The sequence below is a fragment of the Trifolium pratense genome, linkage group LG3 (assembly GCF_020283565.1).
Source record: "Trifolium pratense cultivar HEN17-A07 linkage group LG3, ARS_RC_1.1, whole genome shotgun sequence".
Classification (NCBI taxonomy): Eukaryota; Viridiplantae; Streptophyta; class Magnoliopsida; order Fabales; family Fabaceae; genus Trifolium; species Trifolium pratense.
The window spans coordinates 49,768,511-49,840,253 of record NC_060061.1 but is presented as its reverse complement, the minus strand read 5'-3'; the positions used below and the strand labels follow the sequence as shown (position 1 = coordinate 49,840,253).

At 31.6% G+C, this 71,743-nt stretch overlaps 8 protein-coding genes and 1 non-coding gene across 12 annotated transcripts; 5 read left to right on the top strand and 4 right to left on the bottom strand.

The window, feature by feature from the left end:
- Positions 1–2,807: 2,807 nt before the first annotated feature.
- Positions 2,808–2,911, bottom strand: LOC123919174. The gene has a single exon (XR_006813087.1). It is a non-coding gene; the product is annotated as a U6 spliceosomal RNA (small nuclear RNA).
- A 3,339-nt stretch (positions 2,912–6,250) lies between these two features.
- LOC123917505 lies at positions 6,251–8,220 on the bottom strand. Its single transcript, XM_045969248.1, has 2 exons — positions 7,919–8,220; positions 6,251–6,761 (listed from the first exon to the last, which is right to left on the bottom strand). Exons 1-2 carry the CDS (start codon positions 8,093–8,095, stop codon positions 6,342–6,344), a joined length of 597 nt encoding a protein of 198 aa, XP_045825204.1. The 5' UTR covers positions 8,096–8,220; the 3' UTR covers positions 6,251–6,341.
- A 3,363-nt stretch (positions 8,221–11,583) lies between these two features.
- On the top strand, positions 11,584–14,667 carry LOC123917504 (ninja-family protein AFP3-like). Of its 3 annotated transcripts, none has more exons than XM_045969247.1 (4): positions 11,584–11,796; positions 11,995–12,059; positions 12,316–12,568; positions 14,143–14,667. In XM_045969247.1, exons 2-4 carry the CDS (start codon positions 12,054–12,056, stop codon positions 14,556–14,558), a joined length of 675 nt encoding a protein of 224 aa, XP_045825203.1. In that variant the 5' UTR covers positions 11,584–11,796; positions 11,995–12,053; the 3' UTR covers positions 14,559–14,667. The 3 variants fall into 3 exon arrangements, with proteins under 3 accessions (XP_045825203.1, XP_045825201.1, XP_045825202.1); XM_045969245.1 differs by having other exon boundaries at positions 11,585–11,773; XM_045969246.1 differs by having other exon boundaries at positions 11,603–11,759.
- Positions 14,668–23,104: 8,437 nt separating this feature from the next.
- LOC123917503 (exocyst complex component EXO70E2-like) lies at positions 23,105–25,743 on the top strand. Of its 2 annotated transcripts, none has more exons than XM_045969244.1 (2): positions 23,105–23,911; positions 24,062–25,743. In XM_045969244.1, exons 1-2 carry the CDS (start codon positions 23,723–23,725, stop codon positions 25,577–25,579), a joined length of 1,707 nt encoding a protein of 568 aa, XP_045825200.1. In that variant the 5' UTR covers positions 23,105–23,722; the 3' UTR covers positions 25,580–25,743. The 2 variants fall into 2 exon arrangements, with proteins under 2 accessions (XP_045825200.1, XP_045825199.1); XM_045969243.1 differs by having other exon boundaries at positions 23,117–23,507; positions 23,549–25,724.
- Positions 25,744–29,507: 3,764 nt separating this feature from the next.
- On the top strand, positions 29,508–32,463 carry LOC123917502 (glycine-rich RNA-binding protein 3, mitochondrial-like). The gene is made up of 5 exons (XM_045969241.1): positions 29,508–29,666; positions 29,965–30,130; positions 30,706–30,774; positions 30,915–31,021; positions 31,540–32,463. Exons 2-5 carry the CDS (start codon positions 29,974–29,976, stop codon positions 32,284–32,286), a joined length of 1,080 nt encoding a protein of 359 aa, XP_045825197.1. The 5' UTR covers positions 29,508–29,666; positions 29,965–29,973; the 3' UTR covers positions 32,287–32,463.
- Positions 32,464–32,902: 439 nt separating this feature from the next.
- Positions 32,903–38,253, bottom strand: LOC123917501. Its single transcript, XM_045969240.1, has 4 exons — positions 37,943–38,253; positions 36,106–37,460; positions 34,710–35,131; positions 32,903–33,776 (listed from the first exon to the last, which is right to left on the bottom strand). The coding sequence occupies exons 2-4, from the start codon at positions 37,010–37,012 to the stop codon at positions 33,027–33,029; spliced, it is 2,079 nt and encodes a 692-aa protein (XP_045825196.1). The 5' UTR covers positions 37,013–37,460; positions 37,943–38,253; the 3' UTR covers positions 32,903–33,026.
- A 2,487-nt stretch (positions 38,254–40,740) lies between these two features.
- On the bottom strand, positions 40,741–46,219 carry LOC123917500 (phosphoserine phosphatase, chloroplastic-like). The gene is made up of 7 exons (XM_045969239.1): positions 45,790–46,219; positions 44,710–44,842; positions 44,493–44,600; positions 42,452–42,545; positions 41,794–41,943; positions 41,669–41,722; positions 40,741–41,488 (listed from the first exon to the last, which is right to left on the bottom strand). The coding sequence occupies exons 1-7, from the start codon at positions 46,013–46,015 to the stop codon at positions 41,363–41,365; spliced, it is 891 nt and encodes a 296-aa protein (XP_045825195.1). The 5' UTR covers positions 46,016–46,219; the 3' UTR covers positions 40,741–41,362.
- A 2,622-nt stretch (positions 46,220–48,841) lies between these two features.
- On the top strand, positions 48,842–49,619 carry LOC123917498. The gene has a single exon (XM_045969238.1). It carries the CDS (start codon positions 48,905–48,907, stop codon positions 49,421–49,423), a length of 519 nt encoding a protein of 172 aa, XP_045825194.1. The 5' UTR covers positions 48,842–48,904; the 3' UTR covers positions 49,424–49,619.
- Positions 49,620–53,662: 4,043 nt separating this feature from the next.
- Positions 53,663–58,846, top strand: LOC123917497 (mitochondrial substrate carrier family protein E). Its single transcript, XM_045969237.1, has 9 exons — positions 53,663–53,856; positions 54,714–54,829; positions 54,986–55,043; positions 55,370–55,519; positions 55,967–56,177; positions 56,748–56,793; positions 57,630–57,750; positions 57,846–57,918; positions 58,241–58,846. Exons 1-9 carry the CDS (start codon positions 53,787–53,789, stop codon positions 58,470–58,472), a joined length of 1,077 nt encoding a protein of 358 aa, XP_045825193.1. The 5' UTR covers positions 53,663–53,786; the 3' UTR covers positions 58,473–58,846.
- Positions 58,847–71,743: the final 12,897 nt, after the last annotated feature.

Here is a 71,743-nt window from a genome sequence, read left to right as displayed (position 1 = left end):
TCACATGTTAGTTTGAATTATGTTAGAATGTACTTCTGGTACCTCTTAATTTTTTAACCTAACTCTTGTACTTGCTCTATGTTTTTTATATATTTACCATTAAAAAAATCACAGTTGGTTATCTGCAGGGCTGTCCGGCTATTTGAATGCACCGTTCGAATATTAAAAATGAGCCTATTGCAAAAAAAAAAATCGTTCTTTATTTATATTGTAAATAACATAAAAAAAAATATATACAAAATTATCATAATCAATGATTAAAATAACTAGAACTAAAATCATGCAAAAAATAGTCATCGTAGAGATTTGAACTAAAAACCTTACGCTACAAAATATTATGTTACCACTAATTTATTAATCCACATTTGATATTTTTATGAACATTAAAAATATATAACTATTATTATATGGTCTCAAAATTTTGATGTCCATTACCGCCGCACACCCGGCAAATGGGTCTGAAGTTCTCAATTTTAATCGAAATAGAATTTTAATTCTCCAATTTTATCTGCAGATAAAGTGATAATCACCGCAGATAAGACTTCAATCTAATAGTATCAGCAATATCAATGGAGGTAGGACTTATGAAGTTGGTACCTTCAATTTTAAATATAAATCATCATCTCTATAAACAAGTTTCACCTTTTTTTTCCACAATCCAATTTAAAACTTATTTCTATGACTTGTTATATTCATCAACAACTTGGAATTACATTTAATGATCGATGTGTCATCATCACTTTCAACCTACTTTGTTTTATTCATAGAAATGGAAACAATTTCTTAACCAAAAAAATCCAAATAATACATATACCATTTTCATTTTAATTACTATATCATTTTTTAATGCACAAATCTTTGGCTCTCCAATCAAAATTTAATAATATAAAAAACATTAAATAATAAATTAAAATTAAAAGCATTTTGTAAGTCCTATATATATGAACGTAGTACTCAAAAGTACTTAGATGAGATGATACATATCTATCTTCTAGCTTAATTAAATTTATAAGTTCGATATTTAGCTTAATCATACAGCAGCATTAAAACTTTTAAGAAGAGTTTTCGCCCATTTAGGTGATATGTACAAGACTCGAGAGATTAGTCGCACATAATAGCAAGTTGTGCACATGGTTTAAAAAAAAGTATATATATGAACTTGTGGTCCAAACAAAATTTTCATTCTTAATATATATATATATGTAAAGTTATTATTATTATTATTATTATTATTATTATTATTATTATTATTATTATTATTATTATATGTTGTATGAATACGGCCACATGGGTATTTGTCAAAAAATGGTACCAATGTTTAGTTCTAATGGTTTGCTATTTATAAATATTTTCAAGAGAGGAAAAAACTAGAGAGAAATTATGTTTGATGTACTATAATGTTGGTACTTTTTTTCATGAACGATGCAAACTGAAAACGCCATATCAATGTATCATCATCACCACTGTCTTCTGAGTAGTGAGTAACTCTCTTAATGAATGAATGAATATATATTCTATCAACATCAACACTGTGAGCTATCAGCCATATATCACAACATATTGACCCATTTATTAAATGTGTGGGCTGTCATATAATTATATGAGAGGTTGTGTGTGTTCAGCAAATTAACATATTCAAATTGTCGGCTGAAAAAATATGGTGTGTGTGTATATATACAAACACACATACATACATGTATATGGTATATATGAAAATTAATTTCATATGATTAAGGATACTTCTTTTATGATTACAAAGAGAATACAAAAGAGTAAGAATATTCAAAAAGAGGACGACCAACTAAACAAGAAGAAAAAGTAGAAGAAAAAAGCACAACCTAAAATAAGATAAAAAAAAATGTGATGCTTACGCTACCTCTTGATAATTTAGAGGATATTTACCCCATAATCAGTAAGAACAATCTACAAATTTTCAAGAGATAGTATAGAAAAAAACAAAAATAAAACTACAAAGGTACAAACTACAATCGAGCGATGAGGTTGTGTGTGGACTATTGTCAGTTGAAAGGTCGGAGCATGAGTATTTTTTAAGATCAATTTGAAGTCAGGATGGTTATAATTAATTGATCATCAAATCAGAATGAAGGCAAGTGATATTCATAAGACCGCTTTAATTTCTCAGTATATTCAGTGTAACTTCTTAGTACGTATATTTTGTTCGTCATATAGTGGCCGAGATCATCCCTTAATGTTGAGAAAGTGGAAACTATATGACGGACAAGTATACATACTTGAGGTGATATATGCGTAATGGGTTCTATCAAGGGAATAATTCATATGATAAAAGAGATCACCCTTAGTTTAGAATGTCCGTGTGCGGGTTGCCCGTTGATTATCTTGAGAGGCCGAGAGGCGGGGATGCATATAAACCTATAAATATAGATAGACCACTATTGCTTTTCTTCGCAAGTCCTTGTGCAATAACAATGCAACAGGATGTAGTGAGAATTGGATTTCCTTCGATTACAACAAGATGTTTCACTCGTCTCATCTTAAATCAATGGTTGAGATCGTTTTAATTAAAAATACGCAACTTTTAATATAAATCATTCGGTTGACGGTGGAAATCGAAAACTGCGAGTAAATGGTGGCATATAATATGGATCATGATCATCTGCACTTAAAATTTGATGCATTAATGCCGTCATAAATTGTAGTCGTTGGATCATAATCACACACAGTCCAAATTTTAACTTCAACATTTTCTATTTTAAAAAATGAAAAACTATATTAAAATCTAAACAACCCAATTTCAATCCAACAATTACAGTTGTCTTTTTTTTTTTGACAAACGATTATAGTTGTCTTTTGTACGTGTCATCCTTACGCAGATATCATGCTAATTTTCTCTGTACGATTATAGTTGTCTTAAATGCTTGAATATGTAAAAAAAAAAAATTGACTACTACTATATCCCCTATCACACACAACACAATCCTTCTCAATCATCTTAAGCGTGAAATGTAGTCAATTTTTTTTCTCAGAAAGTGAAGGAAAATTGGGATGAGAGCCAATTAGACATGATTCTACAAAAAGAACAATATCTTGAAAATTTAGAAAGAACAAAAATGAATATGTGGTCCTATCTAATGGCATGCAATTGGAAAAAGAATAAGCAAAGTTAATGTACAGTATGGATGAAGTTATTAAACTTTATAGGCTGTAGTGCTACACCTTATCTCAATTTTCTAATGTCGTCATATACTTTAAAATGAAAATTGATCAATCACATTTATATTCCTTTCAATATGCTCTTAACACCCAATTCTAAATTAATTTTTTTTTTTACGGTAACATCCAATTCTAAATGTTAATTTGCCAACATAGAAAGAAAGAAACAAACCATTGCCTACTTTTCATGTGGTTCATGCCATTTCTTTCCTTCTCATATTTATTTTATTAATTTGAAAATTGTCCCACACTTTTTTTTTATTAATAAGGAAATAGAGTTTCTATAATCTAGAATTCAGCTGCGAGGTAAATAAATTCTAGCAAAAAATTGTTCCCACCGATAGAGTTTGTTGTGGTGTCTTGTTGGGTCTCGTTGAGTTAGGAGGATTGGAGACCCTCTTGTTGTTGTGTCTTACATGTAGTGTCATGTTGGTGTACCTCATTGTTTCTTTGTAGCTTTTTTTGTCTGCTTGTTTCTCTAATTTTATCTTAGAGATTGTTAGGTTTTGGTAGAGTGTACTTCTGGTACCTCTTTACTTTTCTGAACTTTCTCTTGTATGTTTCTCATTTTTATATCTATATATAATATATTTGCCATTAAAAAAAAGTAAAGGGCAAAAAGTCATTTTGTATATAGTATATTCCCTAAAAATACCAAAATTACAGATACATTTATAGTGTTTCTTTTGTTAGTAATTTTATGGACTAAATAGACAATTAGAAAACAAATTTGACAATTAAATTGACCACCTAAAAATAGATTTTGTGACCAAAATAACTAATATATGAAATACGTTTATATGTGTTTGCAATTGTGATATATTTAGAGATCAGTATAATAGCGAGTCACACTTTCACAACCAAAACTGTGATTTACCCTTTAATTTGATTCTCTGCAGTTACGATTGGGAGGAAGCTAAAACCACTTGATGCTAGTAAACAAAATTTGATACAACATTTCCAAAAAATGACACATGTATTTGGATGTATAGTTTCAAACCCAATAAAAATTGTGTTTTTCTAAAAGGTATATTTCCATTTTGACTTTGAGGGTGGGAAAAGAAATCCCAACAATTGAGGTCCAGTAACATAAAACTATATAAACGGGCTAATTCAGCCAAATGAAATGAAAGAAGTCTGTTAGAAAAATTGAATCATATTATTGCCACCTCCCACACTTCTTTTGCTACTTCTCACTTAAGTGCAATTGAATAATTTCCTTTATCATGGTTAAGTATCTAGGAACTTTTTAGTCCAAATTCATTCATTGGTTTCTGTGTTTTTCTCTCTTCCCTTTTTTTTTTCTCTCAAACCAAACACACTATTATGTTACCGCAAAATTAGGCATTTTAACATGGTGAAACGGTGGAACAAAATCTTCAGCCGAATAATTTTTATGTATTTTTTTTTTGTCTTAACTTTCTAAATATTTTTAGGAAAAATGAGCCCTATTAATTTGATGCTCGGTTGAGAAGTAAATAAAATTTGAAGAATGATTTTTTTTATTCATAATTTGAACTCAAAATTAACTCCAATAGAATAGTATAATGATGAAATCTTGGTATTTTCCTAAACCACGTAGAGGGAATTAAAAAAGCACAAAAGTCTCTTGAAGCCGGCTTCCCAATTTGGGCTCATTTGAATTTGACTTATTTTTAAACTTATGAAAATAGTTTATGTAAATATAAAGTTTTATGTAATTTATAAGTTTTTCCTAATAAAAATCGTATATTTATAAGTTGTTTTCATAAACTACCTTGAAAAGCTTATAATAATACATAAAAACTTATTTATTTACATAAGTTGTTTCACATAAGCTTAAAAATAAGTAAATCCAAACGGACCGTTAGTCCTATATAATACTTTTGACCAACCTTAATTCCCAAGCTGTTTTGCTTTATTTGAAACTAAATCACATAAATTATTTCACTGAGTTATTAAGATTATAAAAGAGAATTTAATACTGCAGATGTCTGGCAATTTGACTCGATTGTTAACATAGATTTATCATGTGACAGAATAATGAAAATCTTCAGGTAGTAGGTATACCAAAAAGAAAATTTGTAACTTTTCTTCCTATAAATATGTACTATTCTGTGTTGTGTTTTAATTTTCTTCAAACTTAAAATCTTATAATTGCTTCTTTTATGTTTCTACACATACTATATAGGTTCCTAGAAAGCTTGTGCAAAATTTAACTGCAAACCAATACAAAGAAGAAAGCCTTCATAATAGTACTGCTAATTAAAATTTGTTATCAACAGGAAAATGAGGAAAACCTTCATAATAATTCTCGAATAATTTTTTTTTCTTTTCGTAAACTAGGTATCCTCTGCACGCAGTGCAGAGACTAATTCCTCGAGTCTTGTAAGACACAAATAGGCGACAAATTCTTCCTAAGAGTTTTAACGTTGTTGTATACCCAAGTCAGGAATCCAACGCAATACCTTAATTAAGCTAAAAAAGACCTGCACCTTCTCATCTAAGCGCTCTTGCGTAATTCTTGAATAATTCAGTGTCTTATGATACTTGCTCTCTGTGTCTTTCACATTCATGAACTTCAAATTTAATGCATGTCTTTCACATTCATGAACTTAACTTTAATGTTTGGCCAAGTCAATTAGGTCCAAGATTTGATTAGTCAAATTGTCCAAATCAAATTTACATTCCAACATTATATACAACTGCATTTCATGATCTACAAACATTTGGCATAAATGAAAGAGTTTAATATACATTCAATGATGTGTTGCCACATCATTTAATAAATGTGACACATGTGTTATTAAATACCATACATGATGCGTCAGTATATTATTGGATTCATGTGTAAAATAATTTTACACTGACGGTGCATATAAATTAAATTCTAAATGAAAACCATTACGGTTGGTCTGGTGGTGTATGCTTTGAATCTTGGAGTGTGCTCCTTTTTAGATTTCAAGTTCGATTTTTCCCGGTACCAAGTCTAATAAGTAATAACAGAATCAGTTAATTCTGTTTAGTTGGTTGTATTAACCTTTTTTACATTTTCCTTAATATAAGGACCCTTGAATCATTCACAAATCAATTAATGATTCCATTAATTATTTCTCCTCTTTTCATATATCATAATAATACAATAAAATTACAAACCAAATATCATAAACTTATTTCAATTTCTGCAAGTTAGACACAAAACTTGAAGCAGCAAAACCAGCAGAACCACCAACAACACTGATCAAAGCAACCACAACCTGTACTCCAACCTCGACAACGTTATCTTCAGGAACAAGGTAAACAAACAAAGGTCCTAAAAGAAGCAAAACTAAGCTGAGTGTGAAGAGTGATCCTGGTGTTGTTGGATCAGTAGCAGCAGACAAAACACCAAGTTCTTCTGCTTTTGAGAGAAGACCAAGTTTCTCTATTGTTGATAGAGAGAGTCCAGATTTCTCTGCAGCTGATAATAAACCTGCTTTCTCTGCTTTTGATAAGAGCTTTAATTGTTCCATTCTTGTGAGAAGTTTTATGGATTGTGTAGATGTTACAGCATTCCTAGGTTGTTCTCCAAGTGGGAATACAGTTGAATTCTGCACTTTGGTAATGGCTTAGTAAATGTAAGAAATCAAACTTTTGAACACAAAAAACATGTATTTCATCATGTGATATTTGTTAAATGAGTTTGATCGATCTCATCTTAAAAACTAGCTCGAAAGATAAGAGTGCACAAACACATTTATATATTCAATAGCCTAAAAACCTAAGCAGTTTAGACAACTTCAATATTCACTCTCACGCCTAGGATGGATCCTGGGTCCAATTCCACATTGCAATTTTTAACCGGCTTTGATACTATGTTAAATGAGCTTGAATCCTATCTCAAAAGTTAGCTCAGAGGATCAGGATGTCCAGACATATTTATACATCCAATATTCGGAGAATCTGAGTGTTGGTTCATGAGGGGGTCCGAGGATCATCACATTGAGCACTAAACAACCACATAAGTGATTTTGACATCATATCTTAACTCAACTTTAGGACATTAGGTTTATGGGTATCTTACTTATAAAGTGTTCAACACATTCACTTTTTCATTTAACGTGAGACTCAGCTCACACTTAAAATATCAACCCCGAGCAATATGAGACTCCAATACAATTTCAATAATATTAAGGATGGATATGGATTTACTAGCTTATACACACAAAAGAATGTTATTTTTAACAATTGAACTCATGCAAAAATAATGGCATTAAAACTGGAGTTCATTGTTGTCCACTAATTTTGTCACTACCAGCAACCACACACTGCAACAATGATTAGTCATTGATTTGGTTTTAATTTTTTTGACAAGGATTTGGTTAAAATTTTAAGTGGTTCCTAACAGGTAAAAAAATGTTTAAAGTCAATAACATTATAACACAATATTCAAAGACAAAATTTTATGCTAATTTATTATTTTAACTCTAAAACAATTCTTAAAATCGCCCAAAATGCTTTCTCATAAAGTGTTCAATATATTAAAACATGAAAGGGCGACGCGTAATTTAGAATTCGGCCGCGAGGCAGATAAAGTCTGGTAAAAAATTATTCCCACCATGAATCACAATTTAATTAATTATATAAATTACCAAAAATCATTATAATTTAAGCAAGTATAAGATGCATCAATGACAGCAAAGAAAAGAACAATAGAAGGGAAGTATTATATTTATTATTAAACATATAGTAATTGTGTTGCACTGACCTTTTTAGAAGCTACTACTGTTCTAGAGACAGAAGGAAGAGGTTTGGAAGTAGCCATGGATTTGACAAGAAAAGGTGAGAAATTGAGAGAGCTTTGTGTTGTGAAATGAGGAACAGAAGAAGAATAGATTAAGCTGTTACTACAAATGTATGGTGAGGTCTTCATTGTCATCATCATAAATTTTCTTGCTTTGTTTATTTTTTTCTCTTGTTATCACTTAGCTGAGATGAACAAGAGTATCCTAAGAAATGATAATGTGTGGTTGAAAATAATGATGATAATTTATGATGAGGCAGAACATAGACCAAGGATTGGTTTTCCACTTGCATTTTAAAGTTTTCCTTTCTATTGAGCTTTTTAATTGAAGTTTAATTTTGGGTTTAATAAGTTTTTGTTCTCTAAAAATATTTTAAATTTTTGGTTTTTCACCACCAGTTTAATCTGATTCGGGAATCAGTTCTGGTATCAAGTGGTTCCAGCCCCTCCCGATCGCAATTTTGGGGGATCGAACCGCGGTTCTCCCTACCAAATTCAGCGTCAATCACCACTAAATCAACTGACGATCGGTAAAGTATTATAAATTTGATGTAAAACAACAAAAACATTTTAAATTTTATTTTAGTTTCCTTCTAAGAAAACAACAAAAGGACTAAATTTGGTAACAAAAGTAATCTATAGAGTTTTGAAAAATATATTTTAAATGTAGAAACTATTATTAAAAAGTGAGCAAAATATAGAAACCAAAAATATATTTAATCATAAGTTAATTATCAATCTCAAACGAAAAAAGAAATTATACTTAGTGTTTGACACGTTTCAAATAGTGAAATAAACCTATGAAAAAAAATGATACTTTATTTATTAACAGAGATTGGGTCAAGCAAACACAACGTAACAAACCAATATTTGAAACATGATTCATAGAGATAGAGGTCTTCACATTCATTGTCCAACAATATCTTAAATAAGATTATCTCCAATGAAATGCTCATGTGCAAAATAGTTTTTTTTTAAAAAAAATAAATGTGCAAAATAGTTTTTTTTTTTATAAAAAAATGTGCAAAATAGTTGTATACTTCATCCGTCCTTAAATATAGGAAGAGGAACTCCTATCAAAAAATACTTTTTTACAGAATTAAGAGGATAATGACATCAAAAAGTATAGAAGAAATCCCAACTAGGTTGGCACCCCTTATATACTCTAATCCTACGTCAAGTGCTCGTCTATATATATATATATATAAAGTAATTACAAAGTGGGGGGCTAAACCATACCCAAAATCTAAAAATAAAGAAAAGAAAACATAACAAGAAAAACATTAAGAGAAACGAAAATATGGAAGACCACATCTATCCCAAAAGAATACATCCAATAAAGCTGGGGGCAAGGAACTCCACCACTCGAGACCTGTCGAGGCGTGTCCCAGATTGGCTAGAATGTCGGCACAAGCATTCCCTTCACGAAAAATATGTGAAAATAACACCCTCATATTCCTAGCAAAACATTGCGCCAACGGTTCCTCAAATCCCAAAGAACAATAGTGGAATTTTTAGACGCTTGAACCGCAACTTGAAAATCACTTTCCACCCATAATTTCCACCAACCCCTAGAATGAGCCTGTTCAATAGCAATAATAATAGCAAAGCGCTCTGCGTGAAGAACATTAATAATTTGAGTTACCCTTTATATTTAATGTATTCAATGTTGTTTTTTTATATTCCAATGCAAGTTAGTGGTATTAATGAGAGATATATTTGAAAAAATAGTAATAATTGCATCTAAAAATTTGTAAAATGTCTTATATTTATAGACAAACTTTTTTGTAAAAGGTTCATATAATTAAGGACCGATGGAGTAATTAATTTCTTAAAAGTAAAAAACTACAATATATTTTTGTTCTTATTAGTTTAGCTCAGTTATAGGAACATCGCATTTTAAGGTAAAATTTTAATCATTTAGCTTTCGATAGAAATTTTCTATTTTTAAATTATTTAACATAAGCACTTAGACTACTAGTTACTAGTTAGTAAGAACTCGTTACTCTGTCAATATAATTCTCACATTTTTTGGAATATGAATTGTCCGCATTGAAAAAAATCACAAAGTTTCGCGCAATTTTGCATCTCTACTATTAAATAAAGATTGTACAATTCAAATTAATTACACATTAATAAAATCAATTACACACAATCTTAACCAATCATCAATTTTAGATCAAACGATTAATATGAATATTTGTGTTAAATTCTCACACTCATTTTTTGGGTGGATTGAGCAAGTATTTTCTTAGCATTTAGGTTGAAATTAACTCAACATTAAAAACCGACTTATAAAATAAAAATTATATCTAATTTTTTTACGCACAAATTATATCTACTTATACATATTTAGGTCATCTTAAAGTAACTCTTAACATGTTTTCCTATTTCTCTTCCTTTCAAACAAAAAAAGTTCAACATCTCTCTTCAACTTTTATCTTTGGTAGCTCTCTCTTTACAACTTCTCTCTAAAGAAACACATTAACATTTGTTTGGTAAGGTCAGATTTTGAGCTTATAGCTTATAAATTCATATGACTAAAAAGACTTGTTTGATAAATATTTTTCAAAAAGAGTTTATAGCTTATTTTACTAACTTAACTTATTTTTCAAACACAGTTTCAAGTGGTTTATGAGTTTATAGCTTATCATTTTTTCTTCTAATTTTACTCTTGTCATCTTACTTGAAAAAAATTAAATACTCCTATGAATTAAACTTTTTTTTATATCATTTCATACTTATAAGCTAGTTCAACCATTAATTTTACCAATATTATAAATTCAATCGGTTAGTTTATTCGCTATAAACTAAAAATCTAAAACTAACTTATAAATTATTAGCTATAAATTATCTTAGACCATCTCCAATGGTGTAGTACCTATTAGGTACTCATGGTACTTATTAGGTACTACCATTGGAGCACAACACATTTTAGTACCTAATAGGTACCACTTCTAATATAAGAACTCTCTCTCTTCTTTTTATGGGACCCACTTTATTTAATATATTCAAAAAAATTTAATTTGGCAATATTATTTTAAATTAAATTTCAAATTTTATTGATGTGGAGTTATTGATGGGACCAATTTTAGAACTTTTTAAGAAATGCTCCATTGGAGAGGTTGAGTACCTATTAGGTACTATTATTAAAAAAATAATAAATTGATGATATGTCTATGTGAGATCATTTAAGTACTCAAAAATGGAGTGCTCCATTATGGATGCTCTTATAAGCTATTTAGGAACTATATATTTTTTAGGAAACAGAGTCTTTGAATCTGTTTGATTAAGTGAAAATAAATATTAAAAAAAATACTAAAATCGATGGATGAACTTAGACTATTTTAGTTCAAATTCATGGTAGTAATGAACAAAGGTTGTTGAAATTTCAAATACGATGAGCAAGAAAGAAAGACATAAACACCGACATGACATTATAACCCTCTAACATTACGTGGCATAGTGAAGTGTGTCCGACAGAAGTTGATGTAACATGCACAAGAGGTTGACAGACGAAACACAAATGTGACCGTAGATGATGTGTACCATCTTCACCATTCTTCTCCACGTGTTACTTTTCAAATGCCTTTTGTCATTTGTCATAATAATTCATTTACAACACACCATGAACATTGAACATTGAACATTGAATTTTAACACATGATGTTTCAAACATCACTCTCTCTTTTTTCTTTCTTCTAACTTCTAAACTCCTTCTCAAATTTTCTTCTTCTTACCCTTTCTTTCTTCATTTCGGCTCTATAACATTGTGAGCCACCCTGCCCCATTATTTCCTACAAAGGTTCTGTAGTTCTGGTAATCTAAAGTTCGGTCGTATAGTAAGTTAAATTTATTAAGAATATATTATTCCTTTGTTGAATATAGTATCTTGTATTTAAGTTCAACCTTTTTTTACTTTGGTATTTTTAATTATATTTGCATCATCATTAAGACTATTTTAAGGTACTAAATATGTAATATTAATTTTGTGCCTAATTTATACTTGCATTAATTTTGGTTGATTTTTCTTTCCTCAGAGAAAAATTCAAGGGAGTTCTTCTGTTGAAGGATTTTCTTCTTTTTCTCTCTGGTTTTAATGGAGGTAATAATAAAGAAAATGTAATTAATCATGTTTATTTTAGTGAATTCTTCGGTACAAATCTGATTTATACCGTATACTGCTGAGATGGATAATTCTAATAAATGTTTATTAATTATTCACTTTAGCGGTGTACATGTACATTTCTAAATAAGATATGTATCAGAGTGTTCATCGATTATTTTTTATTTTTTGTTTTCACTTCTTATTATGCAAGAAACTAAGACTAGTTTGTATTTTTATTTATTTTTCCCTTCAGAAGTTTTTTGGTGAGAAACAGCAAAGATTACCCTCAAACTCCAAACAAATAGACCTTACTCTTAAGCTTTCTCCTTGTGGTGCTGAAAATGTGGAAGAAAGGAGGTTGATAAGGTCATCATCAATGGTTGGAGAGATAGGAAATATCAATGTTCCAAATTGGTTAGAGAGATCTTGCTCTCTTCCAATAGATAGTGAGAAGAAGAGAATGCTGCTAGAGAGGCAGAGAAGTGTGGCAGCTTCAGAGATTCATGGTAACTTTTTTTTATTCATTGACCTGTGATACTTGAGGTGATTAAAGATTTGTAGTAGAGTGTTAGGATTATTATTTTCTAGGCTGGAAAATAATATATACTCCCTCCCGTCTTATATATAAGCAAAGATTCTTTTTTTCAGGTTTATGGAATAATGATGTACAGTTATTCAATGAACCTAAAAATTGAATCTTTGCTTATATATAACTAATGTATCTGATCCATAATATGAATCAGATACATCTCTTATTCAATGACCCTGAAAAATGAATCTTGGCTTATATATAAAACCAGGGGGAGTATTTGTTTATATTGCAGCTAGCTTACTAAAAAGTTACTATGAAGCTTTTTTACGTAGTTTTGGGGACTATCTAACGGCATTGAACCGCAATTGTGGCCACATTCATATGTATTTTGCCATAATTTTTAGATTCACAACTTCAACTTCAATTTAGAATCATTCTAACAGCTGCTTCTTTGAAGTCCTTTGTATTTCCTTCAATTGATTTTTCAAATTGTTTACCAACATGGGAGGTAGCATATTGGGAAACTGATGAATGCACTTCAATCGAAGCTCGTAAATGTAGTGTCATTAACAATGTGTCTGGTTTATATTAGATCAGATACATCACTTATTCAATGAACCTGAAAAATGAATCTTTGCTTATAGTTATATATGAGACTTATTTGTTTATATTGGAGCTAGCTTACTAATTAAAAAGTTACTATGAAGCTTTTTTTTAAAAGTTTTGGGAACTATCTAACCGCAATTGAACCACAATTGCGGTCACATTCATATGTAACAACCGCTTCTTTGAGGTCCTTTTTATTTCCTTCAATTGATTTTTCAAATTGTTTACCAACATGGGAGGTAGCATAATTGGGAAACTGATGAACGTGCTTCAATCGAAGCTTATAATTGTAGTGTCATTAACAATGTGCGATGACACTGCAGAAACGAAAGTTTTCCAAGGACACATTTCATCAATTTGAATATTATGCTATTGTTTAATTGTTCGTTTTCTGGTGTTATTGATGATTAAGGCTCAATATTCTTCACAAGAAGTTTTCTGAGTTCTCACAAGACATAGGGTAGAAGTTTAGTAACAAATAACAATGAGAGGAAAAAACTGAACAAATTTGGAGGTTTCCTCCCATTCTTGCAGCATAGCAAATTAGTTTGATTTTACGTGTTATGTGTGCTAACCAATGTTTTAAAAACTGGACCGAACAGGCCGGTACCACCAGTTGAACTGAGAACCGACCAGTTTGCCGGTTGTACTGCAGTCTAGTTGAACTGAATTTTTTACATTTTTAATGTTGTCCATTTTGTTCAACTGCAGTTGAACTAATTGAATCACCTGGAGGTTTTCACCGGTTTGATCTTCAGTCTGGTTTTTTAAGCAATAGTGTTAACAGTGTTAGTGGTGTTTACAATACACATAACTCTTGTTAGATGCTGATATTTAGGCCCTATTTGGACAAACAACATAGTTAAACACTTATATTTCTATAGCAAAACGTGAATCTTTTTTACTACATTTCATCCTAAATGATGCATATTCCAAATATAGGTCGAAGACATTCAGCTGAAGGAGCAGTCGGTTCCAATTTCGAGCAATCAGCCAAACAGGAAAACAATTCTGTGATTTTCCAAAAACCAATAGGCAAGGAAAATCCACTTCCACCTAAGTATGCTGATGCTAAACTTGAGAATCAAGCTAGAAAGCTTAATCTCCCAAACTACTGCAGTCTTAAAGGTGATGTGATGGAGATATTGCGACAAATGCCGACCGTGACAACGACCGGAGATGGCCCAAATGGGAAGAGAATTGAAGGGTTTCTGTACAAGTATAGGTCTGGTGAAGTTTGCATTGTATGTGTCTGCCATGGTAGCTTCCTCACACCAAAAGAGTTTGTGAAGCATGCTGGTGGAAAGGAAGTGGCTAATCCAATGAAGCATATCACTGTTTATCCTGTCGCATTTTAGAGATCAATGGTAATAATGTTTTTATAATATTTCAGCTTTTCTTAGAATGTAAAGGTAAGTTGAAACAATGAAACTATCTTTAATTAGTTTAGATTTAATAATTATCCTATCCATTGTTCGTGTGGTTTATGTAGAAGAAAAATTTCATTGAAAAATCGGTTCCTGAAAAACATCGCCATGTTACTACATTTCTGAAATGTGTCTTAGCTAAATGTGAAAAGTTGAGCTCTAGCTCCATAGATGAGCGCAGAAGGAACAAGAGATGAGCGTGTTGAGCCTAAAACCCAGAAACAGAAAATGGGCGCAGGATAGGCGTCAAAATGGAAATCTTATTCACCAATCTAATGGTTACAATGAATGGTATAAGCTACTTATACCAAATGATTACATCATAACTAACTAACAAGGAAGTTATTAAGCTAACTAACCTAAAAACAGTTAAGCTAACTACTTAACTTGTGAAACAAGTAACGGCCTATTACACATTGATTTCCTGAACATTAACACTAAATAGCATTTGTTTTAAAGTTTAACCTAAAAATTATGTACAGAACTAAAAATGGTAAAAGAAGAAATATCACTAACTAGTAAGATGGTTTTGTTCAAAGCCAAGAGACTCAAATGTGATCTAGTGACAACATGCAAAGCAAGATAGCCATTTGTTCTCAGAAGCATTTGGTGTTGATTTAGGATTTTGAGGGGCACCTGATGTTCCTTTAACATTCTGTTCCGTCGATTGCTTCTGCTGCTTTCTCATGTCTTCGCCGCGTCTGGATGAAGGATTTTTGTCTCTATCTGTTGATCTTCACATTACAAAAAGATAAAATAAATTCAAATTGTTTATGTATAAACTATAAGCTTTTTTCATAAGTTGTCTTTGAGAGTTTATGGAAATAAGCTGAAAAACATCTTATGGACATGTCATAACGTTGTTTCCATACGTAATTATGTCAATAGAAAAGCTCAAAAAAAGACAACGAAAACAGTCTTAGTTTCAAAAACCAACCTTACAACAAGGTCTACAATCAAAATCTGAGATGCGACACCAAAGTTTTTGATGTCTTTGCGACCACAATACAAGCTACATCAGTAATATTTGACTTTAATTCTCAGCAAAGTTAAATATTGCAACATGAATCTTACAGCAGCTGTAATGGCGACTTTCATACAACAGACATGCATTTTCATACCTAAAAGTAGTTAGTAGCAAGAACTTACGCTTTAAACGCAAAAGATTTGGTGCTCCCGTCTGGATCCTGAGAATGATCATTATCAGAATAGGACGAAAGAAGTATATTGGAATGTGGAGCCGAGTTATCGAATTTCAAATCTCCATTACTTTTATTATTCTTTGGTATTGTACTTGTTTCCATTATAACCTCTCTCATTGTCTCAGCAGCTTTTGCTTCTGTTGCTTTCAAACTATCTTCATGTTGTTCGGCAAAACTATTACTGATATCATTGAACTTAGTAGATTGTGGTGGAGGTAAAGGTGGCGGATGATTACTTTGAGAACCACCGGACGCGTTGTTCGTGTGATCAGCTTGTTTATCCACCACGTCTAAATTACTCGACCAAGCCATGTCATTAGAGAAACTCATATTTCCCATTTGAATACTAAACAAAGATTCATTAGAAGTCGCGCTCCAATATTTTGTGTTTGATTGGTCTCTATCAAAAACATGTAATGGAATTCTGTTTGTTGAAGAGGTAGCAGGAGGATCCTCTTGTCTTTCCATTACTTGTATTGGAGGGTTTTGTATTGTCTCAGGAACAACTACTGCATTAGTAGATTGTTGTCCATGCTTTGGCATTGAGCTTATTGGGAAACCATCATCACTAGATTCTACGGTTACATGGAAATCCTTTTCTGATTTCGGATGTACGTTAGTATCTTTCTCGGTTTTGCTCGAGGCATTATCATGACTAGATTCTGCCGCTAAATGGAAATCATTTCCTGATTTCGGATGTACATTAATATCTTTCTCGGTTTTGCTCGAGGCATTATCATGACTAGATTCTGCCGCTAAATGGAAATCCTTTCCTGATTTCGGATGTACATTAGTATCTTTCTCAGTGTTGCTCGAGGCATTATCATGACTAGATTCTGCAGCTAAATGGAAATCTTTTCCTGATTTCGGATGTACATTAGAATCTTCGTTGGTGTTGCTCGAAGCATTATCTTTACTAGATTCTGCAGCTAAATGGAAATCTTTTTCTGATTTCAGATTTACATTAGAATCTTTGTTTGCGCTCCTCGAAGCATTATCATTACTAGATTCGGCAGCTAAATGGAAATCATTTCCTGATTTCGGATGAACATTAGTATCTTCCTTGAAGTCATTGATAGTACTTGTTGTTGGTGGTACTTGGAAGGGATTTCGTTGTGTTGATTCATATGTAGATGGTTGGTGCAACCTTGGCTCAAAAGGTACTTGATCATGCAATTTTTTAGATTCATTTGCATTCACATGTCTGATGTTCATAGTGTCATCATCATTAAGTAATAGGAAAGGGTTTTGTGATGACGACGATGATAATGAAGAAGGATTTGATGTATTTGGATATGTAGGATGAAAGTCACCAAAAGGGTTAGCATGATTTGCCTCCAAAAGACTATTGATTGAGTTTTGATCACGTTTTTCGATCACCGAAGAGGTTTTTTGGTCATTGGTAGGAAGAAAAGTTGCACTTTCATTATGAGGTGTTGCAGTCGTAGTAGTAGTAGTAGTAGCAGCAGCAGTTGCATTCGGCGTTAAGTGATTGTGATCTTGTGAAAGTTCTTGTTTCTTTTTGGAGTTGAATGGTTCACTTTCACTTGAATTTGTTGAAGAACTAGTTTTCAGATTAGTACTAGTTCCATTACCACTTCTAGATTCCATCAGCCAGCAATGTCAAGTGATTTATGGTCTAGATGTTCTGTAAAACAAGAATTTCAATCAAATAAGAAACCATGTCCTTAATAAAAAATGATATTTTCAATGACATATGGCTTGTTCTCATTGACTGCCGGGTAAATAACATCAAATTATCAAAGGGGTTTAGAAAAAATAAAAAATTTAGCAGAAAAACTTACAAACATTAAATGCAAAGGAAGGAAATTACAAGTTCAAATGCGCACCAATATATTAAATGTTCATGCAATTCTCTATCATTTTAGTTTCACATAGAGCATATAATATTGTCCTCACTATTTGAAATTTTAGGATATGTCCATGTTTCTCATGATTATCCTGTTGATGTGAAGTCAGACATTGCATCTCATGAGAATCATCAATATCTGAAACAACATAAACAATTCTATGTTTCAGTAAAAATAGGTTTTAGAATTTAGAATTTGAACATAAAAAATCCTAAACTTTCATATATGTACGAGGGTTTTCGGATTGTAAATATAATTGCACCCGACATGTGTTACATAAATTAGGTGTTAGCCTGTTAGGTACTTTCATTCACAAAATCTCGTATCATCAAAGGGAAAAAATGCAATATGGTTATTTCTAGCAATTTCAACAAAGTATTTGGGCTAAAAAAAAAAGAGAGAAACTGTAAAACAAACTAATTGCATTATCATTTTCATTCATAAAATATCTAATTACATTATCATGATGTATTTGTCAATAAAACATGTAAACAAAAATGCAAAAATGTAAAGTTTTGGCAAAGCAAACAACCCATGAAAACTTATGCAATGTTACCTCAATCTCAGTTCCATATTACCTTAATCTCAATTTGGTGAACAAAATTCAGGAATCAAAAGCATTGAGAGAGAGAAAGAGAGAGGTTGCAACAAGAAAAGGTTAAATAAAGGAGAAAGGGCGTTGCACAAGTTTAGGGGTTTGCCATGACTTACAAATTCCTAAAAAGAAAAAAAAAATTATATAGCCCAATATAATCTTTCATATTTTCCTTAAAAAAAATAAAAACAACTTTCATATTTTTTACTCAATTTTAATCTTTCATAAACAAATCGATAACTATCATAAAAAAATAAAAAAATTTACAATTATCAACTCAAAATACATTTTAGTCAAAAAAAACTCAAAATACATTAAATATTGTCAAAAAAAATACAAAATTTATTAGTCTTTCTTAGCTATAACTTATTTCCTTATTTGTATATAACAAATGATAACAAGTGTCCTAATAATACATGTTAAAAAATTAGATATCTTTTGTATTCTAAGTTCGTTCCAAAAAGCTATATTTACCCTAATTTCATTTTTCCTCTCTTTTCTATGTGATCCCCTTACTCTTCTAATCTCATCTGTTTAATTCCATTCCTTTTTTATCTAGCCCCTTTAATCTTCTTCTAATCTCAACCGTTTAACAAAACACATCATTATGAAAAACATATATAATATAATCTAGAATGAACGTTATTGTCACGTTAGTAAAAAATATAATAAAATAACTTGCAATGTTCACATTATTGTCACATCATTGGAGAACAAGAACAACAAGCGGAAGATACAATGTTCACATAATTCAAAATAATTTATAATTGTTCAAAATATTAGCAAAAAAATTAGAATGAATATTATGGGTGTGTTTGATCTGCTAAAAAATAAGGTATTGGACAGTACAACTTTTGTTGTACTGTGTTTGATTTTAAAATTGTTCCTGGTACCGGACAAATTGGGGGCCAAGAGACATGATAAAAACTGAAATTCTTGTCCCCCACAAAACCACAAGACAACTTTTTGTTCTCAATACGTAATATAGAATGAATAAGAGTCATTCTCATACTATTATATATGTCTTTATAAGTTATTCTTTCTCCTTCACCAATAGGTTTCAATTTAGTCATTTTCGTTAATTTTGTTACTAAAATCGTTTGAACTATACACGTGTTAGTGTGTTCAAGTGTCCATGTGTCTCTCCATATATGCAAACTGGCTGACACATGTGACAAAATTGATGGAAAAGACTAACTAATGCAAACGGTAAAAACATAAGAAAATGTTAAACAGTGCCCCGGGGCACTAGTTAAGGATACAAATATAGAAGTTTTATCTCGTAAATTGTGCATTCAATATTTTAATGAAGTGAAAAGTTATTCTCTCTCATCATTAACTTTATCATTTGTTTTCTTTTTTAGTATGCTTAACTAGTACCCTAGGGGCACTCTTTAGCATGACCCAAAAACATAATGGACCAAATTGATATTTTCAAACGTAATTGACCAAATTAAAACGTAAAATAAACGTAAGAGATCAAATATATAATTAAGCTCATATATTATTACATATTAGACTAATTAAACCGATAGATCGTAGGGTCAAAGTTATAGTAGTAATTTATATTTACATGCATTTATGTGAAAGTGGTCATCTACACGAAATGGTTTGATTGCACTTAAAAAAGGTCAATGACCTTGTGAAAGTAGCTTGAAGTTGCCATCGGAGTACATTGTAAATAAAATAGTTTGAGTTTTTTGTATTTAATCTGGTAAAAATATAATATTTTGAAATAATTTTTTTAAAAATTATTAAAATTGAATTTTTTTATATTTGAACTGGCCAATTTTTAAGATTAAAATAGAGTCTCTAAACACAACATTGAATTTATTTTATTTTTTTACTAAAGACAACCTTGATTAAGAATATGAAAGTTTGAGTCAAGATCCTCATCTTTTCCTATTCTTTCCTTTTCCCCAGTTATTATATAGTTTTGAAAATATAAATGTAAAAATGTGACATTAAGTAGGTCCAAATATCTCTTATACACCTCAAAAGATTAAAAAACTTTGATAATGAAAAAAATGATAAAAAAAAAAAATGAATAATCTGAAAGTTTGGTTAACTGTGTAAGTGTAACATTTTTAAAGATAAATCAATAATCTGACAAAAAATTGATTGAAACTTTAAATTATGTTAAACGACGTCGCACATGAAATTTTGCTTAGTGTTAGTTTTATAAAGATGTTGATCCAATCAAAGACCTCGTCACTTATATTTAATTTTGTGGAAGTTTCTCATCATTTACACGAATCATGACATTATTTCTTAAAATATCTACACAAACATTCCTCCATATGATTTTTTTTTTGGTACATTCCTCCATATGATATTATTGCTAAAAGAAAAAAATACTTATGTGAACACATATTTAGACATATCATTTAGATTGATACACATAAAATTTAAAGAACATAATGCAATAATACATATATTAAAAAGGCTAAATTGCACTTTTAGCCCCTTAAGTTTCAGAAAGTTGTGATTTTGGTCCCCTATATTTCAAAATAGCATTTTTGGCCCCCTAAGTTTCAGGAAGTTGCAATTTTGACCCCCTATGTTTCAAAATAGCACTTTTGGCCCCCTAAATTTCAAAAAGTTGCGATTTTGGCCTCTTATGTTTCAAAATAGCAATTTTGACCCCCCTATGTTTACCCCTTTTGCAAAATGGAAGTTCAAGACACTTTTCTAAATGGAAGTTCAAGACACTTTTCTAAATCAAAATGACATAACAAATCAAGTCATTACATATATGAAGTCATTACATAATTAAAAAGACATAACAAAACGCACGAAGAGTTTTCAATTTCCATTGTTTCCTATTTTTGGATTTGGAATTAGGTTTTTTTTTACGTATAGTGAAAAATCCTTTTGAATAAACGTCACGAAGTATTTGGTTAATTCTTTAGGATTTGAGATTATATATGTGTGTTAGTGAAAGAATAAATTTAAAGCATGTGACTTCCTTTTATTTTTTTATTCTTTTAGTTTTTTTAATTATAAGATGACAAAAAAATGTTGACGTGGCAGCTGAGTTACTTAAGTGACTTGCCACATCAACTTTAACTCGATCAAAATTGACCTTTTGCAAAAGGGGTAAAGATAGGGGTCAAAAGTGCTATTTTGAAATATAGGTGGCCAAAATCGCAACTACTGAAACTTAGGGGGCCAAAATTGCTATTTTGAAACATAGGGGGCCCAAATCGCAACTTTTTGAAACTTAGGGGGCTAGAAGTGCTATTTTGAAACATAAGGGGCCAAAATTGCAAGTTTCTGAAACTTAGGGGGCCAAAAGTGCAATTTAGCCTATTAAAAATTAGTAAATGACGTGTATCTTTTTTTTAGTAAATGATGTGTATTTTATTGTGTGTCCAAATGTTTATCTTCGATCATAAACTACTCTTTTGTTGTCCAGTAATTTAGTGGTATGAAATTCATTTTTTGAGATGAATAGATGAGAAATTTTGATTTATCGTAAAAAAGTAAGGAATTTTGATTTGAATTATAATATCTACATAATTTTATTATTAATTGAATCATATTCACGAACACAGAAAAAACTATTCTTTTAATAAGTCATTGAGTTTAGTCTAGTGGTGAAAAATTTAAATAGTATGTATGAATTATGAAGTCATGAATTCGATTCTCTACTATATTATAAACAAAAAAATTACTCTTTTAATCAACTTATTACATTTGTCCACATCTTCTTATTAATCAACTTAGTACATGTGTCCACATGCAAGAAATTGTAGTGCCGGCCGAATTCAAAATAAAAATATTGATAGTTTTCTTTTGACAAAGAAAGCACTTTGATAGTTGATTGCTCATATTTTCAACATTTTATTAGAAGATAGAACAAATGTATAACTAAAGCCTTAATGCACAAGTAAAAGTCTTCTCTTATGACTATAGATGCTTTGAAAAATATCTTCTTGTTTTTTTTTAAGACATGCTTTGAAAAATATGTCTCTCAATATATATAATTTTCCATTTCTATATATTTTTTAAATATCTTAATTATAAATTGTTGAATTCACTAATATACAAAGGTAATTTGTTAATATTATGAACAAAATGTACATATTAACATACTTACTAATTTGTCTTAATAAATACGAAATATACCATAAATTCTTATAAAATGGGACGAAATAAATATACACATATTCATCAATATATGGATAAAATTTATAATTTTAATAGACATGTACTAGATATGTAGTAATTATTTGAAAAAAAAAATTATAATTTAAAATACACATTTATTGATGGCAAAAGGTGTATGCATATTGAATTGAATTGTGGTTTAGTGAATTTAATTTTTTGCTAGTTTACTTTCAATTCAAGTATAATTATATGTAAAGATCAAACCAATCAACACATTTGCTTTCCCATTAGTACAGTTTCTAAAACAATGATAATATCTAACCAAAAAAAAAAAAACAATGATAATATTATTGTACGGACAGCATATAATTTTTTTATCAAATAATAGAAAATTCCATAAAAACAAAGATCCTTGTTTTGGTTTCCTCTTTTGTTGAGAAACCGTACGGTAGTCAAAGACAAGCGTTCGTTGGAAACTACATCTAATTTGTTTCCTATACTATATTGACTTGTATTTTTTTCTCCGTATATTTTGGCGTTATATAGAAAGTGTCTTATTTAAGCTGTAATCCTTTCTCTGGTCATTGTTATAAACAATTTTAACTATTTTTTTATTTTAATGTAGTGGAAAAATATTATATTGGTCAACATTTAAGCCATATATTTGGGTAGATGTGTTATTTAGAAAGAAATCTTACACACAAATCTTCTCCCCACAATTTTCTATTTCCTCTTCTCCAAGAAACTTCACTTTGATTTTCACTTCCCAAATTTCAAACTATGTTAAAAAGTCCATTTTTCTCTTAGTTATTATATTACCCTTTGTCCAAAAAAATCACCCCAATCTCACTTTCTCAATTTCTAACCTTTCTTCTACAATTTAATTCACAATCCTCTTTCTTCCTTAGAGGCTCTTTTATGTTGATTTGAGCTTGTTCTTGTGAGTTTAGTTTTCTCTCAACTCTCAAATTATCCAATCAAAATCTTCATCTTTTTTGATAATTTCTAGTTTCCTTTAGGAGGAAGATATACACATCCTTCAATTTTCCAATATTGTTCCGAACTGGACCATAACCCAAACCAGTGCAGTAGACTTGAGGTTGGAACAATATCTCAGAAAAACGGTGTTGCAGACTTGAGGTCGAAACAAACACTTTTTACTTTTCTTTTGTTGAACTTTTGTTGTAGTTGAGCTCTTGCTTCTACCATTAGTTCTTTGTTGAAATCCCATAAAAAAAGTTTGTGTCTTTTTTGTGGTTTGGAATTTGGTTTTCTACTCTTTTTTTTCTTCTTGCTTGTTCATTTTTTGTTGGCATGGAGGAAGATCAACACATGGTTGCTGCAGCTCAACACATTCTAAAAGCACTAGCTTCAAGCAAAACTGTTTCTCATGAGATGAGAAAAACTCTCTTGGATCTTGAGATTCAATTGTCTACAATCAATGAAAGAAAGGGAAGTGGAATCAAGCAATTAGAGAGAAAGCTTAAATGTCTTGAAGATAAGGTAATGAGTTTGGAAAAAAATGATTCTGTGATATCTTCTGAGTATTTAAAACTTGTTGGTGAAATTCAAACTTTGCAACAAAAGTTTGATTCTTTGAATGAAAATTGGAAGCAGAAGGAACTTGTTCAAAAATCTAATGAAATTTTGCAGGTTGTTATGTTAAGGCTTGAGGAAGAGTTGGTTCAAATTCTTGTTAATCATAAGCAATATTTTGAGGTTGATTACATGTCTTTCAATTCCAATAGAGTGGATTTGGTGTATGATGAATCATTTGGTTCGGTTGAGGATGAACGAATCAACAAGGTGTCGCGGAGTATTGATGATAGCCTATCCGAGGCGAGCAATATAGATTTGGTGAATCCTTCTGTAGTTGAAGATCTCAAAAGCATTGCTAAAGCCATGTTTGGTTCAAATTACCAACATGAGTTTTGTCATGTCTTCATTTCTTCTAGGAGAGATGCCTTGGATGAGTACTTTGTCATTCTAGAAATCGAAAGATTAAGCATCGAAAATATGCTAAAAATGGAGTGGCAAAGTTTGAATCGCATGATAAAGAAATGGATTCGAGCGATGAAGTTCATTGTTCAAGCGTATCTTGTTGGCGAGAAACGATTGTGTAAGCAAATTCTCGGTGACTTTGGATCGGTTTATCAGTATTGCTTCTCCGAAATATCTCGGAGTTCAGTTTTGCACCTTCTAAATTTTGGTGAGGCCATAGCAATGGGAACACATACACCAGAGAAACTGTTCTGTTTACTTGACATGTATGAGGCATTAGAACATGTTGCAGTGGATAAAGATTTTTTGTTCATTGAAGAAATTGATTCTTTTGTTACAAGAGAGTTTCACAACCTTCAAAGAATCATTGTCGAAACTATAAAATCGACATTTCTTTCATTTAGAAATGCTATTGCAACAAATCCATCAAAAAAATGTTTTCCTTGTGGAGGTGTTCATCCTCTTACAAAATATGTCATGAATTACATCAATGCACTTGTTGAATATGGTGATAGTCTTGATCTTCTTGTCGATGAAACTTCGATCGATCCATCGGATAGCAATGATGAGAACAACTATGAAAACTCCACCCTTTCATGTTCTCCATTGGCTTGCAACTTAAGGCTAATCACTACAACTCTAGAATCAAACTTGTGTAACAAATCTAAGTTATACAATGATGTGGCTTTGCAACATATTTTCATGATGAATAATATTCATTACATGGTGCAAAAGGTTAAGTCTTCTAACCTATGTAATTTCTTCGGAGATTTATGGCTTCGTCGACATGTTGGCATGTTTCAACATTATGCTCGAAGCTATGAGAAGGTGAGTTGGAGTTCAGTACTTTCTTTTCTTCGTGACGAAAGTTTGTCGAATTGTGTCACAGAGAGAAAAATAAAGAAAAAATGCAAAGATTTTAGTGCTGCTTTTGGTGAAGTATACAAAACACAGACAGGTTGGAGTGTACCGGATAAAGAACTTCGCGAAGATTTACAGATATCCGTTTCTCAGAAAGTGATTCCTGCTTATCGAAGTTATACCGGTAGACACACGTCTAAAATTGATGAGAAGTGGATCAAGTACACGGTCGATGATCTACAATGCTATATTTTGGATCTTTTTCTAGGTTCATCAAAATCTTTGCATCATTCACATCATAGAAAGTGACTCTAGAGTGAAATTTGTATATATTGTATGTCATTAGGAAATGACACTAGGGTCTTGGTTTAGTTAGCATTAGGAGGCTTTTATACTTTGTTCTTGATTAACATCATCAAATAAATGTATCTGTTGGTTAATTTGGATGAAAGTGGTGAAGTTTTTTGTTTAAGCCATTCAGTTTTTTTTTCTGTTTTGGTTATTAACAAGAGATGTGTTTTCATCTATAAGATTTTTTTATTGACAAATGTGATAAATGTATATTATGAGACACATATTCATCGGCGCAAAGCGGCCCTGAAGGTGTGCCGGAGGTGCGGCCGCACAGGGCCTCATTTTTTCACAAACACCAAATGTTTAAATTAGTGTAATTGTAAGGATGGCCCCGTATCGGCACACGCCTATCACTCCTTCAAGGATGATCAACATCATGGTCGTAATACTTAACAACTTCAATCAAATTTTCCTTAATTCTCTTTGTGAACACCACTATATAAAGACATCCGCACTCGAGAAAAATGTACTACATGCTATTCACCTCGATCTTTCACTAACTTGAGCGTCTGAACAGTTACAAGTTCATCACCTTACCAAATAGCTCATGTCGTCGTTCTCCACTATGCTTCAACAACATTAATTGTCGCTGGAGAACTACCTCATATCAAAAATGTTTTGAGAAAAAAAAATTAATATTTAAAATGCTTTTTTTTTTCAAAATAAAAATACACCATATAAGTATTATGTTTAATGGAGTATTTCTATTTCATAAGCTCATTTATTTATCTTGTGAAAATATGGTTTCGTCATTTCGAAAGAGTCCAAAAGGGATATTTTGTCGTGTAGCTTGAAAAGTCCTTTTCCTCTGTATACACATTGAATATTTGTGTTCTTTTTTTATTTTATTTTGACAATGAATATTTGTTTTCTTATTACTTCATGCTTACTGTACTATGATTCATTGAATATGTAATCACTGGCTCATTGGACCCGGCTTATAAGAATACTGATTTTTATTTATATGGTTTTTCATCTTCTTTTGACTCGGAGTGTAAGAAAAGTTCCAAGCTTTTAATTTAGAATTCAATTTACTCTGTATTTACTATTCAATGTTGTATTGTCTCGTCTAGTCTTCGTGACTTTAGCTTAGTTGAAAGGGACATCGCATTATATACAAGAGTCGATGTTCGAACATCAATACTTCACTTATACCTTTAAGGGAGAATTTTTAACTAACAGACCACTTGAAGAAAAAAAAATTGTCCCGTCTTTAAATATATGATCTCCAATAATTAAATTATACTATTTTATCAAGAGGAGGGATCCGTTGACTCTAGAAATAAGTCTCCATTGACTTACTCCGCTTAATAACTCGATATCAACATTATATTTCTTCAATCCAACCGTTGAATTCAAAGATCTCATTGAGTAGATCAACTCCACTAAATTTTATAAAAATTCCAAAAATGTAGTTATGTATTCAGACTATTCAAATTCAACGGTTTTTTAAAAGTTTGTCGTATGTTCAATAAGATCTTTGAATTCAACGGTTATATTAAAGAAATATAATGCCGATATCGAGTTATTAAGAGGAGTAAGTCAATAGAAACTTATTCCTGGAGTCAACGAATCCCTCCTCTTTTATATCAATATTTAAAATAATAAAAGGCTTACCAATATAGTTCAGTTGGTAACTATTAAAAATATTATTTGCAGAGCTCTAAGTTGAAATTCAAAATTTATTGCTTCTTCACATTTAAAAGCATGTAAATCTAACCACTAAATCACCTTAAAAAATACTAGTAATAAATAATCTAAGAACAATAAATATCTCAAATGTGAGATATGAGATGGAGGGGGTACAATTTAGAAGAAATCAAACACAATCTAGAAGAAGAAATCAAAGAGCCCATAACCACATACTCCACAAAAAAGTAAATACATCATACATGTGCATAAAAGAGTGTAGGTGGTTGGGTTCAATGGGGTTTAATGATTCAAAGATTAAGACAAGTTCTTACTTGATCATAAATTTTAGGAGGCTAGTTGCAGTTACTATCCTAGCTAACAAATGCTCTGTCTCAAGTCTAGGTCTTTGGTTCTCACTATCAGGACCTTATTGTTTGTAATGTTACTCCTAGTACTAAATGTCTTAGCTAAACATATTGTGACAGGCAGAATATTCAAAATTTAACGATATTTTCATAATTTATGACTATAATTGAATATTTTTTAAACTCGTTTAGTGCGTAGAAATTTTACCTTGAAGATGAATAATGGTAGTGTTTGAGGTTTGAGGTTCGAATCTTAGTTCTTGCACATATAGTATGATGTTCCTACCAACTGAGTTAAGCTGACATGTATGAATGGCGTCCTAAATGCAATTTTGACCCCTCGAGTTTTACAATTGCTTGATTTTGACCTCTTAAATTTCACAATTGTTGCTCAATTTTAAACCTCAAGTTTCAATCGTTCAATTTTGACCTCCAAGTTTATTTTATTTTGCATTTGTTAGTCCAATAGTTCCTCTTTAATCTTTGTGACTTAAAATTGCTAGTGAGATTTTAAAATTAAAAAATATTTCTAAAATAAATAAAAAACTGTTATATATAGTTTATAAAATAATTTTATCTATTTGTCTATGTGAGTTTAGCTCAGTTGATAGAGACATCACACTACATGTGCATGCGTCAGGGTTCGAACCCCGGACACTCCACTTATTCACCTTTAAGGTGAAATTTCTAATCACTTGGCTACTTGACAAAAATAATAATAAATATTTTTATATATTTATTTTAAACACAACTTTTGTTTATTACAATAACTTTTTCCTTAAAATTTTAAAATGTTACATAAACAATTTTCAATCAACGAGGGGACTAGAAAATTCAAAAAAGATGTAAACTTGCGGAGTCACAATCGAACAATTTAAACTTGAATGTAAAAATCAAGCAATTATGAAATTTAATATACTGAAATCGAACAATTAAAACTTCGGTTAAAATCAAACAATTATAAAACTTAGGTGTTCAAAAGAAAAAAATAACATGTAAACTATTATACATGCAACAATTAATTACCTCATCAACACATTTTAATAATCCTTTAAGTAAAAAAAATATATTATAATAATGCTCATAACCATATTTTAAACATAGCATATTCACTTATAATTTTTATACATAAGTACTTTTAGAATGATGTAAATGTAATTATCTTTATAAGTGTTTCAATAATTTTATTTTGGACTGAGGCACCATCCTCTTTTTCTAAATTTTTTATAACAAAAAAAATGTAATAAAAAATAATGCAGTGGTACCTAATATTTCGTGGTACCGATATTTTTTGCATAACCTCCGATTCAAGTTCCTTGATGATCTCGTAAAACTCCTCCGCACCATGTTGCACTGCTCCATCTATATTAATGCACTGCCAAGATGCTAACAGTGCTTCCCATCAGACATTAATAATAATACGGGGATGTTCCATTATCACTGCTATGTTGCGTTGTGCTTTATAATAATTCTCTGCATAATAATTTACCAAATTATTTTTATCAACTATATTTTTACTGTTATAAATACAAAGTAGAAGTAATGTTTTTACTTTTTAAACAAATTATTATTTTTACTCAAATGACACTTATTTTAACAACAGAGTAAGTATTAAATTTTTACATATATAAATGAAAAATACTAGAGTGAAAAGTGGTAATTAATAAATAAATAAAGAGAATTTTAACAACGGGCTTTGCCATTGTCAAAAATAAAAAAAATGGGCTTTGCCCTGTACCAAAAAAAAAAGAGAATTTTAACAAAATATAAATCCATAAATACCCCTTCTTCTCATAAAAAATAAATAAGTATCCCGATTCAATTTTAATTTGACAATAATACCCTCCACACACACTCATTATTCTCTTAACACAATCCAAGGGCTATTTTTCTTTACCCCTACCCCTTATATATGAATCAAAGGTTAAGATCAATTCACGCAACAACACTCTTCCCTAAAACCCTTTTCTCAAAATCTTGCTAGGGTTTAAGACCGAAGAGAAAACAAGTGAAGTAGCGAGTGTTCAACCAAGAACAAATCCAAAGTACGTTCTCTTCCACCAATCTTTTCTTCAAAATTCGTTTTTTTCACTTTCATTCCTTCATTATTGTCTCTTATTAGCTTCAATTTCGTTATATGATCATTTTTTTTGTTATGATCGTTGTTTTTATTTGGATTTTATATTATTCTGTTGATATTTTCTTCTGGGTTGTGTGAAAAATTTGATTTTTTTGGATGTTTATCGTTTTGATTTTCTGTTTTAATTTTCTGTGTGTATATATTGTATTATGAATGTGATTTAACAAAATATAGATTAATTTTTGTTATATAATTTTCATCAGGGTAAAGAAATGGCTTTATTTGGTAGAGTTGGGAATTTATTAAGGACTGCAGCAAATACAAAGATCACTTCAGAGTTGAAATTACGATCTTTCCCGTCTGTTTTCCAAGCCATACGGTGCTTTACCGGTCCTCCGAGTACTCCGTCTACAAAGCTGTTTGTGGGAGGTGAATTTTAATTACAACATACTCTATTTTGCATACATATGTTGTCTTTTTTTCATATATACTGAAATTGAAAGGGAACTTTGTTCCCCCGCAACTGCTATTGGGAGGGGGCTGGAACCACTTGATGGCAGACCCCCGAACCAGATTAAACTGGTTTTGAAAGCCACAAAAAAAAAAAAACTTTGTTGGAGGTTCTCATGATAGAAGCTGTGAAGCTATGAAGCACCTACACAACACAAACACCAAACACGACAATAACACATAGACACTAATAAATAATTTAAGACAATATTTAAGACAACAGAAGTGATTGAATGTAAATGTATGTGTTGGTGTGGAACACTTACATGTGTCAGACACCAAACATGTCTTCAATCTGAATTGTTGATGCTACATAGTTGTGTAGTCAATCTGGCAATCTCTTGTAAAAGAAATGTAAGTTTGCTATAATAAATCAGTAATGTGTTTGGCCCTTGTTTTAGACCCTGTCATGTCAAGGTAGAATCTTTATAGTGTTGATAATACCTGTAATGATTAAGAATGAATACATTTACATTTATGTGTCTGCATTGCAGGTATTTCCTATTCTACTGATGAACAAAGTTTGAGGGACGTTTTTGCAAAATATGGCGAAGTTGCTGACGGTGAGTAGTCAGATTCTTTGCCTTTTATATTTGTTTTTTTTTTTTTTTGTGGGGGAGGGGATTCAATTGAGAAACTGTTACAGTCATTTGTGTTGATTAAAATCATTATTAATTGCTGTTTAACCTCATTGCTTTTGTAGTGAGGATTATTATGGATCGCGAAACTGGTAACTCCAAAGGATTTGGCTTCGTTACTTACAATTCAGTCGAGGAGGCATCAAGTGCCATTCAAGCCTTGGATGGACAGGTAGTGCAGATTTTTGTTCTTATTATTAGTGGTTTTAAAAACAGCCACAACAAAATGTATTGTTGTAGTGTCCGTTGCCGTTTTTCCCTGTTTTAACAGAGTAAATAAAAATCACGAGAACAACAACGACAAAACTCCGTTACGCCATGACTAACCCTGTTATGGCCACTCTTCCCAAAAAATGATTGTGAAACCCATAATAGATATAGAGAACCTCATCTTTGTGGCTTATCTGCTATTGTTGTTCCTTCGCTTTATAGGCTCATCAGTGAGAAGATATTCATGTGGTCTCCTGTTAACATTTTCATTATCCGGAACTTATAGCACTTCTACATGTTGTATTTTATTTGTAAATCTTCAGTAACTTAACTGTGATGATATAAACTAGTTTGTAGGTTCACAAGTGAAGTGATACCTTTCTTTAACACTTAATGTTGATTTAATTTGGCATATATATTGACTGAAATTTTACTTTTACCTTATTATTACTCTTTTCTAAATGTAATTTTTGTTTTCAGGAATTGCATGGTCGCCGAGTTGGTGTCAATTTTGCCAATGAAAGACCCCGTGGATATGGTGGTGGTGGATCTTACGGAAACACTCCCTACGGAGGTGGAGGTGATGGTGGATATCGAGGTGGTTACAGTAACTCTACATACAGTGCTCCTTCAAGCGATGGTGGGTATGGTGGTTATGGAAGCACTTATAATGATGGTGGGTATGGTGGCAACAATGTGAATTATAGTGCTCCTGTGGGAACTGGTGAAAGCAATACTGTTAACTATGGTAGTCCTCCTGGTGTTGGTGGTTATGGTGGAAACAACCCAAATTATGGTGCTCCTGTGGGCGGTAGTGAAAGCAATGCTGTTAACTATGGCAGTGCTCCAGCTGTTGGTGGTTATGGTGGTAACAATGGGAGTTATGGTGCTTCTGATCCTGTTAACTACGGTAGTGCACCTGGCGTTGGCGGTTATGGAGTAGGTGGTGGTGAAAGCAATTCTGTTAATTATGGTGGTGGTTATGGCGGTGGTAACAATGCAAATTATGGTGCTCCTGTGGGTGGTGGAGACGTCAATTCTGTTAACTATGGTACTGCTCCTGCTGATGGTGGTTATGGTGCTGCTACTGGATTTGGCAATAGTACTCCTGGTAGTGGTCCTAGCAATGGTTTCGCCAGTAGTGGAGGATTTGGATATGGCGGAAGTGGTCAGGAAAATTTCAGGAGTGATGATCATGAAGTTGATGCTTTTGCTAAACGGGGTTGACAAAATCTCGGAAAATCTTAGGTTTTTATAAAAATTTGGTGGACTTGTTCCTGATATTATTTTCAAGCATGTATAATCAGCAATATAGAGCTGGAAAGATATAAACCTTGTTACTCTTATGCTGCGTTCTTTACTCTTGTTATGAATCTGGAATATAATTTTTGTTGCATGCTTTAAGTTGATCTGTGGTTTTTTGAGTTATAATGAGAAATCAAAATATTTAATTACAGTAGATAGATTTGTATACCCCTTCAAGAAAATGTTTGCCTGAAAACTTCTACTGAATTTGTTACAAAAAGCCTCTTTTGGCCTCTCAATTCAGTTTTTAATTGAGAAATTTGGTGTGCGTGATTCGTATCCTCCAATTTTAGGTTAGTTTTTCATAAGTGTTTAAAAAACCAAACTGAATTGGATTATTCAACCGATTATACCTTAAACCGGCATTTACTTTTGCTCAGGGTTTTGTCTTGGCTTAAGCAGTTTAAAAGTTATTGAATTTCATACCAAAAGTTTTGTTGGTACGATATTTTATTTTAAAACATTGATTTTAAGGATAAGTTTGAAAAAAAGAAGCAAGGTAAATCAGCAAAAATAAGTTACTATTATCAAGACAAGATAACCTTGCAAGCATGGTGTAAATTTTGAAACAAGGCCACATTGCCACTACAAAGGAAACTTTACTGTATTTAATAACTATTACTATTTTTTTCTATTCATACATTCCTAAAAACCAGATGATATCAATGTTGTTCATCTTCACCCATAGAATACAATATCTTTTTTGCATTTTGAAAAAGAGGAGAACCTTTCTTGGTTCTTTCAACAATTTGCCTAATCAATTGCCTCTCCACCTCATCATTATCACAATCAACACTTTCATCTCCACTAACATTCAAATCACTAGAACTTTCCTCTTCCAATTCCAACATTGTCTCCTTGCTAAAATAGGGTTCCCTTGAAGGACTTCCTTCATCAACCACTGAGTACGTCGCCGAACCGTGCTCAAAAACCGTTGCATTCCAATCATGTGAAAGCGAACCTTCTTTGTTGTCGTCGCTATCATGAATATTGGTTGGAGGTGAATTGTCTTCAGAATCATTTATCTTTATTAATTCTTCATATGCTTCATTGTAAGCATCAAGAGCTTCGCCGGATAAATTGAGAATTAAGGGCTGAGACATAGTGTCACATTCTTCATCATGAGTCATTGATATGTTTCCTTTATTAGGAGAAGTTGCCTTTTCAAATCTAGCATCATGCTCAGACTCCAAAAACCTTACTTTCCTCTGGCTATTTTCAAGAGCAATCTCAAGTTCCTTCACTCGTTCCTCGAGTTGGTTTTTTATGACTTCATGTAAACGTAAACTCAGTTCCTGTGGCGAAACTGCATAGTTTGCAGGAAGAGGTGTTGTTACATTGGCATCTGTTCCACTGACAGTGTCAGCTCGCAACTCACCTTGAGCAAAATCTGCTACAAACTCTGGGTCAATCTGCAAGAATTTTGCGCAATTAACACACAATGTCACATTTAAGAATTGTTAACTTGAACCAAAAGAAGCAATGGAGCAAACATGGGGTGTAACTTCACACTAGGGAAAAAAAAATTGGCTTTCAAAATAAACATTTGAGGATCAAACTAGCTAATAAAAGACACATTCGAGGGGCTAAGTGGCCAACAAAAAACACACTTACGTATGTTTTGTAATTTAGATACATTAAGGACTAAAGTGGATGGTTACTCTAAACATGTGTGTGCTGGAATTTCAAAGCAAAAATAAGGCATGAAACACCGGGAATAGAGAGATAAAACCAATATCTATAGTTGTGGGAAGATTTTATTTTTCCTATTGATATACTCTACAAGACAATATGTATGAGGTGTCAACTCGGTGGTAAGAGTTTGACTTTGTAACCTCAAGGGATGGAGTTCAAATCCCTTGGGAGATGGATGTACAATGGTCATTATATCACTTTAATTAATACAGTAATAATTTTCCCTCCAATTTATTTTAATACACATCAACACAAGCCAGTTGCGAGGAACTCTCAGTTATTGCCACAATTCGAATGGCTACCAGAAGAAGAACAAATAGATGATATGAAAGTTGCAACCAAAATCAGAAAGAATGGATGTGCCGGGAATTTGTCTTTCATGTTACCCATCTAGGTTATCATTTGCACTCTCTATTAAGGTGAAAACTTTTGAGGAATTGATTATGATGTTGATATAAGACATATAAATCAAAAAGGGTCATTTTCATTACTTTCTTTGATATTCCATCATTGTCAAGGATGAGACCAATTCAATGAGAAAGGGCATACATAGAAAAACTAAGAACAAACTAACAAAAACATATATTCATATATTTCAAGACACTGTTTTGTGCCAAAGAACCGTTGTAGTTACTGGAAGTTATGCTTACCTCAACAAGTTCGGATAATTTTCTGTCCAGGCTTGACACATTCATGTCCAACCCCAACCTCTCGAGTTCAGCTTCAAGCTCAGCTTCAATTTTGCTCATAGATTCTGAACTCTGTTCTTCTTTCTTATCATATGATTCTTCGCAATCTATTCTTGGAGAGCTATCAATATGCTTCTCAGGGGAAAATTCATGTAGCTCCTTACCGCTGAAGGAATGATCACATGTATCTTGCGAACCATAGTTTTCGTTTTGTAACTCCTTCACGGTCATTGAATCTTTCATATCAAGTTCATCGTGTAGATCTTGAACCAAGTTCTCATTCTGCTTCAACAGTTCTCTAAGCTTGTTTATTTCGTTTTTATTTGCCATAGTGCAAGTTATTATCCCAAGAGAGATCCCAAGGCTGAAGATAAACGTCGGATCTGATGATTATGGACGTGTTAATAAACATAACTATCGAAGTAAAACACATTACATAACAGAAATCAAGTACCAACATAAATCAATATTTGAAGCTAATGATGCAAATGAAACCTTGGTTAAGACATTGGAAAACCAGATAGTAAAACTCGTTGTAGTCCCTTAATGTATCAAAATTACAAAAGCATACTTAAGTGTATCTATTGGTAGTAATTTGATGAGCGGAACTTACTAATGGAAGGCACATTCAATGACCAAACTAACTAACAAAAAACACATTCAAGGACCAAATTGGGTAATGAGTAATGAGGACACATTTGAGGATGTTTTTGTGATTTTGATTAATTTGAAGAACTATGTCTATATCAGTAGCGCTTGAAACATTCAAGGACCAAACTCGCCGTTTACTCAAGTCACGTCAATAGAGAAACGAAGAGGGTGTAATATATTTACAATATATAAGGGCCCAAACCAGCTCAAAAACAAATCGCTTTTTAAATACTACCTCCGGTCACTATTATAAGCAAAAATTCACTTTTTAGGTTATTAAATAATTGATGTATCTGGTAAATTAGAAATTTGCTTATAATAGTGACCTGAGGGAATAACTCAGTATGAGCAAGTATTCAAGATTTCTATAAGAAATTTCTTCTCAAAATACAAGAGACTAACTAAACATAGAATGAAGAGAAGTCTATAGCATTGGAAGACTGATAATTACCTCAAGAATAACAAGTGTGTTGCTCTCGACACAAAAGAGTTTTAAACATGGTTTTAAATTGCGGTTTGATATCTCTGCAACAGTATAGCAACCGCAATTTCAACCTCATTTTCCAGCAATATAAAGGTTTGCAGCATGAGCGCAACCACAATTTAAAACCATGGTTTTAAACATAGTCATGAACAAGAAAGATATGAACAAACATTTCAAACACCACACAGGCTAAAGAGGTTTTGGTTAAATCAGAAACTATACCATAGCCGGTGAGTTTTCCACTGAATACATCATCAGAAAAGCTTGACCTTCTACTTCGCCCATTAACTGCATCAGGTTTCATCTTCTTGGTATCATTTAAAGATCCAGTTTTCGGCAAGGAAGGAACCCCTCTAACTACATTTTTGTCTTTTTCTCGACCAGCTTTATGCAGCTTATGCTCTTTACTTCCAGTCAATGCACTGATCAAAGTTTCACTTTCTCTATTGAGTATTCGGCTTCCATTGCTTACATGAAATGACCTTGTAGCCATAGATTGCGATGAAAGAGGACTAAAGACATATTCCTCCATTTTGGCATGCTCTTTATATAGCTGAGCCATGAAACAACTTTCTAAGGAGTTTAATGGTCTCTTAACATGCTCGGGAAAACGCTTCGTCGATAGAAAGGTTTTATGTCCAAAAGAATTGTGGATAGGAACCACTTTGGAAGAATAATCAGGAAGAAAGAAACCATGATTACCAAAAATATCACTATTTCGCTCATTTCCATCTTCACCATCCTTAAAGTAGTCATCATATGGCGATAACGGCACTGCTAAGTTTGATATAGATAGTAAATCACTCTCATTATAACTCCGGAACTGTCTTAGTTTTTCACAATTAAACCCTCTATCGGAAGCCACGTCTTCTGTCAAAGAACCATCCAACGAGCTCACATCTGAAGAATTCCAATCTAAACCCTTTCTATCTAAACAAACATCTTTTCCCATTTCATGTCTCCGTGGTTGTTTGAGGGAGGTTAAGGGGCAGCTAAAGGACTCGGCTTTCTCAAAATTTGAATCCTCGGATGACGAATGACATGAGCTATCACCAGTTTCCGAACTCTTTTTCCAATATTTAAGTAAACAACCAGCTCCAGTAGTAATTGCAACAGCCCACAATTCCATTTTTTACCCTAACTCTCACATGCACTAACCCAGCGTTGTCAATCACAGATCTCTGAAAATAGCGGTCTATTCAAATTCCACTACGCTACAACACTATAGTATAGCGCTCTATAGCCAGTATTTGACAACACTTTATACTAAACCACATACCAGTGAACAATCGCAATTTGTAACTATAGCCGCTATTTGACAACACTGTACTAACCAAACTCCACACTACAAATTATCCTCATTCTTTCAATTGTTAGCACCGAACCAAACAACCAAGTGACGAACTTTCCATGAATCAGTAAAATACCCTTCAAGTGTTCTTACAATAACAAAACCACAGTCACGGAGTCACTGATTAACCAAACATATATATTGTCAATTAAATCAGACCCTCTTAATTCGCCACTCTAGCAATCAGAATCTACTCTCAAGTAGTAGCAAGGAGAATCAACAATACCTGAAAAAATATCAAACAATTGAGAACAACTAAATAAGGAACAAAAAGAAACTTGAGGTGCTAGCTCAGTGGTAAGAGCTTAGCCTTGTAACCTCAAGGTGCCGAGTTCAAATACCGTCGGAGACAGTTGTAAAATGGTCATTAGTGTCACTTGAACTAACAGAATCAAAAACAAAAATCAACCAATGCCAGATTCAATCATCTATAAATGCAAACATTACAAGAACAATAAACAATCAACTCAGTGAATTGAAATCAAAACACAAAAAAAAACCCCCAAAAACCTAAAACTACTTCAAAAAATCAACTTTCACACTATGAAAGTAGAAGCTTCACTACAAAAACCCTTTTTTGAGAGAACCCCATTTGCCAAAAACAATCAAAACTAATGACCCAACAGTTTATTATTACAGTATCAAACAAAAAAAATGGTCTTTATTGCTAATAATTTTCAGACATTGGAGGAAAATAAAAAAGCTTACTTTTGGAAAATCCTCAGTATCCGTGAGAGGAAATCTAGGACACAAGAAGTATTGTCGAATCTCGCAGGTTGTTTAGAAATAAAAAAAGATTGAGACTTTGTGTTACACCGTTATCTCCAACATCGGCAACAACGTATTTTTCACGGATGAAAAATAATTAACGTTTGTTTTTTTGTTGCTGACAAAAATATCGAAGAAATAATAAATAATTAAATTTTTTTGTGCGAAGAAATTTAAAAAATGTTTTTTTTTTCTTTCTCTGTCCTGTTTTATAGGGTTTCAGTGGATCACTAGAATCTCATCCACTTTTTGCCATAAATTTTTTGTAATTAAAAAATTTAAATAGACAGAAGGAAAGAAAAATATTATTTGATTTGATTGATAATTATGTGGAAAGTGTCATTTCGATTTTTTTATTTATTATTTGAATATTAAAAGATTACGCCATATATGAAATTAATTTAAAAAAATATTATGCCATAGAGATGAAAAACATTTGAAACCATATTTGACAATATTTTTTTTATGTTTAAACTTCATTTTTCCACTTTTAAAAAAAGTTAGATAAATTTTAGTCTTTAGAAAAATAGTAAATTTTGATTTTAATCACTAAAAATAAATATTTTCATCCTAGTAACAAAAATAGAGGAGATTGGAGAACAAAGAGGGAGCTGCATTTTATTGGGATTTTTCTAACCTTATGATCTGTATTAAATTAATAATTATATCTAAAAGTGTAGATTAAAACTAGCAGCTCTTTGGATTCTCAAGTACGAAAGAAAATCATAAAATTTCAACATCTTATTTTTGTTTGTCAAAATATATGGGTCGACTTGTTAGACTCGGTAGCCTATTTAATAATCCTTTTATGGATGATGATAATGATTAGGTGACGTGCGAAATGATATCGCGTGGCATGCATGGTACAAGAGAACTCTACTCCATAGATTCCTCTGGTGCCCTGGTTAGTCAAATCACCCTCGTCAGTTGTCAAAAGTCTTGGTCGATCGTTTTAGTTTCTTCAACAACTAAGATTTCTTTGGTGTTTCCGGTCTATCATGTTTGACTTCTCTGAGTGAGTTCGTAGAATACAAAGCTCAAGGAATCAAACATGGCGTATGAGTGTCAAGCCCAAAGAACACTCTAATCTAACAAATCATGGATTCCGAAAATAAGGTATCGAACAAGTTTTTTTTTTTTTTTGAACTAGGTAAAGTTATTTGTCACTTTTTCTATATTTCTTTAACTCTATTTTTTGATAATCTACTAAGATAAATTCAATTTCAATCCACCGATTAGAGATCAAACTCATGACAACATAGTTATATAAGTGAATTAATTATTTTTCAATCGTACCACATTATATCACCCTAAAACTTCTTCATCAACTTAACTTAAATCTTTCTAATCAATATTTTCTTTTTGATTTTGATATATCAATCTAAGAGTTGTTCTATACTTCTATTATCATTATTAGTTTGTTTCTTTACAAACTTTACGAAAAGGTTAGATTATTATTGAATGAATGAATGTACCAACCAAAGAAAGATAGACTAGACAGCGACACACCTCCATGTGCCTTAACATTTGCATATTTGTATTGTTCAGATTAAAAGACAAGTTGTTAGGTTTGGTAGGTTTGAAAAAAATACTTGGGTTGAAATATGTAAAATTACAAATATATAGACTATAAATACTTATAGCATTGTTTATAAATTATTGAATTATAAACAAAACAAAAAAATTATTGAATTAGATTGATTGGTTGATATGTTTGAGCTTTGTAGACCAAAAACGTGATTGGAAAGAGATGCTCTATTAAATATGTCACCCCATCTCACTTTTTGCCAAATTTTTACAAGTAACATTTATTTCTACTTAAATAATGCACCATAGTAGATATTAATATCTTTTAAGAATATGAAACTGTACTCTTAATAATTTATTCCAAATTATAGCTTACCAATTATTGTAATTTATTATTGCTCTACTCTAATAATTTACCATTAAGTGGGAGTTATAAGGATGATTTGGTTAAATGAATGAAATAGAAAGTGAAGTGATAAAGAGGTTAGTGATTCAACTACTCTCACCTCCCTCACAAAAATTACAATATCAATTATTAATTGCTAATATTAACTATTTCAAAAAAAAAAAAAAAAAAAAAAACCAACAACCGGTGAGCATAGGAAACATGGGTAGTTGTGAGTGTGTTTATAGAGATTTACTTTTGTCGCTCTATTAGTTTCTCATGCGTTCTACGCCTTTCATGTTTTACATTTTCGCTATTTAAGTAGCGAACGATATAGGAATGATAAATTTTAAAAAAAATACTCAAGTAACGGATGTTATACAAAAATAAATCTGATAGGGTGTTACGCTACTTAAGTAGCAGACGGTAATTTCGTAGAGCGAGAAAAGCAATAGGATGACAAAATCTCGTGTTTATAAGCACCTTTGGAAAAGGCAGGGACAAATACCAACCAATGCTTTGATTTTCTTCAATCATGTGAGCACTCCACATGCTGAAAACTATTGAAGGCTGAAATGGATCTTCATATTTTAAGCATATACTATTAGGATTGATGGTTTACAAGGAGGGTGGATGAGATATTTTCTTTATGAAATTAATAAAGAAACTATAAAAAAAAAAAAAAAATGAGTGGAAGGACTTTGAAAAAAAATAAGGATGATGAGGGAAATTGCACATTTTATTTGGTGCTGAGTGGAGATAATGGAACAGAACATAAGCCTTTAAATCCTACAAAACATGTATAAACTATTGAGGGATTATTGGATATTTGTGCATTCAACTTTTACATTATTAGGCCAAACCCTTACCACTCTGAATTAACACCTCATGTTCCTTCTTTACACCAAAAGTATAATAATAGCTAACTGAATTGAGTTCAACTTTTGCATCTGCATCTTACATTATCAAAAAGTAGTAGATATTTGTGTCCCTTGACCAATTGGTCTAGGATTCGATCTCTGATCGGTGCATATGGAATAACATTCGTTGGGAGAAATCCACCCCTTAAATGGATCTCAGTTATCTCGAAAAATTAGCCTTTGCGGTTGTGCGCAGAAGATACCTTAGTTTACGGAAAAAAGAAGAAAAAGTAACATGTTTCTGCTACAATTTTATTCCTTGCAGATATGTGAAAAGATTTTATGTATCACAGCTCTACAAACAATGGAAGAAGAATAAATCTGATCTACTAAAGTAAAAAAATGAATGGCATCTATCTATCTTAGAAACATCTTTCCTTAATGACATGCCACAGGATTTCACATTTATTTTATTTCCTGCCAATTTTTTCCCAAATCTGTTATTTCCTCACACTTCTATGATTCTCTTAATATTATAGGAAACCTATCACGCCCGAGCGAAAAGAAACCAAAAAAAAAAAGAGAAAGTTACCCCAATGAATTTATAAGGTCTTGAAAATTGAAAACTAGCCAATCTGCTTTTGCAGCAACAGCTTCTCGAAGTTGAACACCAGCATAGCAAATGAACAAGTCAGCACCACCTGGTCTACGAGCCTAAATGTGCAGAAAAAAAAATCCAAATTCTCGTGTTATCATATACATTAAGCAATAGTAGGTGCTATGGCGTCGCTCTTTGACAACTGCTATATAATATTAGTAATAGTAGCCATGCTTCAATAAACTCCAGAGTCTAATTTTCAAAACATGAGATATATCATATAAGTTTTTTCTTACCTCAAAATCAGTTGCACCATCACCGATCATAGTCAATGCTTTGTACCCGTGATCCTGGAAATTTTTATGATCAGAACAAGCTACGTAATAATTAGTTTACAAACTTAAACAAGGGCACGGCAAACCTTCTTGATTTGTTGGACTGCAGTGGCTTTTCCTCCACTCCTTGAAGTATGCTCATTTTCATCAAATCCAAGAAACTGTCCGGAGCTTCCAAAAAGCAGTTGATTGGCAAAAATGTTCTCTTGTGGAATCCCGAGAATCGAAGCAACAGGCTTCATAAGAAATGTGCAAGTAGTTAGAAAGAAACTGAAGTATCTAATTCAATATCTTGTAAGAATAGAGCCAGCATGCTTATCAAATGTCAAACAAATCAGACGATATAGACACGAGCTGCTAACTTTTGTTCATTGTTTCACAAAATAATTTCAAACATGCATGATGGCATAATAGAACACCGGAAGAGGCTTTGTTTGAAATTTCAACATCAAATTTTCCACCTTCTAGGTAAGCAGTTTACAATCTTATGTTCATCAATCCACTCACATTGATTCCACAATCTAAATTAGAATGGAAATGTAGTCCTCTTCTGCAGTGTTATCAATAACAAATTACGAAAAATAGCGATTGTTACAATTCTACTACGCTGCAGTGCTATACCACCGCTATTTGACAACACTTTATACTAAATAGTGTATCGCATATGCAGCTACAAGTAACTACTGATATCCTCTTATTCTGAAATAAAGCAGAAAAAATAATCATTAACACTATTATCCATACATTGATCATTTGACGAAAGCCCCCGGAGATCAGATAAACATGCTTGTGATTAGCCTTTAGTTTCTGGATCAATTCTTCAATGCCAGGAGAAAGCCTGCATTTTAAGAAGAAATCATAAACATTGTTCCGAAGATGTCTGAACTGACCAGTTTAGGATACAATTGGAGAAACAGTGATGAGAAAGCAGAGAAAAAAAGTAAACAATTTAGCTTTGGTGATATACTACGAGGCCCAGATATGTTGTGCGATGATACAGATATAATGCGACAGAAGTACAGGAAATTAGAAAAAAAATCCAGATGCAACACCCAATATACGATAATAAGTTCGGGAAGAGATATTTGCATTGTAAATTACTTATTAATACATAAACATATGAAGTGATAGTCAATATATATGATGATGACCACAGTTTACAAAAATGTACTTGCTTATTTATAAAAGGTTGGGCTGGTCTTGCAAAAGGGTAACCTGGTTCCATAAAGCTCCTGTTATATAGTAGAATCTACGGTAAGATCAGCTTCGTTACGAGTCTATAATACTAGTGGTAGTAGGCAGCCTTACATTGCATATTTACAAGGGACTGATTCCAAATCTCAAACCTATGATCTCTTAGTTCATGTTTGAATTGGCAACAAGTCTGGACAAATTACACTGTATAATTCCAGCAAAAGCTTCACTTTGGAGTTTCAACAAAATCATGATGTCACCATGATTTCGCCAAACTCATTGCAAATCCATACATGCACGTAGTCACACAAAGTAGCTTATAAAAAATAAAAAAATAAACTCAGTCACACAGTAGCAACTTAACCATTGATTCAAGACACCCCTTCAAAGTTTTGCCTGGTCTTAACAACGGATAAGTCGATGAATCTAATATGTCATTAGAAATGTAGGGTATCGTTTTTCCACACTATTATCAACTTACCACTTACCAGTATAGATTATATTTTTTTCCACAGTTAAATTCTCTTTTCTTTTTTTTTTAATAAAATAAGATATAGCTTGAACATGAAGGAAAATTATTTTTTGGCTCTGGACACCATGCAGCATTTCTTCTTAGGAGTCCAAAGCAAATATATATCTTAACACTACTATTAAGTGAACAAATAAACATTAAGATGGGGAAAAACAAATCATTTATAGTTGAGACCATAAGGGATGTGGCACGTTTGGAGAGACCGGGAGAGCAATTATACTCTTTTAATTCTATCAAACTAACCCAACCCTGCACTTTATCCGGATTAACTGCATCAGACATGGGTGAGTACCTCATACAGGCAAAGAAAAACTCGGTATGATAGACTTATACACATTTGACATCACTTCTCTTCCAAGTATAGGCAGACAATGCACAAATAAATACATAAACTTTCAAGTACTTTTGCCAGAATGAATTGGCAATGTTTTAACTATTGGATAGATAAGTGAGCCCTACCACTTTGACTTATCCAAAAAGCACTCTAGAATATTGGTAAATTCACACTAAATTCTGTCAAAATATTTCCAGCTACACAAAGAGAAGACTCGAGGAAACAGTTGTAGTAGTTGATGCCGTGTTACTCAAACACACGGGTTTGACGTTAAACCAGTCTATCACAATTGGAAGGTAAGACTACATACAAAAGATGTAGTGTTGTCAATCGTGCTTACGGTGCTATGCTGTTATTTGGAAAGATTTTGTAGTAAATCGCGTATCAAAGAATAAAAGTGGTTTGTTAAAATTCCACAAGACTGTAGAGCTATAGTGCCGCTATTTGACACACTGAATAAATGTACAAGATCCAGCCCTTTTCTACCGGGCAAGAGATTTATAGTACTAAGTTACCCTTCTTTTTACACATTGCATTACTTCGTACAAATGTTCAAAATAAACCCTTTTAGTTATGCAAAATAAAAATCTAAAGGCAAGAACAGTTGATGAAGTAGGAAATGCCAGACCATTTCTTCTTTTTGCGAGTCAAATCAAGTGAAATACTAAGCAATGAAACCATATTGCTTATTAACAAAATGTCAAATCAGCCAATCTCAGTCATACCTTGGTGGCCGTTGCTGAAGAAAATTCTGAAGTTGAGACAAAGAGGGATTGAACAAAGATAACCTGGCAGCCAAGGCTTCCTCAAAAGGAACGGAACCACCCATTGCTCTGTGAAAATTCAACTCAAAAATCAAATATCCTAAATAGAAAATACCACAGATATTCAAAAAAACATAAACTCTTTTCTAAAAGAGAATTTCCATTTAAAAAATCTAACCTTGCTGTCCATTCTGCAACAGCTTTTCCAGCCCCACAAAATTCAGCAAGCTCGTCAATTCCTTCATCCAGACACACAGTGCTATCGACATCAAAGCACACTGCATCACCATTCTTCCATAGCTCCAGAATTTCTAACCATCGTCAAAACAATTTCTAACCATCGTCAAAACACAACATCATCATTCCAACAAAACGTAGAAATAAATAACATTGAGAATTTACTCTAACAGAAACACATATAAATTACATAAAATGCTAAAATAGATCGCTAATTAACAGCGCGTTTTTAGTATTAGTGACACAACCTATCAAATTAAAACCTATCACTGATTCACAACCTATCCACTATATCAATAATATCTTGTCCATCACTTCACTTGATTCACACTCTTGTACGTCCACCTCCAACTCCACTACCACGGCTGCCAAATTCCTCTATAGCACGAAATTGACAACATAGTTATTATAACAACTATGCACAACTACAAAGATATCTAATCATATATTTCTATCTTGTCACACATATTGAAACACCCCTGTGATGAAATTCAATAAACCAAATTAAAACATACTCCTAATTAGACGTAGCTCTAAAACATGTCGACATTATTTAAGGTTTTATATAAAAGTCTGCGACGATCTGGGCCACAACAATAACAGTTTCTGATGTTACCAAAGCATCAATATGACCGCAATTGATGCTACATTGGCTACATTCGATCATAATTAACCGCAAAAAATAAGTTTTGTGACACAACCTTTACCATTATTTAAAACCATGGTCACCTAAGAGCGCTTAGATGAGATGACACGGGTCTCTTCTAGCTTAACTAAGGTCCTAAGTTCGATTTATGGCTTTGGCATGCAGCGATGTTAAAACTCTTAGGAATAGTTTGCCGCCCACTTGTTCCCACAAGGCTTAAAGGATTAGTGTCTGCAGTTGCGCCCAGAGGATAAAAAACCATGGTCGACATATATAGTTAAATTCATTTTGAATGAAATATATAAATTAAGAACAAATAAAAATTCAATAAGAACTTGTTATTTGAACAGATAATAAAATGAAACAATGCAAAACCTTTGGAAGGAAGAGTGTTCTCGAAATGACCAAGTTGAGAGGAGTTTCCAACAGCAGCAGACATGATCAAAGGTGAAAACTTTTTCTTGTTATTCAGCATCCCAATTTGAAATCCAAGAACACCCATTTTCAGATTTGGTTGTGAATCACAGAGAAAACGAGATACTTGTTTTGTAGTGGCAATAACACGAACTGGGTTGATACCATAACTCACTAACCCTTCCATAATGACACAAAAATATTGATTGATTGTTCTTTCAAAATGTTAACAAATGAAGAAATGTTTTACAGATCGACGGCGGCAGGTGGAGGATTGACGGCGGCGGAGCGGCAGAGGTCTGGTCGACGACGGCAGGAACTTGACGGAGAAAGGTTTTATTTTGTTTTCTTTTTCTTTTACAACAAAGCAAAGCAGAAAAATAATTAGCATGACACGTGGCATAATTTGGTTCAGTCGATTGATCAAACAGACATGATTGTACTACATCAATAATTGTACCAACTACCAAGTGTACCATTTTATGGGAAAAGGAGCAATGTTGTTGCAATGGCAAATAAAGAAATGGACAAGCCATGTTGGTCCTATGGTATGGGTGCTTAAATTAAATTGTTTATGTCTAATAAACAATTATAATTTAGGATTATGCTAAATAGTCTCTTCGGAGATGTTAAACATACTAAAAAAGAAAAATAAAAGATAAAGTTAATGTTCAAAGTATAACTTTTTGAGCTATGCTAAACAGTGTTCCGGGGCACTAGTTAAGCATTCTAAAAAATGAATTTTGAGCTAGGAAGCACCGACACTTCTCAGATTAAGCGTGTCCGTGTCGGACACGTGTCGGTGTCTGTGTCTGTGTCCGACACTGACACTTATGATTACACTAAATTATGTCACTTTTCCAAATTTTTATCGGTATCGACGTGTCAGTGTCCGTATCGTGTCCGGTGTTCGTGTATGTGCTTCATAGATTTTGAGTCCCTAGACTATTTGAAAAAGAAAAAGAAAAAAAATCAATGTTTGTGTACACACACAAAATACTTTTGGCTCACTTTGATAAAAAATACCGGATAGTTAAAAATTTAATTTATAATGAATGAGCTTATGACGAATATCATATAAGTTAGTTGATTGAATTTGTAGTGTTTGATAAATTTAGCAGTTGAATTAGTTATAAGTATGAAATAACATAAAAAAAAATTAATATTTAATTTTTTCAAGTAAAATCACAAAGATAAAATTGAAAGAAAAAAGAATAAGCTACAAACTCATAATCTAATTAAAATAATGTTCGAAAAATAATTTTTTTTTTACCAAACAAGTTTTTTTAAGCCAAATAATCTAAAAGATTCTCCAAACTGAACTTTTGTTAAGCTATAATAACTTACGGTATAAGCTACAAGTTTTTTATAGCTTAATATGTCTTTTCCAAACTGAACTTGTGTGTCTCCATCAATACATTAATTCTCCATCACTCAACAATATACTACATAGTACGTCAAACAAATTCTCCATCAATACAAAATACTTTTGTGTTGAATTTACTGTCACTGTTACAGAGATGCTCTAAGCTCTAAGTTGTAGAGTCACAAGAGGAAGTAAATTAATGAACACGTTAATGCATGACAACTAGACTTATACCGATTAAGATCACTGTAATTTGATAAGCATCACTTTTGCATGTCAGAAATTTTACCATTGCTATCAACCATCAACTCCAAAAAGAGAGTCGACTGTGCAATTGAAATTTTAAATACAAAGATCATGTGATATGTTTGTTTTCTTTTCTATTTGGATATATTATATGTTTCTTTTCTGAAAAATCCAATCACAAATTAATGTATATTTCATTAAAAGTAGTCGTATTATGTGTTTTTATTTAAATATATTATTTATTAACCAATATTAATTTGTTTTATAAGATGTAACAAAAAAATTGTTTTATAAGATGAAAAATAAAAATCAAACCGTCATATAAGTGTAGCTCAAAAGGTATGAACATTATTGGAGTGGTTGGGGTTTGAACCCCGAATTCTACACTTCTCTACATTTAAATGTGTGAGAGAGAGAGTTTAGCCACTAGGTTACTTTACGACAAAAGAAAAATCAAACCATCTTTATATAAATTTGAAATTGAAATTAATCTTCCAAGAATTAGCTTTCGTTCCATTATACTAATGAGTTTGGTTACAACGAGATTCCAAAGACGATTACAAAATTAGCCTTTAAACCTAATTCTACCATTTTTTTCAAAATCTCTTCCCGCGATCAAAAGACTTAATGATTTATACTACCCAAAATGAATACAAAGATAATTTTTCAACCCCTAAAATTGTACCAAGAGAAAATTCATTTTGTTTATCTCTAAAACTCGAGCCTTATGTGGTTTCCTCCCTCTCTCAATTTTTCTGTATATAGCAACTTCTATTTATAAAATAATTCAAGCCTTAAAAATAGGAACAAATTTGTTTTAAAACAGAATTTCACTTTATTTTTTAAATATATCCAATTTAAAAACAAACAGAATCTCGCTTTGTTTTCAATCATATTAAAGTTAAAAAGAAATTAAATCTTGCGCAAAATATCGCCAAAATAATTTAATTTTAAAACATATCTTCACAAATCCACTAATCAAAAAGTAAAATATAATTATTTTATGGGTTAGGTTGGAAAAATAAATCACTATTTTATGGAGTCATAAATTACTTTTATCAATTTCCAATACATGTTTCTTATGTTCAATTTCCAATACAAGAGTGAAATGAAAAATATGATAATTACTTTTATCAATTTTTTTTTTACAAAAATCATTTTTTAAAAATATTTATAAAGTCATAAATCTATTTTAAAAAATAAAATAGTATTGACACCGAAACTTTTTGTTTACATATACCCAAACTTAAACATAAATGTAGACACCAATTATTTTACTATTTTTTTATTTTAGGAAAACACCAAACTTGGACACCAAGTTTTAAACCACCAATTTCTCATAGAAAATGAATGAGGTAATATTATATATTTAATCAAAAATTTCCAAAGTGAGATGATACATATTCACTACCCTCTTCATATTCTCTAGTTGTCCTTTTCTCTTTCTCTTTCAATCTTCCAACAATGGCTTCTTCCTCAACCAACCCAACAAACCTTAATCCATTACACTTCTACCCTCAATCAAACTTCAACATCCCAAGCAAAAACTATAGTCACACAATGACCCTTGAAACCCTAGAAATTTCAACAAACAACATTGAAGAAAAAGTAGCAACAATAGAACTTTATGTTCAAGGATTCTACAAACTTTTTGTTCAACCCTTTTATGGATTTCAACCATTAGCAACAGAAAATGATTTTATTGTGTCGCCAAAGTATAGATACAAGTTAAAGTTTCCTCTTTTCTTGGTCACTAAAAATCCTTACTTTTTACCTTTTAGTGTGTCTCAAAATTTGGCAACATTACCCATAAGCACTGGTTTGGCTTCATATATTGAACCATTCATTGTTCACAATGCTATTGAAATGGGACAAAGGAATGGAGACAAGGAGTTTAAGATTGTTTTTGATGTTAAGGTTGTTGAACTTGATTTGGCAGATTATTGTGAGTGTGATGGTTATCGTAGACGCGGTCTTATTTAAGTACTAGGATTAAGGATTGAAGATAATAGATTATGTTATTGTCTTTGTCTGGTTATTTTATTTTAGTTTATGTTATGTAGAAAGTTTAGCGTTTGTTTGGTAGCGTGTAGGTAAAAGCATGGCAGCAATGTTACGCTAAACCATAGCAGGACACAAGTTTGCAACTTCAAATGTCAAACCAAACAGTCGGAGGTGTAAAGAGGATTGATATGTTAATGAAATATATTTTTCTTTTGGTATATTATCTCAATGAAATTTTAACATTGATAATAGTAGTTCATTTTTATTTTTAAAAGTACTGATGTGCAAATAGACATTGATATTTCATTTTTATGTTTTTCTTTGTCTTTCATTTCTCTAGTGCTCTATTCTATTCGTTTTCTTCTTTTTGTCTTGTTTATTTTTTTTTCTCTAGAGACTATAATATATAAAATTAATGTATTTATTAAGTAGTAACTTTAACAATAGTAGTGAAAGTGGTGGTTATAGACAAATGCATGTCAAATTGGTGATTGGTAGTTTTTAGAGTAGTGGTCATAGTGGTGGACAAAGTGACATGTAGTGGTCGAAATAATGTTCATAGTTGTAGTCGGAGGTGGTGACAGGCTGTGTGATTAGACTGGTGGTTTCCGGTAGTTGGATTGGTCATTGAAGTTGGAAGGAGTGGTGATTGGTGGTGGTCGAATTAGCGACTATGTTGGTGCTTGGAGTGGGTGGTGGTTGATGGTTAGACTAGTGATCAAAAATGTGGATGAAGTGGTGATTAGTGGTGAATATAATGCTGATCGATCATAGTGGCGGTTGGGGTCGAAGCGGTGGTTGATGGTGGTCAGAGTGATGATTGGCGGTGGTCACAATGATAAGATTTTATTGATACCATGGGTGGCTTTTAGCATCCATCCTTAAAAAAAACTCTCAACTCATTTATTTTCACTCAATAAATTTGATTAATACGATGGATGGTTTTCGACATGTACCTACCTTTTTGTTTTCTACAAAGGGTGGAAGATATCTCAAAATTATATTTACTCGACAATTTCTAAAAAAAATTAAGAAATTAATTTAATTTTGTATGAAAAAAGTAATTATAAGTTATTTTATAAAATTATTCTTCACTAATGACATGGAAAAGATAAATTTAAAGAATTGAAAGAAGAGCGTAGAGGGTATGGTAGGAAAAAAAATCAATGTTTTATTGGTATTTTAAAATAACTTACAATTTATGACGATTTTTTTTTCTTTTATAAAATGACTTATAATTTATGTATAGTCAAAATCACTTTTATATACCTCAAAATATTAAAAAACTTTAGTAATGGAAGAAATGAAAATTTTAGAAAATGGAGAGCATCCTTATTCCTTAGAATAAAGTATTTCTTTAGTCACTGGACTACACTTTTTGAAACTCACATTGTCTTTACTAATCTCAAGTATTTCTACTATACATTATTTAATCCAAATTTTTTGAATGATCAATACTCTGATGTAGCTACAAATTTTCAGTGCAAAATATTGTCTCAATCCCATACCACTAGATTACACTTTTTGAAACTCATTCTCTTTATTAATCTCAACTACTTTTATTGTACTATTTCATTCAAATCTTTTGATTGATTGACCCAATTTAATGTATACACAAGTTTTCAATGCAAAATTTTTTGGAAACTACCAACATTCCATTAAGTATTTCCTTAGAAAAATGTAAAACATACTCCATCCGATCTTAAATATAAGCAAAAGTCAAAATGTATTTGGTTCAAATTTAGACTAAATACATTTTGACATTTGCTTATATTTAACTCCGATAAAAGTATATAATAGCTAATTTGATATGCAATTTGATAATAATTTCTTGAATTTGAACTATATATAATTTGATTCGTTGAAAAATCATCCATGTAGGAGATATGTGAAACACATCCCACCAAAACCATCTTATGAATCAAAGACTCCTTTGATTCCAAAGTTCCAAAGCAATGGTTTGATATAAATGTGTCTTTGGTTTGAGAGAAAGAAACTTACATGACAAAAAATATGATACATTCTACTATTTTCACAAATAAGTTGTTTATAGTGGAGTTATTTCGAGTAAAAAAAAGAGGGTTTATTGATGACAGACAATTATATGATATTTTTAGTAGTAATTTAGGGTAGTTTTAATAGCAGTTGAAGTCCAAAAGCAAGCAAATACCTGGAAAAATGAAGTTACTTGGCCCAGAAGCAAGAAAAGTGGAAAAAGCAATAAAAAAATGGCAAAAACGTAATAAACAGCGTGCACCATCGTACCCACGATGAGATTCGGCATGACGCAATGAGAAGGCGGTTTAAATTGAATAAAATCTGCAACAAATCTTTCCTATCGTACCACGATGACTTGTCATCGTGGCACGATGATGACGACAATAGCACGCAGAAAATCTTGAGGAAATCTTCCATCGTACCACAATATGATCCATCATGGCCACGATAAGGCAAAATTACAAGTCATCGTGTCCACGATGGGTGCGATAGACGCGCAGAAAAGCCCAAAACCCAGCTGAAAAACTATAAATAGAGCTTTCCTCCCCCACTATTATTTATTCAGAAATATTCACAGACATTGAATATTCACTTTAGAGTTAGAAAAACTCTAAGGATGAGGCAAGGAGGCCAATGAACTCCGAGACCAATAAGGTTCTTTTCTTTCTGTCTTTGTAATTTATTTTTCCTAGGTTAGGTGGAGTCGATGAACTCCCTTACGAATGCTTGGTTTTGTATAATTTGGGTATAAATTCAATTGTTTCTACTTTCAAACTCTTTTATCGTCTGATTTTATATTTATTTTAATACTGATCACATTAGAATAAAATCTAAGGACCTAGTGGATATCGCATAGGAAACGAAGCTAGTAATCCTGAACGAAGGACGGTGTGCTATGGCCAAGATGAGACCATTAAATTCAATATTCGAGGTCTTAATATGAGATTAGAACGAACGATAATTTCTACCTGAGGCAGAGTTAGGACTAGTTAGAGGCACACATGACAGTTTGTGACACATGGAGCCTTAAAGGTAATTGTACCAGCGTTTGTAACAAAAAAGTGGAACCGGCGGCAAGGATATTTAAGCAGAGTAAGGGTAACCACTAACTAGGCTCTGAACAGTTTTTAATAGAAATAAGGAACGAGTGCTTCTGAACCTATTTTTAATAGTCTAATTCATGATAAAGTGAAACAAGGGAATAACCACCAAGCAGGAGTAAGGGAGAGATCCGACCACACTTAACCACCTCGCGTGGACACACACGCACCATTTACTTTTACAGTCATTTACTTTTTTGCAATTTACTTTTCTGCTCTTTAAATATTGCAATTTAATTTTAGTCGCACAACTATCTCCAAAACACCAAAGCGAATGCAAATTCATTCCTAAGCGAAACTAGTAATTTTGGCACAATCCTTGTGGAGAACGATAAACTTATCACTTTATTACTTGGTAGCGATTCTGTGCACTTGCAGAACCACCGTCATTTATGCTTTAATATGAATTAGGAAATAATATCATTGTTTAAAACTGAATTAAATCTTCCGTAAAGTCTTACCAATCGTCATTCCACTTTAAATAAAATGTTTTTTTGGGGACCACCGTCATTTATCCTTTAATATGAATTAGGAAATAATATCATTGTTTAAAACTGAATTAAATCTTCCGTAAAGTCTTACCAACGTTTGTAATGACTCAATCAATTAAGAATTTAAAATAACTATTGATCATTTACCCTTTACTAGCTTCAACATGTTTCTGCTTGAACTTGTTCTTCCTTTTGGGGACCACCAACTAAAATTGTTGATTCGTGTTTCCAACCGAATCAACCATCTCTCCAATTTTAGTCAAATATTACAATAATAAATAGTAGAAAACAATGATAAATTTTTCTTGTTGAAACTCAAACTAAAAATGATAATATTAATATAATTTTTTGATTTTTCATAAATTTTTTCCACTAAAAATTATCCTATTTTTGGGGCGTCTTAAACACCTCTTCAATGACAATTTGAACTTTTCAATTTATATTTTATATTTAAGGAAAAAAATAAATTTTTTTCCCTCTATTTTAAACCATTATGCTAAATATTTCAATTTTTTTCAATTTCAATTTAATTTTTTCTATTAAATCAATTTATTTTTTATATTTTATTTTTTGTAAGATTTTTTTATTTTATTTCTTTCATTACTTTAATATTTGTTCACTTTTTTTATATATAAAAAAAACAAATATTTCTCCTCCTTTCCTTCTTTCTTTCTTTCTTTCTTTCTTTCTTTCTTCATAAACCCTAAACCAGAAGAAGTTGCTGTGTCTGTTTATTGATCACTCAATTCATCAATGGCAGTTCAAAGCTCCACTTCCAGTAAACCACAACCTCCAAACACCGTTTCTCACGACCATTTCTTTGGTACTAATTACTTTCAATTTTCGCAATTATTAATTCTATTTTTCGTTTTCGTTTTGTCAATGCTCTTGTTCGATTTTTTTGCGCTGCTGATTTCATTGTTATTCGAAACTGAAACAATTTTTCTTTCTGATTATTAATCAGTGATTAACTTAAGTTTGAAGAAATTTGCAAACTTTATGAATTGAATCCGAGTTTTGTAATGAGTATGTATTTTTGTATTATTTTCCCCAATCTTGAAATGTAGTTAATAATTTTAATTTATGAATTTAATTGTGGTTGTTTGGATCATGAATCATGCAATTAGCATAAGGTGTGTGTTATGCGGTTGCGATTTTACCTCTAGATGGAGATTTAGAAGTTGTTATGCCTAAATATATCAATTTTTTCAGGATTTAAAACATAGGAACCGTCGGTGTAAAACTAGTTTTACACTGACATTCACTTAAACACACTATTTTGCTACATCACCCGACTTTTGTGCTGCATTTTGAAATTGATGGCAGGACATGAAAAAATAGAGGCCTCTTAGTGGATGGCAGTGTAAGACTGATTTACACGGACGGTGTATGACTATTAAACTAACTTTTATATTACAATCCGATTATTAGGCCATTTTGTGGGGGAGGGGTGATGCAAGTTACAACCCCTACAAGTAATTCGGGCCTTTTATATTTTTTGACACACATGTTATCCTAGTATTATGCCGTGCCTATCCGAAAAATTCCCTTTTGTGTCTCATTCATCGGTCCTCAACCTCAACCTAAGCTTGAATATTACTAGAAAACAAATTGCGTATAACTTTGTTGTCTTTCATAATTTTATGATTGTTAGTAATTTACTATGTTATGATATTGAAGTATGGAGGGAGTTTGTATGGGGAGCTGTTGCGGGCGCTTTTGGGGAAGGAATGATGCATCCGGTAGATACCATCAAAACTCGAATACAGAGTCAAGCTATTCTAAATGGTGTTAAGGTATAATAATAGCTTATAGAATATAGATGAATTTGACTGTGATTTCTTTCATTTGTCTATTGATGTACAAACTCATTTTTAAAATGTTGTGTTCAAGCTGTTGTTCATATGTTCTAAAGCTTTTCTCTTTTGTTGGGAATATCATTTGTCTGTTAGAACCAAAAAGGCATATTGCAGATGGTGCGGTCTGTCTGGAAGGTTGACGGATTAAGAGGTAAACTACTTTGATGATTTAATATTTTGTTCCCAGATACGGGTATTTTGTTTATTAGTTATGAAATTTCCTCATGTTAAAATGACATTTAGTGCATGGTTTGATCATCTTATTTTGGTTTTGAAAAAAACTTCTAAAAATATTGTTTAAGAGAGAGCTTTTGGCTGAGAAACCTACTTTGAGGGTAAAATGATGAAAACCAAACACGCTTTTATTGACATGACTGATGACTAAAACCATTTTTTAGCTCAATTGATCTTGTTATGTAGATTTTGGATTTCAAACTTGAAATATTTGTGCCTTGTGATTGATTTAAAATTATTTAGGCTTTTACAGGGGTGTAATGCCTGGTGTTACTGGGTCTCTTGCAACTGGAGCAACATATTTTGGTGTCATAGAGTCTACTAAAAAGTGGATTGAGGAATCACATCCTAGCCTTGGAGGTCATTGGGCACATTTCATCGCTGGAGCTGTTGGTAAGCTGATTTGGAGCATCTAATACTAATACTTTTGTATTTTGTGTTCCAGAAGTTACACATTTTGATGCACTCAGGGGCATGTGTATGAAAGCAGTTGTAGTGTAATCTGTCTGATTGCCGCAATGTTTTTTCTGCTAACCTGTAATGTTTGTGATTTACAGTTTTCTCTTCTGACACACCTATTTATTTTTGCAAATAAGTTTAAATATTTCTTCAATGAGTTATAGACTATAGTACACTGTCTAAGTATTCCATTTATGGACCAATAATGATTGGTTGTCGTTGCACATTCCACGTATTTACATAATGCGATGCTGCTGTGTGACATATATTTTTATTCTTGCTAAATTTGAAGGGTTATTGAGTTTGGCATCTTTAACCATTTTAGTGTCTGCAATTAAGGGTTCAAATGTGTCTGATTTTTTTTTTTCTTTATATTTTCAGGAGATACACTTGGTTCTGTAGTATATGTTCCATGCGAAGTGATAAAGCAGCGTATGCAAGTTCAAGGCACAATTACATCCTGGAGTTCTACTGCAATGAAGAATGGCATTGCAATAAAACCTGGTGCAGAAATATATGACTATTATAAAGGGATGTTCCATGCAGGCTGCTCAATATGGAGAACACAGGGCTTCAAGGGTTTATATGCAGGGTATAAACTAGAAATACTAATATCTTTTGATGACGTAATCTCGAGTTATCTAGTTCACTAATTTTTCAAATCCCTCTTTCTCATTTAATAGAATTTTAAAAGCACATCACTAGACAATAATTAGTGCTCCATGCACCAATAAGTTATCCTTTTCATAATTTATTTTTCTTGTTTCATATATGTCAATGTCATAAGAAGATTTGACTTCGTGAATTGTGATCCATAAAATGATTTTACGAATATTTTACAATGCTATTTCAGATGAATCATGATAGCCACAACAATTCACTATTGGATATTGTAAAATGCCATTTGTCTAATATAACCGGTTGAATTATGTGATACCATGCATACCGATTTAGATAAGTTAGAGCTTCATATATTTTTTGAACAATAGAGCTTCATATATATATATATATATATATATATATATATATATAATGTATCTAGTCAATTTTTTTTTTGTTGGTATTACAATGAGTCAATTATTAAATTCTAAACATTTTCTTCTTTCTTTGGTTTCACAATTTCACGGGCGATTCTAATTTGTTATTTTGCTTGCTTCTGCAGATATTTGTCTACACTGGCAAGGGATGTTCCATTTGCTGGTTTGATGGTATTATACACAACACATTGAATTATTTAGAGCCTGTCTGTTTCAACTTTTTTTTGAGTTTATTAGACTTAGAGCTTGTCTGTTTCAACTTTTTTTCATGAATAAATCATTTATATATAAAAATTTAACAATTTAAAAGTTTTTAGTGTGTGTTTAAGGGTCCGTTTGTTTAATATTTGAAAGTCTAATGTCTGATTCGACTAAAGTATCTTCTCATTTGTCACTGCCAGTGCCAGTACTCAGCAGATGTCTTAGCTTAACTTTAAAATGGGTTAGGACAATAGGAAATATAAGTGAAGAATCTTTATGATCAGACATAGAGATTAGAAATGGATGCATTATTCAAAGTTGAAGTTTAGCCTTGAAAGGGCTAACCAATCTTATGAGCTTATCCATATTGGAACCATCTTTTATTGCGACGCACATTCCTTTTTTAGGGTCTGATTTGTTAATTCCTCTGCCACACCTAGCACTAGTTTGAACATTTAATAAATGTGTGTTAATTTTTGAATCTCAATACCATTTTACTGTTAAAACCAAGGAGATCAACTAGAACCTAAAATAAGTAAAATAATTCTTTTGTGAAATTTGTTTGGAATGGTATTAGTGTCAGATTTCAATCCACATACATCATATTGCCTTTGATAATTCATCATTTTTACATCCCATCCCTTGTCATTGTATTTCCAACTCATTTCATTTCAAATGTATTCTGTTCAATCATAAAGTGCAAGTTTGATCCAAACTATGCAATCATGTATTCAAATCTTGTTTGGAAAAAAAAACTTTTTAAAAGTTATTACAGTTTTGAATACCTTTTCATGCAATTGTTATAGGTTGTGTTCTATGAAGCTTTGAAAGATGTCACAGAGCATGGGAAGCAAAGATGGATATCTGACCCAAAATGGCATGTTAATAATTCATTTGAGGGACTGGTTTTAGGAGGATTAGCTGGTGGTATGTCTTGTGCTCTGTCTTTGATCCTACCTACTTAAGTGCTTTAGCAGTAAAAGAAATTCAGTATTATTAATTTTGTTCAAATAAATAAACAGGTCTCAGTGCATATCTCACCACTCCTTTGGATGTTGTCAAAACTAGGCTGCAAGTTCAGGGTTCAACTTTTAGGTATCAGTCCTTTTCCATAACTATTCTAATATATTATGGTATACATGTGTACCTGCCACCAGGACACTACTTAATTTTCATTAATGAATGTTGTTTGGAACGAAATCCGGCGTCACCTTTGGCATTATGCAAAGTTGATTTTCTGGTGTATTATAGACATCTACAGAATAATAGTGACATATATACCTTGTCTCACATTATTCCTTATCATAAATTCGTAATGATGGAAAGGGCTATTTTGTGCATTGGGTAGTGGTCATGATTTTGATGGACTTAAAAGCTAAATTGATGGTAATTTGATTTATCTGTTATACTGTATTAGGTATAATGGTTGGTTGGATGCAATGTACAATATATGGGCTAAGGAAGGCATGAAGGGGATGTTTAGGGGTAGCATTCCCAGAATTGCATGGTACATTCCGGCTTCAGCGCTTACATTCATGGCTGTGGAATTTCTCAGAGAAAATTTTAATGAAAGAGCTCCTAATGGTGATTTGAGAGATGTTACCAGATTATCAGTAGAAAAGAAGAAATCTATGCAGGAGGCTACTTAGAAGTTTTGGTTTACTCTCATTACATCCCATCTAGATTTTTACCAAGATGGGATGTTATATCATCAAAATTCTTAGATTCTCATTGTTTCAAAGATGCAGTAACAAGGAAATCATAGTCAAATTGCAAACTTTAACCAAGTCAAACGTGGTCTGGCCCATTTTTGATCATTTAGTTATAATAAGTTGTTCTTTATGTACATAGTAACTTCAGACATTCTTCACATTTTCATGTGAAGTTATTTGACAATATTATTTGGTTATGTATTAATCTATTTTTTGAGTAGTCTGAATTGTGTACATATAATCTATAATCTATTTAGTGCATGTTTGGTTTCAATTTTGGATGTCCATAAATGGAGTTGATTTTACCTCTAAATTGATTCTAATGTGTAAAATTGATCTTAACATGATTGGATGTCCATAAATAGAGTTGATTTTACCTCTAAATTTGTGGTTTTGTCTAGAAAGGTGTGATTCTCTACTGCTGCCCTACTAGAACAGATCAATGCCTCCTCGAAATCTGACCTAATCTTGCAGCAGACTCTATAACACAATGCCAGCAGTTATTAATTACAGAATTGTTGCACAATGCTAATTCTCATTACAAGTCTTCATGGCTTATATTAGAGAGGAGAGAAGTGCTAGTGTCACACTCTCTAACACACTCTTATAACAAAAAGGTTTATCTATTTTAACCTACACATTCGGTTAACAAGTAAAAGAAATAAAAAAATTGCTGACTTGGCTTTCCATGTGTGGGTGTGTTTATGAGAGTATGTTAAAGGGTGTGACCCTATCACTCCTCTTAGAGAGGAACTTATTAGGAGAGGCTAATTGGTTATTGGTATCAAAGGTCTCTTCCCCAAATGAAGTGGTGGAAAAAGTGAAGAAATCTACTATTTTTCGTGATTCTCACAAAACTTGTGTTTTTACTAATATATTATGTTGTCTATTTTTTAAAATAATTTTACGGGTTATATTCATATTAATACAAGAACCTATTTTTTGTTATATCTACGAGCATTATATTTTTATTCATATATTAATAAAGTTGTTTATTTTTTTATTTATAATTTTACATGTTATACTCATATATTTATACGGGGACACAATCTTTTGTGTGAATTCTGCGGGACCTATGTTTTTTCTCTTATTAATAAGATTTTCCGATCTTTAACCATTTATGTAACTTGTAAGGCCTAAATTTATACTCAGATATTAATGCGAGAACTTTTTTTTCCTGATTTCTACGAGACTTATATTTTTAATCATATATTAATATAGTTGTCATTCTTTCATAATTTCTACATTACATATATTTATGATCATATATTAATACAAAGATTTAATCTTTTGTGTGATTTATGCGGGACCTATGTTTTTACTCTTATTAATGAAGTTTTCAATTTTTGACAATCCTTTTAGACCTATATTTATAATCATATATTAATACGAGAACCTAATTTTTTGTGTGATTTTTGTGGACCTATGTGTAAATGTTTTTGGAACATGGGGACCTATGTGTTTTACTTATATTAATAAGTTTGTGCCCGTCTTTTATAACATCTGTTGAACCTATATTTATATTCTATATTAATATGGAAACTTTTTTGTTTGAGTTGTTTCTACGGGACTTATACTTTTAATTATATATTAATTAAGTTGTTTGTAACAAAAATAAAATAAAAACTTGTCTATTTTTTTTTTTTTTTTTTTTTTACAATTTTACAGATTATACTCATATTTAATACGGTGACCTAATTATTTTGTTTTTCTTTTTTGGTGGTCTGGAGGCTAAAAAGTAAAATTTACCATCTAAATTGTATTCAAAGAAAGTAATTGTTCCTGGTTCAAAAAAAAAAAAAGAAAGTAATTGTTCCATTAATTTCCTTGTTTTTCTTTTCTTTTTTTAGATGGTTTATAATTTTTTCAAACTCTTGGTAGAGAGTACTAATTGTTCTCTGTCTTATCTTTTAATATACAAGATTTTGATGCTAAAAAAAGAAAGTAGAAAGTGTTGTTCTTGCATTGTATTGGTTTGATATACAAATAAAATTGTGATATAAACTATAGAAGATCACATTATGTCATGTCAATGTCATATAAATAAAATTATACATTTAGAAGTAACAAATAATTATTTTTCAACTTAATTGTTATGCTTATGAGCAATAACATTTTCTGCCAATGCATCGCAAAACAAATGGATCTGGACATCTATCATTTGGACAATTGTCGATCTTAATGCATTTAACATGAGAACCGTAAACATTAACGATGGGAAAAATATCTGTCAAATAAAAAAGGAATAAAGAATGTTACTAAATGATGGTGAAAATTGTGTTTACAATAATCCACTGGTTGATAGAGAGTAAGAACATTACATTATATTTATATATGTAATGATCGGAGTTTAAACTGCAAACACTCAATTTATTTTTTTTAAAAGTAAAATTTTTAGCCAATGATTGAACGAAATTTGTGTGTACAATAAAGAAGAAAAGTTTATGTAGATGTGAAAAAAGACTTACGTTCGCCGGTAACAAGAAGAATTAGTGAAAAAATGTTGATCAAAGCATATACAAATTTGAGAATTTTAAGCATATTTTTTCTCCTTTGCAAGTAACAAAGAGAAAATTGTTTGATCATTTTATAAGTAAAAAACACTCGATGCTTTGTTAATTTCAATTTAATAAGAAACCATTAATAAAATCATAATTATTAAATAATGTCCATTTTTATTTTATTTTTTTGTTACAAAAATAATGTCTCTTTAATTACATCCATATGCTAGTTTACCTCTTGTGGCAAACTATTTGGTTTCTGCTCTCTATCCCCGGTTGATAAGCTATGGGATTTTATTTTTTATTTGTTTTGTTAATTCCAATTTTGTAATTTTCATGGAGCTTGACTACATTTTAGAGATTTTAATTTTATTCCTATAAGTGGAGACACTCATGAGGATTTTCCCTTGAGATAAGTGAGATTTATCTAAGGATTTAACTTCTTTCAACAAATATTTTTTCTATATGCATTCGACCAGAAAAGAAAACGAGAGCAGAACCAAATGGTTATAGAAGTATTATATATATCACCGGAAATATGCAATATGGAAAAATAGAAATATTTCTATTGAAATTTAAATTACCAATGGAGGTTATACATTATTTTATTACCAATGCATGGATGTTGGTAAACCAATGTGAGCATTTTTTTCTTCCTAAAATCCAAAACTAAAATTAAAAAATATATCTTTATTTCCTTATAGTGTGACATTAATTAATCCAAATGAAAATTACAATTACAAATTTATGAAACAATTATAGAAGAAATCAAGACTGTGAGTGCATTATTCCTCTTGTATTATTTTGAATTGATGTCAAAACTAGGATAGTTTAGATTTGATGTAAATTGAAATTATCTTCTTCATTTGAAGTGCTAAACACCCATAGGATAAACCATAAAATAATTAAATTTGATCCCTAGCTTTTTTCTAAAGTTTTAACCATGTTTTGAGTTTTTTAGCCAATGCATGGACATGCATGATCCAACGCACGTTGAAGCTCGTTTTCAACACTTGCAGTTAGAGAGTGCACTGGTGCATCCATTGATATTTACCCATCAACCAATGAGTATAAATTACGTAAATAAATTTGCATGTGAAATAAAAGTTTGTAACAAGTTATAGTTGTAGGTACCATATAAAAATTTGTTGATAGATAAATACTCCAAATCATGAAGGATAGAGGCTCACCATTATTATTATTATTATTATTATTATTATTATTATTATTATTATTATTATTATTATTATTATTATTATTATTATTATTATCATTATGTCCACTAGGTTAGTGGCTTAAAATTCTACCTTAAAGGTGAATAAGTGAAGTGTCCGAGGTTCGAATCTCAGCTCCTATATAATATATGTGATGTCCCTAACAATTGAGCTAAGCTTACGAGGACATCAAAAAGTTTATTTTAATGTCAAGGTAAACATATTTAACATATAAAGGTAAAATTCATAAAAAAAAAAAAATAAAGTAAAAAAATTCAACATATAAAGGTAACAATTAAAGCTGTCTTTGATTAGTTTAACCCTATTTTTAATTAGAACCTCTTAGATTTGGTCGATGTTGTTTATATATGAAGTATGAGTTATGATCAATTGACACCAAAATTTTAAAGTTAATTTGACACCAAATCTCATCCCTTAATTTTATTTAATTCGAAGGTCTAAAATAATTTTGACAAATTAAATATTTTTAAATTCATCTCACACAATCTTTCCCTATAATATATAGAAGATTTGTTTCCTCTCTTTCTCCATCACGTAAAAGAGAAAAATGCTCATGTAATAAATTCATAATCACCACTCACTAGCACTATTTTTTTTTTTTTTTGAGCACAAAAAGCCTCATACCATACTAAACGAAACGCATCAGCCAATCATAATCAATAACAATTACTTACAATTTAAAATGTACCACTAAATCTACGAACAGCAGTAACCCAGATTCATGACCGGATTCAACAGATATAACCCGAAAGATAAACAAGTACAAAAGCATAGATAGATAGATCTAATTTGATGTTCTTAGAACAATTAAAAAACATAGCATAATATTAATCATAGATCTAATGACAGATCTTCAACTCATTGTAAGAAGTTAGAACAGAATCATGTTCATACCACAATGACATAAAAATAAAACCATCAATCTATCTTTGTTTGGAAGGAGCACCATAGAGGCTATTGGTAATATCTTTTTGCTTTTCTACAAAGCCATGAATTTCAAATAGTTCAATAATTTTGTCAAAAACAAATTGAAATTCAGAACATCAAAGACCGGATTTCAAACAATTTTTTTCATAGTTTTTGTTTATTTATAAAAAAATAGAACATAACAACATTCTTGCATTAAGTGTATTTAAGTATTTACTATTTAGGTTCATGATTTTCACACACTGAAATTCATATGTTGATGGCTAGTATGTCAGTATGTATATAAACAATAACCGGAGGAAAAAAAAAAGGAACAGTGATGACATAAATATATTGCCATAAAGTTTTTTTTTCTTATTTAGGTGAGTGCAAAATCTGATATTAAAGGAAAGATTGAAAAATAAATCATAATATATTTGACCACATTAATTATTCTAGTGATTGTTTTAGACCTTCAGATTAAATAGAATAGACGGTTAAGATTCAGTGTCAAATTTAACTTTAACACCATGGTGTCAATTGATCCTAACCTATAAAGTATATATGATCGATCGATAATGCTAGGAAGATAAACTTTTCACTTTTCCAAAATAAAAGTTTAAGCGAACGGAAATTAACTTTATTAATCTAAAAACTTTAATATCCGATGGTTTTTATAGAGGTCTTAGCTCTTTTTTCCTAATTTTTTTAATATATACAATTTTTTTAATGACAAAAAAAAATAACTAAAACGACCGAAGTAGTACAAAGAAAATAAAAGACAAATAAAAAAAAAATAGGAGTACTAGAAGTACACCCACAAACAAAAAACTACAACCCCATTGCAAAAAAAAAAAAAAAAAAACCACCGACTCACTACCATTACAAAGACCTCACCACTAAAAACACATTCGACCACCTAAACTTAGACAATTGATAACGGAAAAAAAAAAGGGATAGAAGATAAGAAAGACTTGGAGCAAACTACCCACACCAATAAGAGACATTGTGACCTAACATTAACAATCCACCATTTGATATCTGCTCGAGCACAAAATATATGAATTGCACCTACTAATCATAGAAGGAGCATGAATTACCAAAGTTTTTAGCCAGATTTCACAAAAATGATATTATTCCAAAAGTTCTAGATAAATCACGCAATAACATGTGAAATTAACTACCACCTAAATTAATTATTCCTCCCACCCAACCCTAGACCTAGAAACCCACAAAAAAGATTACCAATACTTGGAGGTGACAAAATAAAATATAGAATCTAAAAAGATAACTAAACATAAATTGAGATTTGTTTTGATCTTTGTGAATCTTCTAGAGCAATTCATAGTCCTTCATCCAAATTGGAGTCTTTCTTATCCTAGTTGATTTTTTTCCGGATGTTATAGGCTCACCCTCCTTTGTTGGCAAGACATGATCTTGAGTAGTCATACTAGGTTGTATGTGATTTGTTCCCAAAATTGTTTGTGGGATTCTAGGTTGCATGTTATGATTTGTTTTGAGCAATGATCTTGAAAGGGGAGTACCATCATGAGAAATGGGAACAATATCAAAAGCATCCATAATATCAAGATCATCTATAACATTTTCTTCGATGCCACCATCATTGTTATGATTCCATGGTTCAAGGTTGACTTCCACATATGTTAATTTTATTGCATGTTGTTGTTGCTCCATCACTCTTAGTTAAGCTTTTAGCACTGAAAATAATAGTAAACAAATAATTAAAATAAGAACATAGTTGGGAAGGAAGAAAAAAGTATGAATGCAATGAAAAAACAATAACTAAAACATAAAACAACCTGGTGACAAAAAAAAAAACCTTTCTTTTGGGCACTAGTGAAATGAATGGGTTATGAACAAGTGCCCACATTTGTTTATAGGTCAAGTTTTGAGGTTATTGTTTGACTTTTGATTGATTGTAATAAAAGACAGCATTAATTGAACAATCTTTTTTTGACGAAAGTAAATTTTTCAAATTCATTAAATAATTATAAGCAAAAGTCAATTTTTTAAATTCATTGAATAATTAATGTATCTGACATATATTATAGACCAGATACACCAATTTTTGAATGAATCAAAAAAACACATTTTTGCTTATAATTAAGGATGGTGAGAGTACTTGTGTTTTTGATGTTGGAATTATTTCTTTATGACCAAATTAATTGAATAACCTTGTTAATCTCGAGCGGGAATGAGTTTTCAAAGGTAATTTTGTGTATTTTTCCAATTTTTTTTTTATAATCTTGTATATATATATTTATGATGTGATTTATTTTTATGGTTACAAATTTATGCAATCTTTTTTTAAAGGTATTTTTTTTTGAATGGCTAAATTTTATTAATAACATAACTGAGCGTAAGACGAGCACAATCCGTAAAAACACCTCGAACAAAAACTCTTCACAAAGGAAGAATTTCAACACCACCGATGGTAAGCCCTAAAACCCTTAAAATCACCCATAGAGAACAAGTGAAACAATCACCTAGAAAAACAACAAAATAACTACCCAAAAGTCAAATAGGCGCACAAAAGCATAAAATTCCATCACCCCGTCCCTCCTACTCTAACACCATATAAACCCAAACGACAGTCCCCAAAGCCAGATCCACTCATATTCAGAAATCAAACCAAACTTGCTCAAAGGACGCAAAACCAGCCAACACCCTCAGAGGACCAACAAATCCAAAACTAACAACACAAAAACGGCGTAAAGGGCTAAAGTCGCAGCTGCGAAAAGTTTTGGAGAGAGTTATTGACTAGAGAAGATTCATTTTTTTTGTCACTAAGAATTTCTTATGGCAATTTAATTTTCGATGAGAATAAAATTAAATTAATCTCTGATATTTTCATATCTAAATTAAAGAAAAATTAGTTCATTATAATAGAGGGAATAATTTATTTTAGATATGAAAGTTTTAGAGACTAATTTGAGTTTTTTTTTTTTATTGGGGACTGAATTGGGTTATCATAATATTGTGACTCTGTTAGAGATCAAAAATGGATTTTCACTATTTATTTATCTTAGTGCAAATCTTGTGCATTTATGCTTGCAAACCCTAACTTAACTGACAAAACTGCCGAAATAGTTAGGTTCGAACTTCGAACCCCAACTCTTCCACATTTGTGTTATTGTGAGTTTTCAATGACCATTGTCATTTCATTTGTTTATCATTATAAAAATCTTGTGCATTTATTATTTTATTTAAAATCTCTCTCTCTCTCTCTCTCTCCAATTTTCGGCATTGGAAATTGACTCCTTGGAGATTGCTTAAATTTAACATATACCATTAATATTACTTTTTCAAGTTCCTTAACCTTGAATCGAATCGTCCATTCTCTCAACCTCCGCTTAACCTCATGCAGTCTCCTCAACTCTCTGTCATCCCCAATCCTTCTACAATCAACAATACACACACTAACTTTAAATCAAAAAAACCCGAATCCAAATCCGATTAGTCCTAATTAATGCACCTAAATTATGTTCACACGCAGGTGGATATAACGTTTAAGTTTAACCATCTTTAATTTCCTACATTAAAAATTGACTCATTGATAGCCCAAATACAGCCTGAGGCATGTATTCCTTTTGCATATGATATTTTGTCTTCCGGCCACTAACATTAGGAATCGATAATAACATTAATTAAATACAGTGATTTTTTTGTCTTCTTCCCACTTATATTGGAAATTGATCATCATAACATTAATTAAAGACGATGGTCTTTTGTATTCTTTCCACTAACATTGAGAATTGATAACAGTATGCAGATGATACCCTATTTTTAGGAGAAGCTTTAGTGGAAAACCTGTGAACGCTAAAAACGATCCTTCGATGTTTTGAGTTGGGTTCAGGTCTTAAGGTGAACTTTGCTAAGAGTAGTGTTATGTGAGTTAATGTCAGTGCTGATTTTCTCAATTTGGCTGAGAGGTTTCTCCACTGTAGCGTTGGCTCTATACCTTTTACCTATCTAGGACTACTAGTCGGGGCTAACCCTCAGAAGGAAAGTACTTGGAAGCCCCTTTTGGTGTCGTTATCCAGGAAACTTGGGGTCTGGCGGAATAGATTTATCAGTTTTGGTGGTAGATTGGTGTTATTGAAATCAGTTATGAACTCCATACCTATTTTCTATCTCTCTTTTTTAAAAATGCCGACCAAAATTTGGAAACATATAGTTCGGATTCAAAGGAATTTCCTGTGGGTGGTGCTAGCCAGGATCGTAAGATAGCTTGGGTTAGTTGGGAGAATGTGTGTAGACCTAAGAATTATGGAGGCTTAGGGATTCAGGACCTCCGTGCGGTGAATTTAGCCTTACTAGGGAAGTGGAGATGGAGGGTTATTGCTGGGGGGTCAGTGGATTTGGAGGGATATTCTTTTGGCCAAATATGACTCTCTTTTTCCCTCACCTCATCTAGGGGTCGCCCTAATGGTTTTATTTGTGAAAAAACTATATTTATTTAATTTTTTTTATAAAAATTATATTTATTTTATGGCTATATACCATATTGATCAGTGAGAAACGGAATTAGAGTTAGTGATATATTGATTTAAATTCCAGCAAGTAACAAAACAAAATAAAAAATCATCAAAAAACCAAATAGAAAACACTCTAGCATGTAGCGCATTGCAAATAAAAACATATATGATCCTTTTTGAATTTTTGAATTTTTTTATTATGGATTTTATATTTAATATTTAAATAGAACCTTCAAATTTTGTTAGACGACCTTAACTAATATAGTAGACAAAATAAAAAATAAAAAGAGAAAAAACAAAAATAAAAACTCAAATATAAGATAACTTTATATCAACTCAGCAACAAATAGAAGAAACAAAAATCAAAACATCCAACAATCAAAACAAAAACACGCAAAGAAATCATATGAAATAAATCGTTGCCTCCCACGCAACACTTGTTCAAAGTCATTAGCTTGATCTTTTGGTCTTAAGGTGCATCATCCTTCTTCTTGAGCTTCTCAATTTCCTCTAAATCTTCTTCCTCCATATGCTCTAATTCCGATTCCTCGACTTCAGCAAACCCAAGTTTATCATCCCAAATAAGCCATTTCTTGTCCTCACACTTGCTTTCAATCTTAAAAGGGCCGTACCACTTCCTTCTTCGCTTGGCATTTTGGTTGAACAAATTAGGAGGCCTCATTTTTACGATGTCCCCATTATCAAACTTCCGGTTTTTTGGATAAGAACCATCGGCTCTTGCTAAATACTCCCCAATAGAAATGATTCCCTCATCATCACTGGTGATTTTTTCCTCTTTTTCTTGAGGAGCATTGCTTGGAACATCTTTGATTTCTGAAAAAGATAACAAAGAAATTGAAAAAAAGAATCAATGTTTGAAGTGCAGTGGAATGAATGAATTATTATGAACAAAGAGTGAATGGTTCTCCGGTTTATATATATTTATGGTTAGGGTTTTTAATAGAGTTATGAACAACTTGTTCAACAAATTTCTTATTAATAATTTATCCTAACAGATTTTAGTTTAGGGAAGTATATCTTGTTTACTAATTTACTAAATGTTAGGATAAATATTAGATACAATCTTTAAAATCTATTTATCATTATTTTCTATTGCCGTAAATGTGGTTCTCGCTCTCTAAATCTCATCCCATGTTATTCGTTTGTCTTGTAATGATTTCTTTTATGATAGGTTTTTTTTTTCACAAGTTCTTCTTGATTTGAATAAATTGGTATTTGCATTTAGATTAATTAATTAATGTGAAATTAAGTGAGAGATTAGTTATGATGAGCTTTTTTTTTTTGTTGGGATAAATATGTTTTTTGGGATAAACATGTTATTCTGCACATTTTTGTCCCTACTATTAAGTTAATTTGTATTTTTTTCAATGATTTTTTTTCACTGGTATATATTTCATCATAAAAAGTTCTTTAAAAAAATGGGCTTAAAATTTGTTTTTTAGGACATAATATTTGTTACATTTATTTTGATCTTTTGCGGTTTAAAAGATGTATATTTAATTATCTCATGTTAAAAAATCTAAATTTTAATAAATGAACTTTATATGATATTTTAAGCATGCAAGTAAAAATTATTCATAATTTATGAGTTTAATGATAATTAAAAAAATTAAATTTTAGTAGGGACTAAAATATGTGCAAGAAAGAGAGTAAAAATATAATAAAAATTTAATAAGGACTAAAATTAAAAGTTCTCCTATATATCATAAACTAAATTAATATTAACAAAAAACATGTTTAACAAACTAAAGCATTGCTGTAAATTCAAAATGATGAATGCAGAAGCGTACCTGAAGAATCCATGAAACTTTGATGACGTATGAATTTATGAAGTTGTGATCTTACAATCGGAAACCATAACCTTTAGTTATAAGAGTAACATATCATTTCATGAAGAGACGTGACTCATGATTATTAGAGTAACATTTCCTTTCATGAAGAGACCTTACGCATGATTATTAGAGTAATTGTACATGTTCTTTCATGAATAGACATAACCCATAATTATTATTTCTAATTTTGCCATCATAAAATAGAGACAGATGATGACAGAGAAAGATCGACAGAGCAATGACAATGGACTAAATATTGAGAAAACAATCTGGGGTTTAGGAAGAATTTGTGTCTGTTATAGATTTTGATAAAATTTAGCCGTGATAATTTATACATTTCATTTTTTTATAGTTCTTTCTTATGGTAGAGTTTGAGGGGTTGAAGATGGTGGTTTTTTTTGACTAATAAATTTTGGTTATTAAACTAATGATACAAATAATGTAATCGGGTTGAATATACTTGAAGTTTTATAATAAGGAAAATGCTAAACAGTGCCCCAGGGGTACCGTTTAGCATGACCCTTATAATAATGTTCTAAGGAGGACAATTGAGCATACACAATATTGAATTTCAAGTGTGAATGGTTAATTAATTTCCACGTCGACTATATATAAATGGCAAAATATGTTGGATTTATAACATAGATAACCCATTTACCTAATGCCTTAAAGTTTTGGGTAGAGATGTGACGTCTCTGAACTCCTCAACACACAGAAATAAGGTACCAAAATCAGTATCACCACTATCGACAAATTATATTTAGTTCGCGTGTTAACACATTACATGTTTGGGTATGAAAATTGCATTAAATCGGTTGTAAACTCGTGAAAATGTCGATTTTGAACAAGTTAACTCATGGTGATGAAATCGGTAAAATCGAATTTATTTATTTATTTTTATTTTACGCGATTTTAAACAAATTGCATTGGAACTAATTATTAGTTTAGTTTGACACCATACTCTCTATGAAATTTAGAGTTATTGTATTCATTGTGGTTACTTTTACAACATCATCTGAATGCGGGTTTCTGTTTCTTTTTATCAAAGAATATTTTTTTTGTTTGTATTATTTGACCTGAAACTTCTGCCATATTCTGCCGACTCACAAAGTTTTTACGCAAAACTTTAATACTATATGTTTTAATAGAGGTTTTAGCTCTTTTTTATTCTAATTCTTTAACATTACAAAGAAAATAAAATACCAAAAGAAAATAAAGGTGTATTAGAAGTACACCCACCAAAAACTACAACCCGAAAAACAACAACAAAAAACAAGACACACCACCGACTCCACTACAAAGACCTCACCACTAAAAACACATTCGACCACCTAAACCTAGACAATCGATAACGGAGAAAAAATGACAGAAGATAAGAAAAATTTGGGGCAGACCACCCCGCCAATAAGAGACATTGAGACCCAACACTAACAACCCACCAATTACTATCGGCTCCGGCACAAATAAATAAATTGCACCTACCAAAAAAAAACTCATTAAAGGAGTATGAATTACCAGTATTTAGCCAGCTTTCACAAAAAGAGTTCCCTTCACAAAAATAACATCATTCTGAAAGTTCTAGATAAATCATGCAGTAGCATGTCAAATTAACTACCACTCTAAATTATTCCTCCTACCCACTCCTAGATCCAGAAACCCACAAACCTAAAAAAAGATTACTAATACTTCAAGGTGACAAAATAAAATTGAATCTAAAAAGATAACTAAACATAAATTGAGATTTGTTTTGATCTTTGTGAATCTTCTAGAGCAATTCATAGTCCTTCATCCAAATTGGAGTCTTTCTTATCCTAGTTGATTTTTTCCCGGATGTTATAGGCTCACCCTCCTTTGTTGGCAAGACATGATCTTGAGTAGTCATACTAGGTTGTATGTGATTTGCTCCCAAAATTGTTTGTGGGATTCTAGGTTGCATGTTATGATTTGTTTTGAGCAATGATCTTGAAAGGGGAGTACCATCATGAGAAATGGGAACTATAACATTTTCTTTGATGCCACCAGCATTGTTATGATTCCACGGTTCAAGGTTGACTTCCACATATGGTAAAAATATTATTTCATGATGCTGTTGCTCCATCACTCTTAGTTAAGCTTTTAGCACTGAAATTAATAGTAAAAACATAGGAACAAAATAATTAAAATAAGATCATAGTTGGGAAGGAAAAAAAAAAGTATGAGTGCAATGAAAAAACA

Coding starts and splice junctions, on each gene's coding strand:
- LOC123917504 (XM_045969247.1), top strand. Junction 12,569..14,142: donor GGCAGCTTCAGAGATTCATG/GTAACTTTTTTT, acceptor TTCCAAATATAG/GTCGAAGACATTCAGCTGAA.
- LOC123917498 (XM_045969238.1), top strand. CDS start 48,905: ATGGCTTCTTCCTCAACCAACCCAACAAACCTTAATCCATTACACTTC.
- LOC123917505 (XM_045969248.1), bottom strand. CDS start 8,095: ATGATGATGACAATGAAGACCTCACCATACATTTGTAGTAACAGCTTA. Junction 6,762..7,918: donor CAGTAGTAGCTTCTAAAAAG/GTCAGTGCAACA, acceptor ACCAAAGTGCAG/AATTCAACTGTATTCCCACT.
- LOC123917497 (XM_045969237.1), top strand. CDS start 53,787: ATGGCAGTTCAAAGCTCCACTTCCAGTAAACCACAACCTCCAAACACC. Junction 53,857..54,713: donor TTCTCACGACCATTTCTTTG/GTACTAATTACT, acceptor ATGATATTGAAG/TATGGAGGGAGTTTGTATGG. Junction 55,520..55,966: donor TTTCATCGCTGGAGCTGTTG/GTAAGCTGATTT, acceptor TTATATTTTCAG/GAGATACACTTGGTTCTGTA.
- LOC123917500 (XM_045969239.1), bottom strand. CDS start 46,015: ATGGAAGGGTTAGTGAGTTATGGTATCAACCCAGTTCGTGTTATTGCC. Junction 44,843..45,789: donor GAACACTCTTCCTTCCAAAG/GTTTTGCATTGT, acceptor GACGATGGTTAG/AAATTCTGGAGCTATGGAAG. Junction 41,944..42,451: donor GCTTTCGTCAAATGATCAAT/GTATGGATAATA, acceptor TTTCTTATGAAG/CCTGTTGCTTCGATTCTCGG.
- LOC123917502 (XM_045969241.1), top strand. CDS start 29,974: ATGGCTTTATTTGGTAGAGTTGGGAATTTATTAAGGACTGCAGCAAAT. Junction 30,775..30,914: donor ATATGGCGAAGTTGCTGACG/GTGAGTAGTCAG, acceptor TTGCTTTTGTAG/TGAGGATTATTATGGATCGC. Junction 31,022..31,539: donor TTCAAGCCTTGGATGGACAG/GTAGTGCAGATT, acceptor TTTTGTTTTCAG/GAATTGCATGGTCGCCGAGT.
- LOC123917501 (XM_045969240.1), bottom strand. CDS start 37,012: ATGGAATTGTGGGCTGTTGCAATTACTACTGGAGCTGGTTGTTTACTT. Junction 35,132..36,105: donor TGGAAAACTCACCGGCTATG/GTATAGTTTCTG, acceptor CATAATCATCAG/ATCCGACGTTTATCTTCAGC. Junction 33,777..34,709: donor AATTATCCGAACTTGTTGAG/GTAAGCATAACT, acceptor AAATTCTTGCAG/ATTGACCCAGAGTTTGTAGC.
- LOC123917503 (XM_045969243.1), top strand. CDS start 23,723: ATGGAGGAAGATCAACACATGGTTGCTGCAGCTCAACACATTCTAAAA.